Here is a 72,089-nt window from a genome sequence, read left to right as displayed (position 1 = left end):
GTGTAATGCCAGTTGTTATTTGTGGCGGTGTCCATCAGGTGGAATCGGATGCACTTCGCTGGAGGCAAAGCACGGCCTGAGCTAGAGCCACTATAATAAACCACGCTTAGAGCAACGACACGTCGGCCATCTTGGTGCTTAAAATTACGGTTTCCAGTTATCCGAAGCTATATCTGGAATCTCAGGAAACAGGGAACGCTTTTCCACCCTCCAGAATCATTAAAACATACTCGTGACAAAGCCAAAAGAAAAAAAGAAGAAACGATATCGCTTTAGTGTTTGACACCGAATCTAAAGGTGATGAAGTCTCATTTTTGGATCGTATCGATCGCCAATAGACCATTTTTTCAAAACCCCGTCAAGCAACATTGGCGGTCGCCATTTTTGTGTACAAGACATGTGATTGGATCCGAGTCCTGGCTGAACGGTGACGTAGCAGTCGTTCTCGGTACGAGCCGAGTCGAGTTCACGCCGAACTCTGAAGTGTTGTGGCTGCAGAGGCGCACTTGGACCAAGAAATCAGCGCCGATTTTCCCCGGCTAAGTGGGTTGTCGGGATTAGTGTGGACCAGAGGAACCCACAATGTGGGCACTTTGGAATATGATCTCGCGTCATCCAAAGCCTCCCTATTCTTCCGTCCTGACCCGACGACGACTACAGTGGCGGCCTAAGAGTGACATTTGACCACCGGGTCAAGGATGTCTGCGCGTGTGAGCTGGACTCCTGTGTGCGTGCGTTTATGAGGGTATGGGATTAGAACGGGGCTCGCACTTTTGGAACTGACGCTTTGCTAGCATTGGCTGTGAACTTTACTGCGAGAAATCCCTACTACTAGTTATTTCAATCATTTCATTTTGATTTATTTCGCCCTTAAATGCCCACAGAGGGCTTTACATAAAAAAAAGGGGGGGGGGGGGCTAAATTTAAGCACTCAGAGTAACACAACGAACAAAAAAATACTAGGATGTCTGTGTCGGTTTGAGAACACGTGCAAACAGGACGTTAGATGGTGACGAGAGAGGAAATGGCAGACCTGAAGGTATTGCATTTTGGGATGCTCAGAGTACGTTCCGGGAGGTTGTTTCAATCAGTAATAGGTCAGTTGTAAGGAAGAATCTTTTTATAGGTTAGTCCTAGGTGCAGTTAGTTAAATTTTGAGTGGATGGTCGTTGCGGGGGGAGATGTGGGTGGCCGGTGGGCTGTATTCATATTTTTTTTTTAAGGAAAATTATAGTAAATTTTGTAGAGGTGGGTAATACGTGCTACTTTTATCCTGTGCTTTAAAAGAGGGAGGTTTCATTTAGCTTTCAATGCGATAACACTTGTGGGCTGATAATTGTGGAGAATGAAACGCGAAGCCCGGTTCTGTACTACTTCAAGTTTTTTTTTTTTGTAAATACAACTGAATGGGGGCTTCAGACAATGAAATGAATGCATACTTAAGTTGAGGACGGATGAGAAAATTATATGCTATCACTTTTGTTTCTTGCGTGGCGTTATAGAAATGGTGCTTTAGAAATTCCAAAGTTTTGTTTGCTTTCGGAGATATGTAGTTCATATGAGGCTCCCATGACAAGTTATGGTTAAAGTTGGCACCAAGATACTTGTAGGACGTTACGGCTACAATTGGTATAGTATATCTAAGTAACGTTTTTTTTTTTGTGAGGCTAAGAAATTTAGTTTTGTAAACATTGATCTCCATTTGCCATTCTCGACGCCATGCTTGTATATGTGACAAATCATTTTGCAAGAAGAGAGTACAGTCGGTTACACTCATTATCTAGTTATAAATCACACAGTCGTCCGCGTATAATCTAATAATGGAATTCAGGAGATCTGGCAGGCTATTTATGTAAATTGAAAACAATGGACCCAGCACGGTTCCCTGTGGTACTGCCGATTTAACAAGTTTCTGTGACGAACAATTGTTGCCTATAGCAACGTTATGTGTGCGGTCTGAAAGGAAGATTTCAATCCAATTTAAAAACGACGTTTCTACTTTAAGTGCTTTTAATTTTTGGGTAAGACGGCAATGTGGGACTTTATCGAATGCTTTTTTTAAAATCAATGAAAATAGCATGAGTTTCATGTTTGTTATGTAGGTTATGGTGGATGTCCGTTAAAATGAAAAAATAAGGGTTGAGATAAACAGGACAGCTCCGAAAACCCTGCTGGTTTGGGAAGAGTATATTGTTTACGCTTAAATAATTTATTTCATGGGAATAAACGACATGTTTTATCAATTTACTTACAACAGAGGTTAAAGATGTGGGTCTCAAATTTGTAGCGTCTTTTGCGCCATCATTAAAAATCGGGACAACCAATGCAGATTTCCAGTCAGCCGGAACGATACCAGATTCAATGGATTCTTGAAATATGCGGGATGAGAGAACACTAGGTATATCACTTGTAATTTTGAGCAACCTTGTAGATGTAAGGTCGGGACCGGGAATCGAGTTAGATGGTAAATTTGATATTAAGTTGGAAATTCTGTCATTTGTTAAAATGATCTGATTCAGTCGGGTGGTTATGAGTAGTCTGGTCAGTGAAAGGGTAATGGAAATACTTTATCAGTAAACACTTCCTTAAAGAAAGTATAAAACAGCTCACAACTCTTGGCTGTCACTAAACGTTTTCCAGGGGCGTCCGTCAAGCTGACCGAGTCCTTTACCTGCTTTGGATTTACAGCGGGCCAAAACTTTTTGGAGTTTGTTTTCGGTGTATTACAAAGATAATAATTAAAAGACCGACCTTTCGCATTTTTTATTTGCAAGTGGAATAACATTTCTTGTATTTTAACCCCGAAACAGCAGTCTGAGACGCCTTTGCGGTACAAAAAGCCTATTCTTTTTTTTAACAACCTCTTCAAACGTGTTCAAAACCATGGGTTCGAAAAAAAAATGACGTGTAAATTGTTGTTTTCGCAATAAATCTGTCACGCAACTCAAGCAAGTTACACTTGAACAAAATCCAGTTTTTATTCAGAGATGGAGAGGCAAAACCTCTAAAAACTATGCTGAAAATAGCGAAAAGTGTTGGTTAATAGCGTGAAGGTATGGCCCTAGAGTAACGAAAAATTGTTTTTGCCCGAAGGGGTTGCTCACATGATGGATTGGAAAGTTCAACATTAATAGATATGTGATCACCTAATGGTTCCATATACACAGTATTTGAAACTAGATCGGGATTTGAGATAAAAAAAGGTCAAGTCAAGCATGGCTGCACCACGACTTGGTTTATTAACAATTTGAGAAAGTGAAAAAGAGTATATAACGTCAAGAAAATGCTGAGATTATTTCGGTAGGTTCTGCCACCCCAGAAACAGTATTTTATCAGACAAAATAGGCCACTTAATTTCAGGGTAGTTGAAATCACCAGAAATAACAAGTACAACCTTTGGGTATAAAAGAGTAAGCGACTCCAGAAAATGATGAAGTAGCGGCGCAAAATCCAAAACACTTGGGGGCTTATAACAAGCAACTACCATAATAACCATGGTAGGCATTTGTATTCTAACCCAAACGGCTTCAACGGTTGGAACAGTATCAGAACGATCAATGCGGTGTGTCTTCTTGACTGCTACAAGCACACCTCCTCCCTTTCGGCCTGCTCTGTTATTACGAAAAATGAAATGTGAGGAGCGTGTGGTTAGTTCCGAGTTTGAGATATCAGCTTGATAATCTGGATGTTTGGGCTAGTTGGTAATTTATGCTTGGATGAAACAGCGCGGAAATACAGTCACACCCACAGGCACACAAGAAGGAAACAGCGCTGCGAGTCTGTTTCCTTCTTGTGCGCCCGTGAGTGTGACTGTATTATCCGCGCTGTTCCATCCGCGCTGTTCCATCCAAGCAGTGAGCCAAGTTTCTATTAAAATAATAATGTCGGCTGAGCATGACTGGACTGCCTGCGAAAGAAGGTCGTCCTGCTTTGTATTAACACTTCTGGTGTTGGCAACGAAAAAAAATATAGACTTGACTTGAGAGGGGCGAGAGCAGCTTTCAGGGGAAAAGAAATGCGGTTGATGACCGTGGGATTACTATGCAAGGGGTGCTTTCACCGAGTTTGATTGTTTATCGTAAATGTACTCTAAGTTTCCCATTATCAACTTGTCATGCCGGATCGTAATGTCTTGCCCTTAGATTTCGAAAACGTGGCAAGTTTTTTGTTGGGTTACGAACATGAATAGTCGTCACTTACCCGGAAACTAGTTTCCTTTTGTTTAAACGCCTTTGACAGGGTCAGCTCTTTTTCTTTGTGCGAGTCTAATTTTACGATTATGGACCTCGCAGACGCCCGGTTTTCACGAGAAAAGCCAAGCCTGTGAGCACGTTCGATAGCAGGAGGGGGAATAACGACGCAAAGCATTTCCTTGCAAAAGGCAATCACGCTCTCCTCAGATTTTGCCCATGTTTCACCGCGAACGTCGGGAAGGTTGAAAAACAAAAAGATTTTTACGTCTAGAGTGGTTTTATAAGTTTTCGCATTTCTGCATTACAGGTTCAAGGTGTGCACTGGCTCTTGCGTTCATTGTGGAAGTTGAAGCGACTTAATCTTTTATCACTTTTAAGGCAGATGCGTCTCGGTCAATGGTGTTCATTTGCGTCCTCAAGTCCCCAAGAACTCTGCCAGTTGCATTTTGTTTCTCTTGTTATGATTTTATCTCATTTAAAATTGTTCCTTGACCTGCAGAAAGGCCGCTTAACGAGGCGCCAATCCGAGAAAGCGGGGAGTTTTCTTTAGAACCTATGATATCCGGGCCGGAATTAGTTTCAATTTTCCCAGGCAGTCGAAGCAAGTTCGCGACAAAACCAGCAGTAGATGACATTTTCGCAGCACAGTGGGATAGATTACACCCCATAAGAATCAAACGTTTGTACACGTCGGTAGGGCACGACACCGCAATGACACAGATGTTGTTGTCTCGGTAAGACGTTGAAAATACACCAACCTGAGAAGCAACAGGATATAAGTATCGCATCCTAGTTTCGGTGCCGTGTCCGAGTAGCTCCGATGAGTGCAGCTGCTTTTGTAGTCTCGCCACACCCACTTCGTCAGGTGATACCGGCAAGTGCTGCCAGTTGAACTTTACAGAGTTCTCCAGGGTTGACGAAGACGGTGCCAATCCACAGCACTGCGAAGTCGACGGCGAAAAGCGGTGGTGTACCGTGGCGGGTCCGGTTAGGACATCGTGCGCAGTAAAAATCGGCGAGGCCAGCAGCGCGGTGAGGATGACACAGGCAGTAGCGACCTGAGAATCAACACGGTATAAGTGACGCATCCTAGCTTTTGTGCCGTGACGTGATGGGGAAAAAAAGTAATTTTAAATGAGCAGCAAACCGCAGCGAGAGTGTGATCTCGGACGCTGTACTTATACTTCCGTAAATACGTAAAATAAACAAAGGATACGAGAGAACCTCCCGGTTCCCAGGTTCCCTGCCCGGAGTCTTCTTAGGTTCCTCTCCTGGCCTGGCCCTTGCCTGCGCAGCAGCCTAAAGAACTCCTTGGCCCCAACGTACTCCAAACATCCCTCTTTTATTTGCTCTATCTCGAACCAGTATTAGCCAGAGGGTAAATTGTTTTGGACCAGCGTTAACCTTGATTTGGTATATATATCAATCAACGTTCATCGATCAGCAAAATAGTCAGAGCTGGGACACTTGTCTGGCAGGTACAAATGTCTGCAAATATGTATGCTCGCCGAGGCATTCACGCTTTGGCGTTTCGGCTTGCCACTGCACCGCGTTCACGCCGATAACCATTCTTCGCTTGGTTGTAGAAACCATTTCAGTGATCGCCTCCTGCCAACGCGGAACGCAAGTTCGTCCGCTGATTGCGCAGGGGTTGCGGTGACGTCAGAACGATGCCGAGCCCTGATTGGCTCCGATTGCAAGGATAGTGGGTAGACTCGACGGCAGCTACCATTGAAGTCTACCCACTATTCTTCCAATCAGAGCCAATCAGAGCTTGGCGTTCTGACATCACCACAACTTCTGCAAAAGAAGCAGACGATCTGGCACTCAGCGACATCATCCGTTACGAACATTGGAGCGATCTGAGTTGGGCTCTTGATGAGTATGGAATCTAGAAAAGCCGGCAGACATCATTTCGGCGCCGGGGCGTGGAACCGCGTCATGTTGGTGCCGCGGTTAACAAGTGTTTTTCTGCTGACGCAGGCTGGTTTTCGTTCTGCACGTTTTTATGTCTATGACTTGCCGGTTCCACCCAAAGCGTGGCATGCATCAATGAGTGCTTGTCAGGGGACATGCAACGGTGTCAGGTGGCGCTTTCTGTGGCTCACAAACTACGCGTTATACTTTTTGCTTTTAATTCTTTGTGGCGATATTGAATTGAATCCTGCTTTTCAGGTACAGCTAAAGGAACTACTGGTTGGACAACCGTGTCTAATGGCCAAATTAAACCCAATCAAAGCAAATCAGGCATCGGCCAATTCTCTATTGAGTGACTTGTGCAACCGAATAGAATCAGTGGAATTGAAAATTGATAAACTTGACAATAATCAAACTGTTCCCCAAGAGTATTAAGAAAATTGTGGTGCACAATTTACACAGATACAAGCTTTGTCCTCCCGGGTAGAAACTCCTGGAAGTCGTAACCGCCGCAATAATCAGATTTTTTTATGGATTTTCTGAATCAAATATGAAAGAAGTTGTTACGAATCTGTGCCACACTCGCTTGGGAGTAGATTATATTCTTATCGAAAAATCAATCAGTCTTCTGATCGTAACCAACCACTGTTCAAAACTTTTGTTCTTTGAACGACAAGAAAAGAATCTTGTTTAATGCTCGCGAATTAAAAGGTACAGTGCTGAGCATCTCGGAAGACCTGTCGGAATCTGTTCGTGCTTTAAAAAAGCAACTGTGGCAATGTGCGAAGGATCACCGTCGTCTGGATAGCAAGGTTATGCTGAAACATTACGGGGTCAAATTCACATGGGAGGATAAAGCAAAGCTGACGACTGAGCATTGACTGCTTAATAAACGCAAATAATGTCCAATAAGCCCAAAAGTTGTCCACTGTAGAAGCATAAAGTTGATGAGCTACGGTTGCTTGTAAACATGACTTAGTCACAGGTTCTGTTAGGGACTGAGTCATGGCTGGACGACAATGTTCTCGATCGAGAGACCTTCCCCGATAATTACTCGTGCTCTAGGAAAGATAGAAGTTACCGCGGAGGAGGAGTAGTTATTCTTGTTCATGAAATTATTGTTTCCAATGAAATGCAGATTAAAACTGAAAACATTGAAGATGTTCGGTGTGAACTTTTCTTGGTGAGCAGCGGGTCGTCGGCACTTTTTACAGACCACCAGGTACACAGCCGAGTGTCCTATATAATTATATTAAATTGTTTTTGTTATTCGATGCGCTAGAATTATAATTGGAGGTGACTTCAATTCGCCCGCAATTAATTAGAAGGCGAATCATCACAGGCCTGGCATAGGAGGAGAACTACAGACAGAATGTGTCAGTCCTATGGACCTCTATGTTCACTTGAACTGCACGTTTTTGAACCAACGCGAAACGATGAAAGGGGTAAAATTCTAGATTTACTTTGCACCAACACGCCAGACATCATCTCAAAGGCGCACGTCATTGCTGGCATCAGCGTCCAAAAAAGTCGTCGTGGCAGATATTACCCTAGCAACTAACAATATTGGTCGGTCGAAATCGTGGAATGTTTTTTATATAACAAAGCAGCCTATAAAAGTATTTCAAGTGCACTCTACTCGTATTTTCCAACCTTCGAAACGTTGGCTGAGGAACTGAATGTCGAGGATCTGTGGCGTGTTTTTAGGAATAAAATAACCAAATTAAGTATTAGCTTTGTTCCTCTTCTTCTATGCTTACTCGCAGACGTGCACGTGAGAAACCTTGGGTATCTCGCCAGCTGCGTAGTCTTATTAAAAATAAGCGAAGGGCGTTCCTAAAGTACCGTGTACCAGGCAACTTGCAGCCGATCTTGCCAAGCTGCGCGAACTAACTGTATTCGTGAAAAGTAGCATTCAAACAACCAAACAACCACTATTTTGAAACATTTGAGGAGAGGGGAAAGAATAACCCAAAAGAAGTCAGGAAATATGTGCGAAACACTGGCAAATGTGATATCTCTGTTCCACCGCTTAAACGGGATGACAGTGTTGTGCAAAGTGATACTGATAAGGCCCAGCTTTTGAATTCGTTTTTTTTTTCTTTATTCCGTGTTTAGGCCGTCTGCACAGCGGGATGTTTCTTTCAATACCCCCTTTGCGGCTAATCAGATGCTGTCGATTGCGCTCAAAGTAGAAGGAATAAGGAAGCTTTTAAATGAACTGAATGTCAGCAAGGCAAACAGGAAGGAGGCAATGGTGTAAGCAAGGCCCCGATAACATCCCCCCCCCCCCTGTATTCTGGAGTTATGCCTTAGCATAATATGTCTGTAGTTTTATCTTCTTTTTGTGACATCTTTAAGTACACCCTTACCGCTAGATTGGAAGCTTTGTGGGCAGTTCCGATACACAAGGCAGGTCCAAGGAATGTAGTCACAAATTACCGTTCAATTTCACTAACTAGTATCACGTGTAAGGTGATTGAGCACATTTTATACACAGACATATAATCCATCACATATATTCATGGGGAATACGGCATTCGTTCCAGCATGGCTTTCACCAAAATTATTTGTGTGGGACACAATTAACAGAGTTTGTACATGAATTGGCTGAGGCTCTTGATGTCCGTGATAGTGTTGACTGCATTTTTCTCGATTTCAGCAAGGCCTTTGCTGTTGTCTCCCACGATTTGTTAATAGCAAAAATTCACGGTTACAAATTTGATAAAAAGGTCGTACATTAGGTACGCCAATATTTACTCCGTAAACAAGACGTTGTGCTAAACGAGTGCCAGTCCGAATGCGCTGACGTTACATCAGGAGTTCCGCAAGGACCTGTTCTTGGGTCGCTGTTATTCATGTCGTGCTTAAACAGTATCGCCATTGTTGTGTCATCCTCAGTGCGCTTGTTTGAGTACGATTGCGTTGTTTATCGAACAATGCGAGAGAGCGATGACACCGACATTCTACGTGCAGATAGAAATGCTATTACGAATTGGTACAAACTGTGGGAAATCAATATTAATCTTAAGAAAACTGTTCCTATTCCTGTGACTGGACGTCTTGTTCCGTTTCTCGGTGCTTATACAATTAATGACGAACCCGTCATTGTCGTTTACGAATACGAATATCTTGGAGTATTCTTAACCTCGACCATAAGCTGGAATGAGCACGTTTATTGTACTGTTTCTAAAACCTTAAGAATGCTTGGCTTCTTCTGTCATAATCGTAAGTCTGTGCCACCTTCCTTGAAGCAAAATATTTATTTGTCGCATGTTCGCTCAATTGTATAATATGCTTGCATCATATGGGAACATTACACTGGTATTCAAGTAACTAAACTAGAAAAAGTACGAAACGGGCTGCCTGTTTTATTTTAAACAATTATGACAGGTGACTTAGCATGTCACGTGCGAAAGAGAGACTGGGATGGAGGGAGTTAAGCTCTAGGAAGGAGACCCGTCGACTAAAATTGTTTAACAACATATTCATTGTAGAAAGTGGATTGACAACGAAAGCAACCTTCTCCCGCCAGATTACATATCGCAACGAAAGGATCACATGGATAAGGTTAAGAAATCCACCGTAAAACTGATGTTTTTTATGAACTCAGTTTTTCCTGAAACAATAGGGGTTTGGAACGGTTTGCCAGACTCGGTGTTTGACATTGTTTTTAATGACATGTTTAATTTAGTACTTACCTCGTAGCTTTTCGTAAACTACATTTTTAAGGAGCCTGCACTATGTTGAGAGACTGAAATATTTATGAGATGTTATTATTGTTTTCTTAGCTTTTGTATAACTACTTATATTTTTCATGGTCAACTTTCCCCTTTACCGTAATGCCCCACGGCGCTGAAGGTACGTCAATAAATGGAAATAAATAAATAAATAAAAATACCACCCCAAAGACAAACCCTGCGCATCATCATGCGCAGGGTTTGTCTTTCGGGTGACCAAGTAACTATGACGTCGACGTCATAGTTACTTGATCACCGGCCCGCCCCAAGCGGTAAACACGCCGAAGCTTGACCACAGTCGCCGCAAAGCGGAAGAGGCGTCCGGCGTAGCGCCGGCGTCGCACGCCGCACGACGCGGCGACGTCACGACGGACGCTTCTGTCGCATTGCGGCGACTCTCGTCAAGCTTCGCGTAGTTACCGCTTGGGGCGGGCCGGTGATCAAGTAACGATGACGTCATGCTCAAGCCTTGTCTCTTAGGTGGCAGCGGAGCGGAAGTTCGTCTGCTTCTTGCACAGAGGTCACGTGATATCAGAACGCCGAGCTTTGATTGGCTCTGATTGAAAAACAAAAATAGTTGGTAGACCTCAAGGCATCTGGCATTGAGGTCTACCCACTACATCCTTGCAATCAAAGCCAATCAGAGCTCGGCGTTGTTCTGACGTCACCGCAACTCCTGCGCAAGAAGCAGACGACTTGCTCTCCGCGTTGCTCCTGCGCGCTGCCATTGTTGTCTAGACTGGACTGTTGAACGTGTTCTGAGCACGCGCAATTGCTCTCTTCCTGTGGAGCATCAGACGCCGCACGTGCGTACACAGCCAGGTGACTCGGCGTTTTTTCCCCCCCGCGTGAAAGAGCTGGAAAGAAGCGCGCACGCTTCAAAAGTCAAAGAATGACAAAGAACACTGGGAAGCCGTTCCCGAGAAAAGTGAATCGTGTTTTTTCGGTCCGCGTAAATAAACTGTGCATCGCACAAAGCTCAGACTCCGTGAGAATGTGACGCTAACGGTTGAGATAGAACGCAAAATCTTGAGAACATGATGTTCTCAAGCTTGTGAATAATAAGCCTCACCCTGCGTCCCTTGGGCAGGCAGTAACTATATATAGGGCGTTCCCGAGAAAAGGTAACCGTGCTTTTCGACTCGGGTAACTAAACTATGCATCGTTGAAAGCTCAAACACAACAAAGTTACTGACTGCCCCCCCCCCCCCCATCAAAAAAAAAAAAAAGGAAAAAAAAGGGAAAGAAAAGAAATATGAATCTTTTATGAGCTGACACCCACCTAAGCCTAATATCGTCAAAACAAGAGATGCCATTCTGGACATGTGGGATTAAGATCAGTGAAAAAAATCAACTGTCAGCAAGAAATGTGTTTGTTTTCTTCCTTACTGAGAATTCTTTTCACTGAAACAGATGCTACAGGCGCCCACAATGCTGTTTCTTGTTTTGGAAATATTAGGCTTAGCTATACATCAGCTCATAAAGAAATGTCGTATCTCTCTATTATCTTTCGACTAAGACACTGCTACGTTCTTCATACTTTGGCGTTCTGTTCCCAACCGCTAGCGTCAGAGTCAACTTTCCGAGGGGGAAGGGGCCCGGTCAGGATGGTGACGACCGATGATGGTGTTCGCCCGATGGTAGTCCCCCGGGAAGTCGATTAAGAAAAAAAAACTAAAAGTTGTTCGATCCCGCTGGACACATTACGACGTTGGTAGGTTTACGGTGGCCAGTGTGGCCACGTTTATTTAAAAAAAAAAAAAAAAACGACAAGTCAACGGTAATATACAAAACTTCCAAAATTAAAACCCCGTACTTTAGTACCCAGTCTCAAGAGCCGAATCCCCCGAGAACCCTCTCGGCAGCCTTTTTCTAGCCTCGTAGATGCCTCCTTTCCCTCCAGAGATGAACCAATCACTTCAAATTTCACCACTCTCATGTGGTACACTGTCGTCCAATGGTCGGCGAGCTGTCATCCTGTCGCTGTAACCGCCAAACCTAAATTCCTTGTAGGGTTGTTCTCTGCGAGTTTTCCAGTCTGACTGGCGCCAACCGCTAAGTTATTGCATCGGGCAAAAAGCGACAATTTTACACTAAGCGGCGAAACCCTCTATATACAGGCACATTCGGCTAAAAGCCACAACCAGCTGCAAGAAGGGATCTGTCCGAGCAGACTCCCGAAACCCGAGACGTTTCTTAACGACCGCGGGAAAGACCGCTCCCCCCTCCCGGTCGCTCTGCCCACGCAAATGCTCCCTCCAAAACGCCGACACTCGCAAAGAAAGCTAAAACTAAAAAAAAAAACGATGCCGACGCAACTGTAGAAAGATAGACTTTTCTAAAACAAATCTTACTTATTTCTAACAAAATCCTTCGTTACTTAACAGTCAGATTCTCATGGAGTTTGAATTTTCAACGATGCATATAGTTTAGATACCCGGGTCGAAAAACACGGTTCTGTTTTCTCGGGAATGCCCTGTATATATAGTCACTAACTTCCCAAGAGATGCCCAGGGTGTGGCTTATTATTCTTACGCTCCTTAATGTCACAATCTCATTGGCTGTGAACCTAAAATAAGGTGCTCGAGCTCTCAACACCCCCCGTTTCTTAAACTGTCAGCGATTGCACAAAGTGACGGGCCATAGACGGATCCGAGGAATGAAGGTTTTCGTGACAAAAGATGAGTATTAAGAAACAACGATAATTGCGGTAAATGTATTTGTCTGTGGCGAGCAGCTGCGCATGCCCGAAACGAGAATTGGAACGGAGTGGAGATGGAAAGGGTCGAGAAAGTGTGCAAGAAGAGTTATGCTACTCGGAGTCGTGTGTATGCGACGTTCTCTACGCACCATACTGCCATAAATCATCACGCGCAGGGTCGCCCCGAAAATGCTGGCCTATATTTTGGGGACCTCGCTGCGTCTCCGAATGCCGCACACCACTCACGTCGCGCACCGGGGCCAGCGAACGGAGGGGGACAAGTTCCACTTCTATACGTAGTAAGAGTGCTTTCGGTGTTTTTTTTTCCTCGCTCTTGCTAGTATACTGACTCAATCGTACGGTAAACCAAACTAGACGAACACGTTAGGTCCCAGGCTACGAGGATATAAGTACCAAGGCTAAGTTTGAGAGGAATCCTCTGGGGGCCTGACGCATCGAAGCCTTGAGGCTTCCATGAAGCCAAGTCATACTGATCGTACATTATACAAAAGACACGGTGTTTGCCGAAGACGTGATGACATAGTTATCTGCAGACATGCCTCTTGTTAATTCGCAGCATGTTTGTTTTATACATTATGTATGGATTGCTCATCTCTAACGGCATTTCTGTGCGATCAATGTGACCGGACGGTTACACAAGGAAGAATCACGCCTCAGATGGCTTTTGTATGATGGATTAGCGGTGTGACCTGGGCTTAAAGTTTCTTTCAAGTCATTCCCGCACTAACTTCTCTTCACCCTCGACTTGTTAAAAAAATTTCTAGATGAATTTATTTACCAATGTTTACGACGCGGCTGCGGGAGGCTGGCCACACCTTCCGTTTAGTGAGTTGCCCGCTCTACGATTGAGATTCGCTGGCATTGTGATTGTCGTTGTGTGCGAACCCTAGGTGTCCTCGATGTTTTTGGCGAAATGCTTAGAAGCGAATAAGATAAGAGAAAGCTAGTCGGGGACAAACGCAGCCCGACAGGGAGTACGTATTAAAAAAAAAAAAACCACTTGATAGTTCTTAAGAGCCGACCCTATCAAAGCGACGGATCCCAAAATCCAGTTGGCAGACATGACAAACACTCCTTGCCAACAACAACAGGTTTATTTCTATATTCTAACTGAAAAAAGGGTGCTTGTTACAAGTTGTCTTGTTTGAGACCGCTTGGAAAAATGTTGGTCTTTATGTCAGTCAACGAAAGATTGTCGTTTGTCGTTCGATAGCTACTGAAGGCTTCAGCAAACTAGGACTTGGCGAGCTCCGAACTTCTTTTTTATTGTTCAGCAGCTAATGAGATTTCTGCATCAAAAGACAAGAATGCTGGAAAATAAACCAGAAGGTAAGGAGCGTGAACTTAATCTACGCCATGCATTTGTTATGCTGCCAGTAACCATATAAGCCATTACAACAAGCTAAAAAAAAGAACAGCTACAGGGAGTAATTTTTGTGCTCTGCATTCCTGAACACCTGTTACACTTTCACCGCCAGAATTTACGCCGCACCGTCACAGGAACGTCAAGTATGCATATATAAAACGCAAAAACAAAATACAATAAAAGAGCGAGTCAGCACACTATATGGACAAGACAAACGCCAACATCAGCGCACATTTTCCCCGGGCGTCCTCTTATTTCTCGACGAGAAGCACTCCTCACGCTACATAGTCGAACATTCAAAACAATACAGATCCAAGACAGAAACACATACACACACACGCATTCAACAAAACGCAGAAAACAAGTAGGGGAGGGAGAGGATAGCTGGGAGGCAGGATGATCCTCCCTCGCAGTAGCAGCAGCATCAGGCGGCAGCATCCACGGCGAGTCCACGAAGGCGACGACGTCTAGATGCATCTAGGTCGGGCGTAGCTTGCAGCCGGGTAACATTCGCTCGCCTCCGGGCCGGCATATCATCGCTCCGGCGGCCGCGGCGTCGGCAGCGCGTGTTTGTTGTTTGCTTTTGGACGCGCGAGACGACGGTTTTCGGCGGCCCGCAAGAGAGGAGCCGGAGCTGCGCCGCTTTCTGGTACGACTTGATGCCTGCCGCTCTCTCGTCCCGTTGATTAAACAGGGGGAGGGAGTACGACGTGGCACTACCCTGACCTTTGTCTTTGGCGGCAGCCCTACAATTTGATCCTGGGCGTTGCCGCCGTCGCGGTCGCGTTGGCTTCGGAGCAGGCGGGCGACGGTAAAGAACCGCGACAGCTTGCGAGTGGAGGTACGGACAGAGTGGAAGTGAGAGAGGGGGAGAGGAGAGACTCGAAGTTGGAGATCGTGAGAAAACGGCTTGCCCTTTTCGCCCGTCTTCACTTCCTTCAACCGCGGTCTCTTCTTTCTGAGTGAAGCCGAAACGAACCGAAATATGTCACACGGTCACTGTGTCCTCCTGTGTGGTAAGCGCAGTCGCCCCAGACTGTGAGACTCCCTCCATGCGTCCGTCGTGGTCTAACGCTGTTCTTTATTGCGCAGAAGGGGGGAACTATGGGTCGTTCACGATTTTTTCTTTGCCTCTGTATCGCTATGAATGTTCTATGCCTTTTGCTTTGCACACAGAATAACAGGCAGCTTTAAAAAAAACGGGGCGCTGCTTGCTATGTTCACCCTCCTTCCTTTGGAATTTGTTTTTCGGGGCTCTATCGGAGAATTTCACTATCTAATTGACTGAGGAGTGATAGTTAGAGACTCAGGACACCTGAGTCTCTAAACCCGGGACCTCAGGACACCTGAGGTCCTGGGTTTCTTAAATTGTCAGTGCTGATGGCCTGTGAGTACTGCCACTGGTCAGTTTCAACAATTTTGGTGCCTCCGTGTTCAGCAATGAAAGAAACAATGAACAATAACAAAAGCTACCTATACACTTTAAGAGGGGCTTGTGGGGCGTCTACTTTCCCCGCAGTGCACTCGTTGGGCCAATCACTGGGATCTCCGGAGCGTAGCCAGAGAACGATGAGACCCAAAACTAGGTTTGGCCATTTGGTTCGAAATTGATCAGCTTCGCAGGGGCAATCAGCGAGTGAAACGTCTCAGTCGTTATCCCCATGCAGATTCCGTTATCGGAGCGAAGCCTTCTAGTCAAAAGAACTAGCATTAAATACCACCCCCCCCCCCAAAAAAAAAAAAAAAGAAGGATTCGAAAGCAGTTGTTTTGATTGGTTTTAATTTGCATAAATCCGTCGTATGAACACTCGCAGCGGTCATGTAGTCAGCCCAATAAAAGTAAAAGTTAAACTCATTACAGAAAATTGTCCCTTTTTTCGGCGCTGTTTGCTTTTTACAACCTACCCAGCTGATAGCTCCGGAGGAAGACCTTTTGATAGCCTTTGTCCCAAAGAAATAAGAACGGCAAACAAACCAGCGCGAGTCCAGCGTCTCCTCGCGCTTCGCGGAGGGAAAGAATCCCGTTTTTGTGTACAGAGTTCAATGCCCTCGGGCAATTTTCGGAATAATAAAAGAGAAAAAGAAAATCAGAAACGCGTTTAAGATACGACGCGCGGATAGGTAAAGCGTAAATGTTGTTGCTTTCATGCGTCGCATCTTTCTGTTTCTCTCCAACCCGTTATCATACCGCACGGGTCCTTCCTCATTTCTGTCTCTTAACCTCGTGGTGGCGGTTTCGAGATATCTTTCTTTGAGTGTGCACGTATGCCTGACAGCACGGTAGAGTTCACCGCGCACAAACCTCCCTGCGAGCTCTGAAAAGAGCTCGTGTCTTTGCCAACCGCCAATCATATGGCTGGTCTCAAACAAAGTTGACTGGACGTTTCGGTTGCAGCTCTGTCCCAAATGTTTAGACAACTGGAGTGTTCTGCGGCGCGATGTCATAAAAAAGCAGGCGATCTAGTTCTTACCGAAATGATACCATTCGTTTTCTCCGTAAGGTCAGCTAAGGTCTTTTTGTAACGTTAGATAGGGCCTTCAGGAAAGGTCTCCCTGCCTGTCTACTTTCGTTTGGGTGGGATGTGAAGTGTACAGTAACAGTGGCATGGATATTGTGCTGTTCTGTTGCGACTGACGTAGATGAAACAACAACAACAACAACAACAGCAGCAGCAACAACAACAACAAGAACAACAACAACAACAACAACAAAAACAACAACAACAACAACAACAAAAACAACAACAACAACAACAACAACAAAAACAAAAACAACCATAACAACAGCAACAAGAACAACAAAAACAAAAAAAACAACAATAACAACAACAACAAAAACAACAACAAAAACAACAACAACAACATTGGCTTTAGGAGGAAAGACGAAAGCAGTAATAATGTTAAATTGCAGGGTTCGGTCAGTATTTGCTGGAAATTGTTAATTTTTTTACTTGGAGAATGATAATTTTGCAACAACACTGCGTTGAAGAAACGTTCACCAAGAGACCAGACGACAGGTGAACAAGACATTTTTATGGATCCGATTGATTTACAACCAAGATAAGTTGGAATGTTTATCGCAGACATTATTCAATAGACGATGCAAACAATTAACAATTGCAATTTTAACTCACATGTCGAGTGGGCAGAGCGCGTCAATACGATGACGTCGGCGTGCCAACTATCTTGTATCTATTTTGTGCTCCTTCCTGCTGCCTGCGATTGGCAGTATTCCCAAATAAATAAGCAAATAAACATAACTGCTCACATAGACTGTTTTTTTTTGTTTTAGTCTTACAACGAATAAGAATGTTCGTACTGGGAGAGTAATAAACAAACAAATCAGCGAATAATAATACCAAAAAAATTGGCAGATTATGATGCGCTGGCAAATCAGTTATGCACGTCCCCTTCTTCTCTTCCTAGTCATTTGCACTTTTTCACATCGTGTTTAACCAACCAGTTAATCTTAATATACACGTTTTTCTTAAGTAATAGCTGTGTGAATAGTGAAAAAATAGACCTACAAGAAATACAAGGGTATCTAAATGTTGTAATATTTTTTTTATTTTTTACAATGTATAAAGCTTTGGTTCTAAAATTAACCCAAAATTCGCTCCGACCTTCAACGTGTACATTGCCTGGAGCGCAGTGCTTCTGAGGGCCACCCGTCTAATCTCCAACCTTTTCTACAGTCTTGTCTCCATTGCGGCGTTCGTGAAACTCAGAATCACCGGGTGCAATTGCAAACACGCTTCGTGCGAACAGGGTTTCAACGCTTCCACGCTCTCGAAAACAATCTGCGCGTGAAATTGTGCTTGGTGCCGAGGATGCCCGTTGCTGCCTCACTCTAATTCCCTATTGTCAGAGATAACCAGAGCTGTCGCGAACTTCTGTCGAACTTAAAGTTGAACTGGTTCGGCGAAGCTTCGAACTTTGTGCAAAATTCGCCAAGCGTTCGACTGCTAATTAGTGTCGTCCAACCCTTACGAAAAAAAAAACAACTGGAATAACATGGTTAATACCTGAAAAAACACCACATAAACCCATACTACTGATATCCCACAACGCCGTACGAAGGGCGGACACGAAGAAAAATATTAGAATTATGGACATTTCATATTGGCATCCACCATTCTAACCAGCTCAAGGCAATCTCCCTTACCCTATACGCGCATTATAATCATAAAACCAACAAAATATTGTTGGTGCTGTTCGCCACACCCATTTAATTATATTGTAGCGTCTCGGGTTGGTCTAGACTTGACTCGGAAGTTAAAATGGTCTGGAACATTTGGTGAGAACACTAACCTTTTATTTAGGTAACTGGTTATTACTTGTCCTAATTTAGAATAAAGATGAAGACGCGATGTCGGCGTCTGTCCGGGCCTCCATGTCGTCTCGCGGAGTGCCGTCTGCTGTTCCGTCTTTATTTTAAAACCCTCGAGCCGCGGTGGCGTGAAGTGGCGCAATTGTGAGGCAATACGTCAGCCAAATAGCAGTATTCACCGTGCTATGGTGAGATTGCCAGGATAGTGTCCAATGTTGTGCAATGGATATTACGCGGAAGCGATGTAAGCGTGCGGCAAGGTCTGCCGACGGCGCTGCACCCGAGCCGGGTAACGTAATCCGAAGCTCTCAGGTCATTATTCTAAATCTGGACAAGTAATAATCAGTTAACCAAATAAAAGGGTTGGTGGCCTCACCAACCGTTCCAGACCATTTTAACTTCCGTGTCAAGTCGAGAACGACCAGAGACGCTACACTGGTGTCCCGGACGTGATCACAAAATAGAGCTAAGTGTATAATTATTAAAAAAAGGTAGAAGAAAACAATACAATTTATGGGCCATCTGACAGGGAAAGTTTGGTAGACAACCATGGTCAAACATCACATTTACGTGTGAGCTCTTCGCTGAAAAAAATTCATGTAATATGATTACGTACCATTTTTGTCTCGTATGAAATTTTGGGTTACGAGTCGTAGGATGCATGTTCCATCATAAAACCCAACATAAGCTTTAAAGAATACACTTAGTTTATTAATGTGCGGAAATACACATGATAAGTATCGCACCTTTTCTCCGCTAGGTGGCGTCACCTAATCTTGCTATTCGCGCATGCGCGTGGTGGTGGAACTTCAAACTTTCGTCAAACTTTGCGCAAAAGAAAAAGAAAAGCAGAGCGAATATGAATTTGGTTGAAACTCAAACCTCGGCAGCACTCGACATCATTAAACACAACGACGAATCGAATCGGCTTTAGTCGCTGGCAGCTCAAGAAACGCAGGACGTGGCATACCATGTCCACGCGTCTTGCTTCGTGATTGGCTATTCGGCATTCGTACCGGCGAATGCTGCCATCTGATTGGCTGAGGACAGCGATAATAAGATGCTAGGGACGTGCCACACCTTGCGCGATTTTCAGTCACTATACTCGAGATCACGTAGCCTATCCTGCTCCTGCGGCTGCGACGCTTTCGTAGTCCTGCGTGCATGGAATAATATGCGAAGTATATCCCTCCTCCCCGGCCCCTCCCCTCCCCCCCCCCCAAAAAAAAAAAAAAAAAAAAAAAAAAACAACAACAACAACAACAAAACAACAAAAACAACAACAACAACAACAAACAAAAAAAGACAAATTGTTTTCTCTACATCGGTAAAATAAGCTACGCATTACCGAAGGTTCATTCTGCGCCCAAATGTTGCGCCAACGGTACGACCCAGATGCCAAAGTTTCAGCACTAACCGTAATTTTATTCAATGGTTATGAATGACCTTTCTGAAATTTTCAATGGGAAATGGCGGACGACGGAGCTCTCTCGAATACGCTGAGCTCTATGTCGTCCGTAACCGAAATCGGGTGAAAATAGGACCCATTTTTCCATTGAAATTTTCAGAAAATTTCTTATAACATTTGATTAAGGTAGCGGTTAGTGCTGAAACTTTGAAAATCTGATTCGGACCGCTAGTACTACGTTTTGGGCAGAAAATGAGCGTTCAAAAACGCGCTATTCCCCCCCCCCCCCCCCCACCAAAAAAAAAAAAAAAAACTTTTTTGGGGGGGTTTATTGGGGGCGGGGGGGGGGGGGTGTAGGGGGAGAGGCTGTATATGGCTCATTAAAACTTTCACTTATTCTGAGTCAGCTTTGCGAGTTGGGCCAGATGACCTACGTTTATATATTTGCATGTCATCTTTGCATGATTGTTTTAACTCTGTCGTTAGATGGTGATGTGTCTGGTGATGTCTGATGATGCCTGAAGCGTCGACGATTCCTGATGTGATTAAAAGTTTCAATGACTGACTTACGGATGACTGAAATAATATGTATTTTTAGGGAACTTTCCAAATGCTTTCTTTTCGCTTTTTGCAGGAATCGGTTGTTTCAACATTGACTGCCCTTGAGGTTTCTCTACATTTATTGAGGTGGTTCTGGATCAGATTGACGATTTGCAAACTCGTTTAAATTTTCTTAATTTTTAACTTTAATTTCTTTTTAAATATGTGCTCGTGTTATTTTGGGCTGCTCTTTGTGTTTTTATGTGACTGTCTTACGTTACCAAGATTGTTATTAACGCGATAGTGTTAAGGAGCTCCTGTCGCAAAATATCCGGCGTCGGTGGGGGGCCGCGAAAATCCTCATTGGTCGATAGGGTGATGATGTTGCAGACACATGACCTCGCGTGGAAATAAAAAAAAAAAACAAAAAAAAACACAACGCTAACGTGAAACATGGCGTCACACGTCGAATGAAAGTGGTTAAAAAAACATGACGTGTAATAGAAAGTAAAGGCCGCCGCATGTCCTAAACGATTTCACTCTATAAAATAATTATTTTGCCTTAAAGAAAGATCGGAAGATTTTTGGGAGAAATTCGAACCACCCCACCCTTCGGTTGCGGGCCAGACACGCTACTGACTGGGTTACAAAAAAAAACTTTTTTTTTTTGTTTTTTGTTGTCCACGAATGGCCTTTTTGTTTTTGCACGCAAAGCGTCTTACGATGAAATGGTGTCTTTTTAAAAGTATGAAATAATCAGAACCCTTGTGTATTGTATTACTCGAGATGTATTCCAGAACATATATAGCATTTTTTTTTACAACTAAGCATTCATGAAATACTACTGGTGGCATTCCAAGATGATTAAAATTTATTGTCGTTTCTGAAGCCAGCAGTCTGAACTAGATACTCAAGAAATCTGTTTTTTTACTATCTAACCTAATGAGCCTTTGAGAAAACCCATCAACCCCACTAGGTATGCGCAACACCCGAGTTCTGTTTGACATCCTTTGGTTGACTAAATGCGTTAGGGACCACTATCTCGACCTAACGTCTTTTAGTTATAAATAAAGTTTTTGGGAAAGTAAGAAAAAAAAATCACTGGAATGTAACAAAAGCTTATTGATGTCCCACGCCACCTAGCAGCAGGGTTTGTCGAAATGAGGGTTTCTCAAAATGTTCCATACAACTGCCAACAACAAAGTCGTTTTGTTCTACATCTCAGAGTTCACGGCACATCTCTCCCGTCATTCCAGGACGATTAAAAACTTATCGTGGTTTCTTAATGAGTTAAAACGAGACACACAGGACCGCTTTCTGCTTCTTCTTTTCCTTCGTTTGATGTAAGGAATCCTAGAAAAAACCGATCGACGTTCATGGTTAAGAACATCCCACTATGTATGCGCAAAACCCTAACCTCCGTTTGACATTCTTCAGTTGACTAAATCCGTCAAATACTGTAGCCACTGACAGATTAAGAAATCCGTGGCGTGGCCAATTATGTTAATGCTTCTTGCTTTATGATTGGATCTTTGGCATTCCTATCGGCTAATACCCCAACCTCATCGGCTGCTGGTCGAAAATGATATTTCCAGAACTCGCAACGTCGTGCGTTTTCGAAGTTGTCGGCGATTGTACTAGCTCTATTTTACATCTATTAATGCAAAGAGAGGGAACGAGAAAAAGTCTCGGAAAAGCCTAAGGACCCAGCGAAAGGGAACGAACATTTATCGGTGTCCCACGCCACTTTTCTGCTTTCCCACGATTGGACACATTCGTGTCTGCGATTTCTTTCTGCTCAGTAAGTGTGGCGACACGGTTTTGAACTAACAGGAACAAATAAAAGAAAAACAAAAGTAAAATAACTCCGGCGGTTATAATAAAAAAAAAGAAAAAAGAAGACAACGAAGGATTGAAAAAAAAAAGAAGAAAAGATCACGTAAATACAAAATATCGAAGAGAATAAAACGACTCCTTACAGTGTGGATTACAACGACTTTTTGGTGGCGTAAGCAGTGCAGTGTTCCTCATGCCTCTGCTGTGGTCGCATCCTTATCTTTTGTAAGCAGTGCTTTTTTGTCTCGTTGCACGAACTGGGTCGTTTGGACTCTTGTTTCTTGGAAACTCCCCGGGGGAAAAAAGACAAAAAAGAAAACGGAACGTTCAAAGCTATGAATGGAGAGAAGATGGTTTGCAGAGATGGGAAGGTGCGAAGCACACACAAGAAAAATACGGACAAACGTTTTCTTTTTCTTTTTTTTGGTTCGGAGTTGTACTCTGATCTTACGCCGGACTCGCGTGTGCCGCAGCGCGGCGATGTAGTAACCGGCCGACGCTTTTTGGGGCTAAACACTTCTTTGAGATGATCAAAAATAAAAACATATAAAATAAAGAAAGAGACGCAGACGTTGACCTAAACAGGAACTTTTATACGTAACTAAATAAAAAAAGAAGAAGAAACAACTCACATCCTTTAAGATTAAATGAGGTCATGTTTAAACATCCCTCATGGCGGAACATTAAAAAAAAAGATGAAGGTTTTGCAAGTTTCTGCAATTTATGGTGAGCTTTTATTCCCAAAGGTCACAGACACATTAAGAAGCGCAAGGCCTGACAAGTTCCCAGCATCTTATTATCGCTTCACGGCCATAGAGATTGCCGCGTCAACCAATAAGAGGGCCTAAGAACGAACCGCATGGTAAGAGTAGTAATTATAATTGGTCGCGTCCGGCGTTTCTTGAACTGTGAATGTCTATAGCGTGACCAATGACCACATTTGGTTCACTTACAAAACAGAACAAGCTTTCTGAGAGACTTTAATATGTCAATGTGGGCCAGTTGCCTGGTTGGTTGGTGAATGGTTTGCGTGGTTTCTGAGAAATCACGCAAACCATTCAAGCCGCGACTTGTTCACAAACAACTTAGTTTTCGGCAACAGGGATTCGAGCACGTGTATTCGGCGTACGCGCCTGCATGAAATAAATATTTTGTCAATTGAAGCATGGCCTTGACAGACCCGCCGACTCTTTTTAAACGTGTTTTGAGTCCTTTCCAGCAATTGTGTTCGGGCGCCACAATGGGAAGTGAAAATTTGCGCAGCTGTCCTATAAGGGTCGGGCTCACACTTCTCATCATTTTGATTTGAACGGATTGTTTGTAATAATTTTTCCTAATAGTCACTGTCAGGTGACGCAGGTTTGCAGATGCAATTCACTGTCTAAACTGGCCCACTAACGCATCTAGAAGCAGATTATCTTCGGATTAAATTAACATGTAGTGACATCTATACAGAAGGTTCGGCGCAGTGAGATTATATATGCGCACACCATCGTACACTCCTAGAACGCACTGATAGAACATTTCCAATACCAGCGATTCGTCGATTATTGTGTTCACATCGGTCATCAATGAATTAAAAGACAAAACCATAGACTGAAGTTGCGCAGTGGATGGGTTTCTGGTATGAAACGCAGCGAACAACTTATCACGGGGACGGATGATGAGGCACGCAACCTTTACCGTCCTTCCGTTCATTTGCAGTATAGAGGTTTTTTGCGCGACACAGGGGACAATTACAAGCGAGTAGACATGGACAAGCGCTTGTCCGTGTCTACTCGCTTGTAATTGTCCCCTGTGGCGCGCAAAAAAACCTCTATACTGCATCATGAACAAACTAGGCCAACAACAAGTTTTAATTGATTCTGTTCATTTGTTTAGTTCTTCCAGCATAGCGGGTGAAACAATAGCGAAACAAAGACAACGGTGTGTCCAGGAGTTTGTTTGGTGCTTAAACATTGTTTTACAATGGTATTAAAATCTGACACCATGTACATGCTTCTGATGCTCTTTTTTTGTGAGGGACTCTTCTGACATCTGTAATTTATAATGAATTTTCAGCAGGAAATGCAGCAAGTTCGAACGGAAATAATCTCTGATCCTCGCAGCTTGACCACTGTACACCCCCCCATCCGGGAATTTCACCCCCCATCCAGGACGCGTTCCTTCCGACAGGCCGGACCCCAACTTCCTGATCGCACTTGAACAGAAACGACAACCGAACAACAACCTCTTCAAAAGCGAAGCAACCAAACCACACACACAAAAATAAAAATAAAAAAAAACAGCCCGGATCAACAACGGCCTTTCTGTTGCGGCAGCATCGTCGGAGACGGCCGGCCGGGCCGGCCAGCCACAAGGTTCGTGGCATCCCAGAACACGACACGCCAAGTTCCAAAGCCAAGGCGGCACGGCAGCACGCGCGAGGAACGGACAGGGCGAAGGGGAAGCAAGACGGCCCAGACGAGGAAACGAGGTCATGACTAGTCCTCCTCTCCGCGGGAGCCCGCCCGTCGTATAAAATCTAGAACAAGTTCATGGTGAAATAGTTGCACGGGCCGGCATTGATCCCCGTGGATGCCGAGAGGAGCTCTTGCCTGCTGCCCGCAGTCGAAATTTGGAGGGCGACCAGGTAACACCTCTTCGGCGCCCGTTCCTGGACCTTCTGGAACCCGAGTGTGCTTCTGCCGGAGGACGTCGCCGCACCTCGCCGAGCCTGCCGTTTCTCCTCTTTGAAGAACTGTGAACCGTCCCTCGCGCCCGAGACTGTGTGCGAACCTCGGACCTACGAACCCCGTGTTTGGTTTTGTTGCTCTGGCGCTTCTTGACTGTGGGCTTCGTGCGCTGTTCTTGTCGTCGACGACTTGCGGCGTTCCTTGGACTTGGCGAGTGACGCCCGTCTTGCTTGCCTGGAGTGGAGTGTGAAGACCTTGGGACTTTTTTTCCGTCGTCAGGGGTGACTCTTGGTAGGAGATGCATACGGCTGTAAGTTGACATTCTCTCTACCTCGCCCTATTTTTTAAACTTGGACCTCTTCTGTCACCAGAAAATTTTTCTCTAATTCGTAGGCATAGGTTAGCATCAAAGAAAGTATAGTGAGAGCTATATATAGTCGGACATCTATGCAACGTGACGTCAAGTCTAAATAGAATTACTGGAAGTTAACAATATTAAGGTACACGCATGCAAATAGTTAATGGCTCCACGTCAAACGCGACCCTCTCTGGTTTCAGGGGCTCTACCTTGACTAAACCAAGTTTCAGAACTTGAGCAACTATTTTGCACAATAGCCTACTACGAATGGGGCTTTAAATATACTTAGTTATTAATGATCTCTCATAGAATACAACAAAAAAAAATGAGCGGAGAAGCAAGACGAGACAATATAGGAGTAGGGAAGTAAATTTTCAGCATGACTGTTCATTTTTTTACAGCTAGGAAGTTACGTAGAGATCTCCTGGCAGCAAGCAAGTTACAAGCAGTTCACGGGTGTATGCATTTTACTGCTTTCACTTTAGGCAGTGATTATTTTTTTTGTGTGTAAAACGTGTACTATGCCATGCTAGAAGAAGAGGAAGAGTTTGGAAGTCGCATCCTCTTGCTTTATTTAATACTACTTCGTGAAGAATTCATAAAAAGTAGTTTACACGACAAATAATGGAGGTGTAATGACAAATTTAATTCAGGTGTTACGGTGCTAAACTTTTGTTGCGGAAGTTTTCTTTTGTATGTTACAAAAAGTCGAATCTCGCAATGTGTTTTGAATCATACAAACTTTATTAAACAAATACAATTTAAGAAAAAAAACACACACACACAGCTTTGATGAAACTATGAAACCTGGTGATTTCAATTTAAGCAATTATATCTTTGTAGCTGAGCATTTTAACAATCACGAGGTGAAACCGCGCATCTGGAGACGTATGCTTGCCTTGGTAAAGTTACGTGACATCTGCGAGAAGAGTAATCATTCAGTTTTCATTGCCTTTTATAACCCAGTGCCATAAGACTCGGGTGAGTCTTATTAATGCAAAAACAAGATATTTGCACTTTTTAAGTAACACACCTATATATATATATATATAAAGGAAAAAGGTCGAGCTTCTTGATCAAAGGCTCGAACGTCCTTTGTATCAGCAGAGGGAGTAATAAGGCAGAGCAAGTGGTCAAAATCAAGCCTAAGCAACGGACGTCGCTTCTCGGAATACGCTAAGTCATATCAGGTCGCGGCAGATTATAGTTATTTTTTAGTACAGAGTGAACTGCGATATTACGAAAGAAACACTCGTGGCAGTGACGAGAGCTTGAAATGCAAAAGGGCGCGACGACAGTATGTTCCGCAGGACATACTGTCTGCTCACTTCCAGTGGTGTTTGTTCACTGCGGCTTTCCGCCTTCCTTGGCACATCCGACCAACGAGCGGTCACCCACTAATTCAGAAACGCTGGCTGTGTTGAGTCCCAAGCGTACTGTTATCGCTTCGCAGGCAACGAGATTTGGTTCCCTAGCCGACAAGTAAGCGAAAGAACGAACCACGAAGCAAGACGGTCTTACATTTGTATATTATATAATCCATCTCCTGGGTTCCTGAGGCTTCCAGTGACCAAAGCCGAAGTTTATACTCCGCTGAAAGATTCTAGGCGCACATTATTAAACCTGTAACATGCTTCCCAACAATCGCAAGTGTCCTGTTTTACTTTTTTTTCATAAGGTGGTGTTGTTGTGGCAGTTTTAGTAATCCAAATATAAACGGGCCTTTTACCAGCGAAGGAAATATTTCACTGAAAGATTGACATTCTCGTTTTGTAAGTGTCTGAATAGGTAATACAGTCATAACACCCGAGTAAGAAAACTAATTAAGCAATCATAAGCTGAAACACATCCGCAAGGTGTAGATTCGGACGTTCTTGACGTTCATTTTTCATGCACTCTAAGAACCTCGAGGCGTATACTTCCCCGCAAAACATCTTGGAGAGCCAATCGCTTCAACGAACAAAGACAACTCGGCGAATAGCGGTTCTGAAAATAACTTTAGACCTAAAAAAAAAAGAAAAAAAAATCTGTGCTGTGATTTTAAGTACGAATTTCATGTGCTTGCATCCTGCTCAATGGCATGGCACGCCAGGCGGGTTCTTTCCGTTTATTTAGGTCTAAAACCTATTTTCAACCTCATCATCCGCCGCGCTTTCCCTCTTATAGATTCCGGCGATTGGTCATCATCCCCAAATGCCTTGCGGGAAATTGTATACATTGAAAGGAATCTGGAACGCCTGCACCTCCCGCAGAGCAATTCCCCAAGCAGCACGAATGTCCCACGAACGTCCGAAGGACATCCCTAGAACCTTAGGACATCTTAAGGACCTTAACAGAACTGAATCTACTACTAGGTTTAAAGAGAAAATCTCTGCAATCTACGGAAGGCCTCTTAGAGTGTATAAAATAAAAGTAAAAAAAGTGTGTCAATTCCCTTTTGTGCTCACCACGAAAGCGGCCAATAACATTGAATATAAGCATCGTAATTTGACCTTCGAGATTCGCTGGTATCTTTTTATTGTTCAACGTCGTTGACTGCCTACGTGTTCTGCAGAAAAGTAAACTTACAGACATTTTCATTTTTTTTTTATTTTAAAAGTGTATACGTTTAAAGTGTCTTAATGTCTAGTTTCTCGATAGCGTCGAGTTATTGAACCCAGCAAAATAGGTTATCGCCGTCACGTTGAACATTACGAACATGCGTGAACTCGTTGATCACAATAAATGCGGACACGGCCGTTGATCCCCGGCTAATAAAATGGGTATAACTAGACGTGCGGCACGTTGCGCGAGAGATACCGGAGAGATTGATGACGCTTTTTATCGATTAACGATATCGCCCCAGTAATTTTATCACCATTCATCATTGGACGGGGAGGGGGGGGGGGGGAGTTTAATGGGTCCCGTTTCGGGGTGACCCAATGGCTTCCTTTTTGTCGCCATTAAGAAAGGAAATAAAAACAACAACTAAAACTGTTAGGGGGAGGATATAAGAAAAATAAATGAAGTAACAAGGGCATGGTTACAAGCTCGGTGAAGTGATTAATGAAACAAGTAAACGCAAATAAATAAAGTGAGTCCTTAACACTTATACCGACCACTGTCGATTACTTCAACGCCCGCCCCACACAGAGATACACACAAAACGTGTGTTGTGTCGTATCGGGTAACGTTCGCTAAGTAGCCTACTGAAGCAATTATGGAGATACGTGCGGATAATTAGAAGGCAATAAATGAAATTCTCCGCTTCGCTGGTCAAATAAAATCGGCGTGTGGCATTCCGCGCGCCGCATTCCTGTTTTCTAGATGATTAATTGATGTTATAAAAGAGATTTTGGTGAATGGAGAAAGCCACTTCTAATTGATTGCATGATTCGAACTAACTAAGGATGGCAACGACCTAATTTTAAATTATGATTGATTAACATTAAACGCAATGTTTATCACTCATTCATAATACATAAATTTAGCGGAATACTCCCAAGGAGAAGTCAGTGTTTAAAAACACTCAAAATAACCACTGAAAAAAAAAAAAAATTGGACTCGGATGATATTTTATTGTGGTCTGCTCGGGATGGCTAGAAGTAAGATCATTTTTATGAATAAATAGCTTATTTAGTCGTGAAATCCGCTTCTTAAGTGTTTGCGAATAGACCGAGTAATATATTGAAGTCCATAGCTTCGTTTATCAGGTACCTTCAGCATTATCGGAGGTAATATTATTTTTATTTTCTGAAAGCTGTTCTCTGACATTTGAGAAACGACTGTTTTAAATTCGTGTTCAGCTTGCTACTACTTAATATGCCAAGCAAAAAAATGAACCATCAATATTATGATAGAGGCAAAAGAACACTTCTAAAAACGTTAAAAAAACTAGTTAAAACGAAAAAAAAAAACATTCCGGAGCCTACACGCGGTTTACATTACAGTGCAGTAAACGTGTCAAACCAAGGAAAGTGCTTTCGATGCTGTGAGTGGGTTTTGGACTTGCTAATATATTCTTCTGTTACGTAAACGCCCATTCGCCTCATAAACCTCTTTCGTGTGTGAAATTTACGAGGCTCAAAAAAAAAAGTTTTGTTTCCACAAAGTATGACCGTCAGGGATGTATAATGTGATCGACTTTCGCTCATACAGTGTTGTCTGAGTGCTAATATCAATTTTGGGAACGTAGCATTTTAACGCAGATTGCGTTTTATCAGCCCAACTGTACAAAAAAAAAAAAGTCACGAAGAACTTTCGCAAAAAAAAAGTCATAAAAAACAACAGCCACAATTATCACGTCAATTTTTCCGCTATATTTAGCGGAGAAGAGGTACCGAGTGACGTCAATTACCCCACTTAATCTAGCCAGGAGATTGGCGACCCATGACAACTTCATGTGACTTTGTCATGTGACGTCAATTTCCGTGAGGCGGTAGTTTTTCTGTGCTCTCTGGTCTTAAGTCGGCATTATGAAGCGTGGAAAATATTTTTGGCGCAATCATTTTCTCAACTACTTCCATGCATGTCTTGTCATACATACATGCCTTTTCAAGCTGCACTTGTTGCAGATTTTTGTCCAAGCTACCGTCTTTCTCTGCGAAAGAAAACAAAATGGATTGATTGATATAAAACGACGCGGTGTTTACAAACAAGCCCGCACTTGCCCACATCAGGTGTGGGCACCGTGGATGTGCAGAAACCTGATTCGGGTGAAGTGAAACGTCGGGTGAAGTTCGGGTGAAGTTCGGGTGAAGGTTAAGGTGAAGAGAAACGTCGGGTGAAGGTTCGGGTGAAGTGAAACGCCGCCGCAGTGTTTAGACGTGAGGGAGTTGAGTTGGTCTGTAAACGTGATCGGCACTCCTCAGGTAACAAGGTCAAATACACACGCGGTAGTCTTGTTACGTCTAGAACATATCTCAAAACGCTAAGTCTGCATATTGCGACTTTTGTTTTTATTGTCAGTCTGTCTAGCTTGGATGTTGTTGAGTCAAGCTCTTTCACTCTTATAAATACGGGGCGTTTACTTTCCACTAATGATGAATCTAGAAATATATTTAGACCTAAAAAAAAAGACTTGTTTGTGACACTGAACGTGACGTAAGCACGTTACACGTCGGATTCTGTGTCGCCGCCCAAACTGTTTTCTTTTTAATTTTTTTTTTTATGGATGGATGAACGGATGCTAATGGCTGTAACCGTTATAATGCTCGCTAACTTGCGCCACCCGGGCTAAGTCTAAATATATTTTCAGTGTTGTCATTGGCCAAGCTACCTCCGTAGATTGCAGTAATTTGCTCTTCGGAGTGCTATGCGGGAAAGACGTAACGACAATCCAGATATCTTAGAGAATGTATACAAGGTGTTTCAACTGATACCTTCAAAAAGTATTAGTATTAAGTTGTGAAGAATAAAAAGAAACACTTTCCGGGAACAAGCTGCTAGCCACAACAAACGCCAGAAATTAAAAAAAAAGGGAGGAAAAAAAAAAAACGAAAAAGAAACGTACTGATCTCTTAGATAATTGCTTACAATTTACTATTCAACTTTTTTAAGTAGTGAAGATGAAGTATGGTTCCATTTAGAAACAGGCCGAGCATCATCGTAAATCATTAAATCAACTCACTTTAGATAGGGTAAATAGTTTTCAATGTTTTCAAAGTGAAATTCGGACGCTGTTTTTCGCTGATCATTCGGGTTTTTTCGAAGCTAAGTTTTGCATTAGATGCCCAATTATAGGAAATTCAAAATTTATTGTACTTGGTTCCCATTTTTTTTTTCTTTTGTAGAAGAAGTTCTTTATTTTGGGATTTTAAAAGAAACTGAAGTGACCTCTCCTCAGCCCAGTGACCCTATGCTGTAATGACATGTAGATGTAAAACACCTTTTTTTTTATTTTTGCTCTTTGTTTTGCCGTCGGGACTTCGAAGCTCAGACCTATAAATCCGAATTAACGAAAATTTTACCGGCAAGATTTTTTTTAAATTTTGTTTCTGGATTTATTAGAGAAAAAAAAAAAAGAACACGAAATCTTAGATATACAGCAAATGCACCATTTTATGCCGTTCGAAAAAAAAAAAAAAAAAAAGCTAAATTTAGACGCGTTTCTGGGTTTCGCTTCTCTGTCGGAACACAGGTTTGTGCCAGCCGTCCTGCCCCTGGCTGATCCGTGGCGCTGAACGCACGTACGCCTCGCTCTCCTTCCTTCCATCCTACGAGGGAAGCGAGGCGGTAGCTTTGACACCTCGGCCGCGAGGGGGCAGGACCGCTGGCGCAATTATGTGCTCCCGTAGGAAACCGAAACCTAAAAACGTGTCCAAAACGAGCTGTTTTTTTTTTTCCGAATGCAGTAAAATGCAGTGCATGCCTTGTATCTTTCTAGAATGAGTTGGTTTAAAGGTATTCGATGACGCTGTGAAAGTTTCTCATTGGAACGGTATGTTTATTTTTTTTTTTCGAATTAAAAAGTGAATTAGTAAATGTACTTTAAACATTTAGCTCATTCGCATCTTCATGGCAGTTTCCGTTGTTCTCTATGGCTAACAGCTTGTTCTCGAAAAAAGCTTTTTTTTTCGTTTCCTTAAACAATTTTATTTTTAGTAATTCTTCTTTTTTTAATTTTCGTTGAAACACGCGGTATATCGTCACCGTCAACTTTAAGGCAAGCAGGGCGTGGCAAAAAAAGCGCGAGGAGAAACCCCACACATGCGCAGAGCCGACAAGTAGCACCAGCGGAGTGGTGCAACGGTCAGAGAGTTGAGTTCGTGCGCTACAGCGCGCGCCACACTCTTCGTCCATTTGCCGGGGCGACCGGCCACCCCCCCTCCACCCCCCAGCGTTCGTTCGCAACGACACGGTTTCTTATAATACGAGCCGCGATGACGAAATCGAGCGCGTTATTAACCGCGGCATCGAAGAAGACGAAGAAGAAGAGGCAGCCTCCAATTTCGGCAAATTCCACGGCCGTTACTTTTTTTGTTGTTCTTTTTTCCTCGGCCCGGTCCAGCGTCTGGAGCCGAGGTGGTGCGCGGCCTGGCGCCTCCAGCGGCGGGCTCCTTTTAATTGCAGCCCAAATAGGAGGCGCAGCGGAGCGTGTGCCAGTCAGGTCTCCAAATGAGGCTAACTCGAAAGAGCGAAGGAAGACGGCCCCGACTCCCTATTGACCCGTTTTGAGCAAGAATGCGCGGCCGCCTCTGCTGGTGCTGCCGTTGCTGCTGCTGCTGCTGCTGCCAGCAGAAAAAAAAAGAAGGAAAAAAAAGTGGCCCACCAAACCCCGCCGAATCAAACACCCGCAGGGCATTCCTCTCCGCGTGGCCTTTTTTCAAAGCTGAGCGGAGACGTGGAACTCCCAGATTTGGTGCGAAAGGGTCCCCCCCTTTTTTTTTTTGGTGTGTGGTAATTCCCATATTTCGTTCGTAGGTTTATTAATTTCTCATATATTTTTTTTAATTTTTTTGGGGGGGGTGGTGGGAATGACGAAGGAAGGGTTTCTTTGGATACTCCTCTCTTTTTTTTCTAATTTATTATATATATATATATATATAATGTATGTATTTTTGTGCTGGGTGTGATATTGGTTTTTGGCACCTTGTGTTTGATTTGTTTCTATAGTTACTGCGTTAGGAGAGGTGTCCTATAACGCGGCAACTATCTTTGGGGGATTCGCAACTTACATGGCACAAGTGCTACAGTGTGATCGACCTACTTCGGGAGTTTCGATTGGGGGTCCTCTGTAACTCGGTGTATGAATTTGGTGGTAGTTCTCCACACCTGTCTTCGTTTTATGGTATTCTGGTGGATTTTAAGTTGCGGCGAAGGAATTCATTTTGACGGGAGCGAAAACGAGAAATTCGGATATGTTTCGTTAGTTGTATACACAGTTGCCCGTCTGTATAATCGCCGTATTAAAGTAAAGCCATTAAAGCCATTAAAGTTGTTTTCGTTTCTCCAGATAAGTGTGACTGAAATCACTCGTTCAACGAAGGATGTTCAACGGAAATTTATTTGGGGCACTGATATATCAGCATTGAAACACGCCAAATATGCTAGTGCTTTTGTTCTAGTTTTTATTTTCTGTGGTATTTTCGGAAATGTTTCAAATACGCCATAAATAGGCTTGGGCTACCCATGTTCGCAACAATAAAAAATAAACGTATAAGTAAATGAACGAACACACCTGTTATTTACCTTTACCTCTAGCTTTCTTGTTATTTAACATAATTATCTCTCCAGGAACATGATATGCTACGTTGCAACGTGCCTGCGATGGTTGACGTAATGTTTGCAGCGGAACAAACTCGCAATTAAATTTTCTTTCTGACGTACAATAAAAAAAAAAAAACTATCATATTTAAGTTGGCCGCCATGGGACCACAACCTTTGGGTTCAATGAAATTCTACGTATTAAGTAGGCTCGCGTTTAATTCTTGAGATATAATCATACAAATTCGCATTTTTGAAATTGGGGATTAAGCGGCGTTTGAACGGTGTACAACATAACCCGAATATTACACTCCGGGAAATTTTACACCCGTTACGCAATAGTAACTACAGTCATTGACAGATTCCCCTTCCGCACGATAAAGTTCGTCTGTTATCGTGAGCGTCGCCATGGCAACGAAGCGTCTTCTTTATAGAGCAACGCGCGAACGCAGTGTCCGAAGCCAGCAGCGGGAGGCGCCATCTTCCAAAAGTCGTCTGCGTGTCGAAACCCCAGCATCTCATTGTATCTAGACGCAGCCAATGAGATCGCAGTACTAACTGATAGGACAAGCTCAGGGACGAATCACGAAGAAAAAGATGGGAACCTATAGTAAACCACGCCCTGCCTCGTCAGTGACTACGTACAGTTGTTGATGGCGGAAATGAAACGCGGGTTTTCGGCCCGTTGAAGCAGACTACGCATCGCAGCAAGCTGAAACTCCCCGAGAACCTGACGGCAAGCGGCGGTGACAAAATGCGAAAGTTGTAGAACATGGCGCTGCATGGACAAATATAAGATGACATGATTTCTCTATGTGAGCCGATATCCACCTAAGCCTAATATTCATTAAACCAAGAAAGGACATTGTGGGCGACTGTAGGCATTTATTTTCGTGAAAAAAGCAACAGCGACAACTTGTCAGAAAGATCGAAAACAATAACGTATTTCTTGCTGACAAGTGTTCTTGTTTTGTTTTTTTCGCTGCAAATAGTGTTACGGGAGCCCACTATGTCAATTTTTGGCTGGTGAATATTTAGGCTTAGATAGACGTCGGCTCATAAAGAATTTTGTTATCTCTCGTATTTTTGATTCAGGTGAGGCCTAGCATCACGTTTCCATGGAGGTTTAGCCTTCTGCAATGAATGCCTGGTTTATTTTTACGGACCGAAAAACCCGTTTCGTTTTCTCAATCGGGCCCTGTATACATCACCATCCACGCAGGGAAAAAGCCCGGTCGAATTACAAACCGGTAGTTAATGATAACAATCTTTTATAATAATCTTTTATTTTCCTTTTTTCATTACAAAAAAAAAAAAAAAAAAAGTGGAGTTCCCATGCACACCTTGACGGAAAAACAGCGGAAAATAAAAATACACTAGACCCCGAAAAATCAACTATACACCAGCACACCACTACAATCATTATACTTAGAAAGATAACCAAGAGATATATGCCACTCAGATAGAAACAATTTCAGAACACATGCGTGACGTACACTACACGGTATCATATAGAAAATGGGATTGTGGTAGTATATCCGCTAACATTCGATTTGACTTTCCAAATATACATAAATCACTTGCTTCAAGTTCATTTAGCAAAGATGGCAACACATACTTTAATAATGTCAAACCATAATTAGTACGGGGTGTTGAAACATTCCAGGTCTCGCCATGGCGGGTAACGTATTTATGATCTAACTTAGTTAAACATGACAATGCGGAAATTAAAAAAAAAAGTATTGTTGTGTTTTAAGGCTACATTATAAGTCACCAACAACCGAAATCGGTACAGCTGTTTAATAGGAATGACACGATGCTTGAAAACGAGTTCCTTAGAAGGATGCAAAAAAGAAACATTTGAAACAATTCGAATCGCCCTCTTTTGGGTTAGTAGTAGTCTTGTTAAGTTGTGTTTTGTTGTTCGGCCCCAAACTAAATGACAACATGCATAGTGAGTATAAACCAAAGAGCAATTTAAAAGTAATATTTTACACTTCTTGGAAAGACATAACGGTTTCCAAAGAGAAGACCAATAGATTTACTAGCTTTTGTATGGACATATTCAACGTGCTCATTCCAGGATAATGATTCAGTGAAAAGTTCACCCAGTGTTTTTAGCGACTTTACGACCTCTAGTGTTGATGAGCCTAAGGTTATTTGAAATGAATAAGATATTTGTCCACTTCGAGTTCGAAATAGCACACATTTAGTCTTTTCAGAATTTATTTTTAGTCCATTTATTTTGGTCCACAAGTCAATGTTTGAAAGAACTCCTATTGCTTTCCTTTCTATATCATCTGCTGAGCCGCCTTTAACAAAAATAGTCGTATCATCGGCATAAAACACAGGGTTTGCATGCGGTACGTGATTTTTAATGTCATTTATGAAGATTATAAACAAAAGTGGCCCAAGCACACAACCTTGAGGTACACCAGTTCTAAGTTTTTGAATGGTTCAAAAATAGTTATTATTATTAACGAGCTGCGTACGGTACTGTAGGTATGACTTAAATAGGTCTAGAGCCGTTCCACGTATACTGCAATATTCTAGCTTCCTAAACAAAATTTTGTGATTATTTAAATCGAACGCTTTGGAGAAGTCAATATATACACCCACGATGAGTTCTTTATTATCAAAACATTATATAATTTGTTGCTTTTGTACTAACAGTGCTCATTCAGTTGAGCGATATTTTCGGAAACCGTGCTGACTATTAGAAATGATTGAAAATTTCTCTAGGTAAATATAAAGTATTTTATGGATGATTTTCTCAAGACCTTTAGAAGAAATGGGTAAAAGAGAAATAGGTATGTAGCTTTTAGACGTATCCGTGTCCCCACCTTTAAACAAAGCGACAACCTTAGTACACTGCATTGCTTTAGGAAAAACACCCGAAGAAAATGATAGATTAAATATATGCGTTAACACCGGAACCACTATGTCGAGAGTATGCTTAATCACGTTCCACCAGTCAGTGCAACATGGAATGGACTTATTTTCAGCAAGCCTCTGCGCGTGACCTTGACCATGACCTTGGTTCCGGCTCTCGCCATTTTATCTGGGCACCGTCTCGCGCGACCGCCATATATCTTTGCACGTATTCCTTCTGCTTTAATGGTTCATTTTTCGAGCCTCGGTACAATGGGGCATATAAAGCAACGAAAACCGAGACAGCGACGCGATGCTTTCTGACGGGCGAAGGGAGGCATGGTAAGCTATCCTTCGTTTGCGTAGTTCTCAGACAACTCCCAAAACGGTGCTCGGTACTGCAAAATAAAGTCCCTTCCACTCTACTTGCCGCCGCTCGTTGACATACTCGGCCAGCGAACCCCCGCCCCACTGGAATGTACAAAGAACAGAGTGGCACTGAAGGTTACGAGGCCCTTGAAAACGTATCGCCTACGATTTGGGCACATTAAGGTTCCAGCATGCGGAGCATGGCCGGCGCGCTTCCGCAATCTGAGCACGTTTCATTACGAAGCGGGAAACGGAAAAAAAAAAGCGAGATATGCGACCGCGCTCTGAATTTTAAGTACGTGGGCTTGCGCAACAAGCTCTCGCGTCCTAAGAGGAAACGATAACGAAAACAAACTTTGACTTTGTTTTTAGTGTAGCGTAGTGGTTTAAGTGGGTTCACGAAAGCCTGTCGACAAAGAAGCTCCCGTGGTTGCAATCTCCATACCGACCACATTATCTCGAAGTTAGACAACAGTCTTCCGGACATTCCGCTGCTTGAGAGATGGTCAGTGGCGTCCTTGTTAGGGGCAATTCAAGAGCCTTGATTTTTTGAACGAGGCCTCCAACAAATTTAATACGTTTGAATTCTTAGAAAGACAATCTTAAATGAGTTGCTTTGCTTGCAGAGTTTCAGGGAGGGGAAAACGACCGTCACTGCTTATTACTGCTGGTGTTCACCCTGTTTATAAGGTTCCGTATTCATTCGTACATTACTTCACCTAATACATGACGGGCACGTATTCAGGTAGGTCGGAGGGCGAAGCCATTACCTCCCGGAGAGCAGGTGTGTAACAAGTAGCGGGTCAGCGTCCGACATGAACTGGTGCTCTCGCCGCACGGAGACGAGTCCTAGCTGAATATTGACTCAGCACCCGCGTTCGGCTTGTGACTGGCATTCGTCGCTTTTAGGTGACGCCAAATATTCAGCACTACGGCCTAGCTACCTAAGAGGCGTCGGCGAAGCTGATCCAACTGTGTTCCGTTCCTTTGACCACGCGGTAGCTCACAATCATGTGAATACATTTTTTAATGCGAAAGCTTTAACTATCCCATGGAGCGAGCCGACGTCATCAGCTTTGAAGCCGCGCCAAACAGTACCTTAAATCCTTTCTCCAAGTGAAGCCAGCTATCAGCTATGAAACCACGCGAAATGTCTAGTCAAACGGCACCTAGTTTCCGCGATTCCATAGGAGCGGAGTAAAGCTGATGGATTTCGGCTTCGGTCCCACTGGCTGGCGCGCGTCGACGAGGCTCCCATTGGCCGCTGCGCTCGTCAGTTTCAACGATCGCCACCCCATGGCGCTGCGTGTCCGTCAGCGCGCTAGTAACACGAAACATCCAAAGTCAGAGTCGCGAGGAGAGGGCGCACTCTGCCGTCGACGCAAATACGCTGCAGAAGAATCAAGGGAGCGGAATAATGACGTGCATGCTTTCGCATTCACAACTCGTAAGAAGTGCTAAGGTGTACCTCGAGCCCTTTTTTCTTCCTTTTTTCTTCCCATCTTCTCACTTTGCTAAGCGATGGATTCAGGGAAACCGACGATGACGTAGTATCGAACGCATTCAAGCGCTAACGCTCCATCGCTCGACCTCAACAAATCTGGAACTTCGCATAAGTGGCTCCAGACAGGAGGCAGACAGGAGGCGTATCCGTCTAAAAAAAGGGGCGATGTTTGCGTTGACTCTCGTAAAAACTCCGGCATTAATTGCGTCCCGAATCCCACACTTTCGGACGATGGTCTCCAGAGGCGTTCGAATAAGCCTGACATGAGCCTAACTAGCTCGGCGTCGGATCTCGGTTAAGCGAATCCACTTTGCTCCGGGGTGCACTTGAGTGCACCGTCCTCGTCCCGTGCCAAATTTGGACCGAACGAAACCCGACCGCTGATGGCGAAAGCTCGTAAAGCTCGGATCTTGAAGCGAACCTATGTTATGCTTCGTGCTCTGGTCAACAGTTTTCGGTGGGGAGCTTCTTACCTGGAATCAGCGCATCCCGTTGGATTAAGTGAGTTTGTTGAGCGAGACAGAGCTTTATATATAAATATAGATATATTTTTTATATATACTTGAAATGCTTCTTAACGATGTCCCCCACCCCAAAATATTGTCCATCCGTTTGTGAAATCGTGCGTTTACCCGCTAAATTTAGCGGGTAAATTTACGTCACGTGACTAGGTGACGTGACCTCGGGCCGGGTGACACAACGACTTGGCACCGTGACGTCGATTTCCCCCGCTAAATTTAGCGGGGAAGTTCGTGCCACGTGACTTGGCGAACGCGACACCGTGGCGTCGCGTCACCTAACCTCAGGTGGCGTGATGCCACCACTTGACACCGACCGTGACGTCATGTCACGTGACTACTTCAGGTAACCTGAGGTCACGCGCCGCCACGGCTTGACACCGTGACATCGTGTGACGTCAGGTAGCGTTAGTGTAGCGTCATGGTGTCAAGTGGTGGCGTCACGTTGTATCATGACGTCACGGGACGTCAGGTAACGTCACTTCAATTTCCTCGCTAAATTTAGCGGGGAGATTAGTGAACAAGATATTATTTTTCGGTTTTCGAAACGACCGCTTAATGCACACCCTCGGCACAAATGTAAATGAATATTTTAAACGATCGCCGCTTTAATACTGCACGCCATGCATTAAAGGGGTGAAAATCAAGATCGCTGGTAATTGTTTTGACGAGTGGGGTGCTGCCGGCACGTAAAGGTGGGCACAAGCTTCGGGTAAAGAAAGTTTCCGAAGGCGGAGTACAAACTTTGTAAGAAATAGATTAACGTCCATAACTTAAAAAAGCATATACCTGGCTGACGAAAATAATCCCTGGAGAAGGGGAACAAGAGGGACAAAGGACAAGCACAAATCTCCAAACACAGCTAAATGACTGGCGCACGACCGAAAAAATCCGCCTGGTCCGGGTTTGATACCCGGACCAGGCGGATTTTTTCGGTCATGCACCAGTCATCTAGCTGAGTTTGGAGATTTGTGTTTGTCCATTATCCCTCTTGTTCCCCTTCTCCACGGATTATTTTCATCATACTTGTCCAGCTCGCTTGCACCTTTGCATTTAATTGCATTATTAATCATATACCTGGCGTGTATTTTTTTCTCTTTTTTATACTGAGTTCTTTACTTTCAATGTTGGAACACTATTTTATGTTGTTTTTTGTTTTGCTTTTGTGTTCTTGATGCAGGGATGGTTTTTTTTACCATCTACTCAGACGTAGCAAGTTGCAGGATCAAATTTGCATCGTACCTTAATTGTTAACGTCGTTACAAAAAACAAAATCGTTCGAAGCCCTGGGAATTTAGGAGAGAGCCACATGCCTTCTTGGTAGGCATGTAGCTCGCTAACAAAATAGCTTACAGGTACCGCTGTACTCACCGGCAGTGTAATAAACGCGGGCCTTGGCTCATTATGCCCACGTATCTTACTTTGTGACCCGTTCTTTGACGTTCGTATCGGGTAACGCCGCAACCTCAGTGGCCGCTACATTTAATGGAACGTTTCAGTATTGTGTATACATTCTAAACAAAACTCTGGCCGTAAAATAACTCTTAGAGCTTCCTCGGCTTCTCCACGTGTTTTCACACACACAAATAAGGTTCCTTTAAGTACCCCTTAAAGGGATTCTTTGTGGAGAACAAACAACCTATAAGGAGTTCGTTATGCTCCTTCTTGGATTCGTAGGAGTTTTTCATCGCCCAGTTGCCTTTCTTCTATAGACCTTTTGTTTTTCCTGTCGCTCTCAGTCATCCGGGACGAAAAAAAAAACAAATAAAAAAAAACATTTCAACCTGGATGATGTGAGAAAACATAAGTGAGGCAAAACAAGAATGTGGGACAATTTCGTAAACACCTTCCAGCCGCGTGGAGAGAACAAAACGATGTTTTACCGCATACCAGAAGTGACGGCATTCAAGATGGCTGCACCCTTGTGGTAAAGGTGTATAGTGCGTCAGCAGGCGATACCATTCTTCAAGAGCTGAAAGAGATCAGGGGGGGGGGGGGGGGGATAAAAAGACTTCCCAAAAGCGGACTTTTTTTTTTTAGAATGTAAGGGAGCAAATTTGTGTGCGTTTGAGTTAGCGTTGCGTGGTCCATGCATGCATGTAAACGCGCGTCGTCGCCACGCGCGCCATTCCAAGAACGGCAGTTTGGGTTCTGCGCACGCGCAGTGTGCAACACGCAACGCTAACGTAGACGCGCAGTGCTTACGTCTGCTCGCGTACGCAATGCTGAAACTGAGTATTAAGGCGATCAAGACTCCTTATGCCCTGCATTTCGTACGCCGATTTTGTTCCCATTCGTGTAAAGGCGAATGTATACGCAGATGTCCAAGAGCATATTGCGAGGCGTGCTGCCGCCACCGACATTTGCGTTTCGAGGTCACGCAATTTGGGACCGTATACGATGGAGGCAGCGACCACTTACAGGAGGCACTATAGATGACTGCATAAATGAACGACAGGGACATCTGACTGATAACCTCGATGCAAATACCGTCTGGAGTGGCACACGAACGTGTTCGAACGAGATATAAACCCGCGGCAAGGGGGAGAAAGCATAAGGTACATTGAACCCGGCATTTGAGCTATAGATGGGCTGGAGGAAGGAACATTACCACAGATGAAAAAGAAGAAGAAGAAAAAAGGCATAGAAGGCCACAAAGGTAAATTCGTTTATAACGGTAATGATGCCGGGAGAAATGAAGAGTCATGCTCTCACGCGTAAAGAAAAAAAGAAAAGAAGAGAACCGGTCGCGTAGGTCGTGTCCAGATCAGCGCGTTTCTTCTCTGAAAAAACGATGAAAAAACGAAAAATGTGGGCCGACGAATGGGGGAAGAAGGAAAAAAGAAAGAAAGGCGCGCACCGAAAGGCCAACTTTTTTCGGCCAAAAATCTGTGGACAGGAAAAACACTTCCATTTTCTGCTCCGAAAGGCATGCCACTATGCCGTTAAAAAAAACGGGTGGGTCCTTTTTTCTTTTTTCTCTCTTGAGTGAAGGTTGGCGTGACATCCAGGGCCGTTATTTTGTTATTTTTTAATGTTCAGCTTGACCGCTACACGGCATGCAACATTTCGGCCGTTCAACCTTGATGTGGCGGCGTGCCAGAACAACACTGTCGCTGGCGCTTCCTCGCCGGCTGTTCCGCAAATAGCACCCCGAAGAAACCGTTGCAGCCCACTTCCAACTTTCTCTGCAGCATTCATTCCGCTAAGTCTGTCTAACAGGGCCCAATTATGTTAGATTAGGTTTGGTTTCGTTTTTTCCTTCCTCAGACGGCGCGTAAAAGATGATACAAAGGAACGTTGCGTCCAGTTTAACTGGTGCGTGTAGAGTAGATCTTCTGTTGGAGTTCCTCGTTAATTAATTTTTATAGTTCTTTTAATTTTTAATATTTTATCTAGGGTCCATCGTACGAGAAGAGGAATAGGAATAGCGCGGAAAGAGGGTACTATAAATGGGCTACTCTTTAAGGGGTATTCACACAGGGTATATTTTTCGGGAAAGGATGTGCGTGACTTCAGCGATCGGAGGATCCAGTTGGACTCCCTCCGTGACTCCAACATTCACACGAACGGCGGGAAGCCGAGAGGGATGTCAGTGCTATCAGACGCATTTTGCGGTCGCATTCTCGACACCAGGGGTCGGTGTGCGATGAGGAGAGTAGAAGAATGGATGCTTACATGAAACGGCGATACGCTATTAGGGTAGCAACACTGTTAGTTGCAAGGAACGACAAACTGCTTCCTGGCAAAAAAAGCAAAAAGAAGAAGATGGAAGGATGTTTTTTGAACGATGAATGCATCACAAAGAACGTGGAATCCAAAACTAGTTGCGGCTTGAGGGCGTTATTGAGGAGTATCCAAGACTTCTTCAGGTGTCTTGGACGACATGCGCAACAGCGCAATCCGCGACAAGTCAAGCGATCCCGAGGCTACCGCCGGTATCTCGCTAAGCACCATAATCTCGCTGAGCGAAATCTGTTAAGGTGCCAGGTACGCGAACAAAATACCGCCAATCGCAAAGAGATGCCCCGTCAGAGCCGGAGGGGGGGGGGGGGGGGGGGGTGCTTGTGCAGTCCCAGCAAAAGCTCTTCCATCCCCTTGGTATATGTTAACGTCAGCGCTCCGCGCAAAAAAGCGTGACGTTGTTACCACGTGATGCGCATCCCGGGGAACAGAGGGTTGTATTTCTCCCCCGTGTGAATGCCCCTTTAGCGTCGCAAATAACTTCGAGGGAAGGACTCTTGAATGTGTTGCTTAAAACAAAATGCTTAACGAAGTGGGGGCTTGATTTTCGTTTATACGTTTAAGGAAGTGGATCGCTAACGGTTTTGCTACAAGTGGGCGTGAGTTTGGTTGCTATAAAATAATTTGAGCCTTTTAATGGAGATCTCCACTTCTTCGAATTCGGTTAATTCCTCTCCGCTGCCTTATGAAACCGATTTTTAAAATCAGAATTGTGAACTTAATTGTCTATTGACTCAGATTGAGTGAAAACATGTAATTTAATGGATGCGATCCCTGTGGAAAGGGGGGGGGGGGGTTATACCGAGTCCTGTAGGCACGCCTTCCGTAAATTGGCGAGAAGGGGTTTGAATGTCGCTTTACGGTAGTCAGGTAAGTCGAGGTTCGCTGACTTAAAGATTTTTGTAGCTTTGGGCATTCAACCCTTTCTTGGTTACACATTCAGTATCGATTCAGGAATTATTAAAATTTCTGAAGGCTTCCTCGCCTTCAGAATTTTAAGATCTCGGGAGGCAAGTCTAATAAAAAAATAATGTGAGTAAGTTTTATTTCATTATACAGCTAGAAATACCCGCGTCTACCAGTAGACAAAAAACAAACAAAAAAACTTGCACCGATAGTTGACACGATGAACTGTTTTGGTCATTATAGAGTCCGCCGATTGTGTCTTATATAAGAAAAAAAGTTTGCTAAAGAAAAGTTTGTACTGCTAAGCAGTAATTTCCTTCGTCGCTCGGTTTTCACAATTCGTACCGAGTCGTTTCAGTCAGGTACTTGTACGCCCGCTCAGAAATTCCAGTGTTGCTTAATAGACACTGTGATCTCACCTTTGTTCAAAAGTGGAATTTCAGCTCCTGACGGTACAGTAGACTGTAAAGGGGCAACTCGAACCAAAGAAGCGTCCATCAGAGTCAGTGTTACGTTTTAATATGAATAGTGATATTACAGTTCTAATTGCTGCACAATGTTTCAGGCATATACCTATATTTACGAGAATTTGCGTAATTTTCGAATACTGCTGTAGATATTGAGCACAAGACGGCAGAAATCTGTGTTACTTCTGGTTATGGCTGATAGCATATCGGCCGGAATGTTTCAGTTTAACGGATAACGCTTGCGGGTGATATACGGAGAAACATACGAGCTACTCGGAGCTCAAGTCCGTCTGCTTCAGGGTGTAAATAGACAGGTGGGGAAACGAGAGCCAAATGAGTGACCGCATTGTGTCCCCCTTGGTTTTCTCTTTTTCTGTGGCGCCATCTATGTGGAGCACCGCGAACTCTCACTCCGGGTGGGCGACCGATGGCGACCGGCTAAACTGACGGAGATGGTTTTTTGTGGATATTTAATGAAATACTGTCGTGCTCTCGGTTTATTTTGCGCAGTCTCCCATAGAGTTCCACGCAAATCCGATTCCGATTTTTTTCCTCTCGCCGCAGCGCCATCTGTCGCAAGTCGGGGGTACCCGCAAGCAGACGAGTACACAATCCGGTCACGGCGCTGCGGTAGGCCTCTATGGGCCGTTTCCCCACCTGTCTATCTTACACCCTGGTCTGCTTCTTGAGCAGGGGTTTCGGTGACGTCGGTACGCCGAGCTCCGATTGGCTACGATTGTAAAGCCAGTAGGTAGACATCGAGGCAGCTGGCCCTGAGGTCTACCAGCTATCCTTCTAATCAGAGCCAATCAGAGCTTGGCATTCTGACGTCACTGCAACCTTCTGCGCAAGAAACTGACGTACTTGCGCTCCGTGTGGCCACCTAGGCCGTGGTTTAAATGTCCTCACCCATCTGGCTTCGTGATTAGTTTTCTGGGGTTCTTGTAAGCTAACGCACTATTCTCATTGGCTACGAAGCGATAATTAGATGCTCGGAGCTCGCCACGCCCATCGCTTCTTCAGTTGTCAGTGACCGTGAACAAGGAGGCGGAGTCGCGAACTTGCCCACCTCCCGAAACAAGCCTATAAGGTAACTTTTCCGTGAAGTTCAACCAAACCAAAAAGCAATGAAAAAAGGAGACAATCTTCAAGCTTCACGAAGCGCGTAAAGTAAAATCGGCAACTTGAACATCCCAACGAACACAAACGAAAAAAAAAAAAAAAGAGCTAGAGATGAGAAAATTTTCTAGAGGTTCCACCATGCAGAACAAGACTCTGCATGCAGCGTAAACTCCGTCCACCTGTCCTTTTTTCTTAATTTCTTTGCTTTGATTTTTTTTTAACGTCGTTGTTTGCTTTGTTGACGTTTTGGTTCGTGATTATCCTCGTAACGTTCGTGGCGTGAAAGTCTAACCCAGACACGAGAACGAAACCTCCTCCCACTCTCCATCAAGGCGGGAAATCGCCCGTGTCTGATGGACCGCTGACCATGCGCACGCCGCGGCTTCAGACGAACACTCCCCCCTCTCCCTTCCATTGCCGTACCTTTACCGTTGGCTTCAATCGAGGCAAGCGCGCACCAGGCGTCGTTAAAAGCAGAGCGACTGACACACTGCCGTTATTGGGGTAAACATATTACGCCCGGCTCTGAAAAACTTCGAAGCACGCCTCCTCCTCACTCGTTCATTCTCCTAGAAGACTCTGCAGATGGCTGTCCCCTATGGTCAACCCTTATACCTCCTGGTTCCAATTGCCCGACGTGGATTGCTCGTCCGAGCGCGACATCGGTTCTAGACTCGCTTGATCTCGTATGCAATCGTTTCGGGCGAAAGCGAAATGTTTCTGCGTTCCGTCGAATGTTTAGAAAGGGGGGAGGCACGCGTTTGCTGAACAATGAAGCGGGCGTTCGGCTGGCTGTCCTGGGTCCGATCGCATTCGCCACGTTCGCTCGTTCGTACACGGCTGGAAGGGTTTTGAAACGGAGCCTGCTGGCGGAGACAGGCGTCCGTTTCTACTAACGGACGCTCGCTCGTCGGGGTCGAAATCGCACCGTGAAATGGCTCCTTAATGGCTGTTCGTGAGCCCTCAGCTGTGTTGCGCAGGCGTTTTTTTTTTTGTTTTTTTTTAAGTCGGTCGTTGCTCCACAGGATGGTTGGCTGAGGGAGTATAAACTTTTGGGGGAAGGTGTTTCTCTCTTTCTTTAAGTATCTCTTTACTTAATGCTAACGGCGCGCGCAGTAATAACGTCTGCGTTTGGTGGGAGTGTAATGCCGTTTTTTTACCCCCTTAGTTTACTGGAATCTGCCGGACAATGACTTTAAGGAGAACGATGTTGGGGCGTAGTTTGGGCCCCCGTTCTTTGAAGTAAGCGGCGTCCGTTGCTTTCTTTCTTCCCCCGCCTGGTTGATTGAGATCTCAAGATGTCCAGAAAGATCCAACAGGGCGGATCACAGAAGATGGGCCTGTTCAAAAACGTTGTTGCCGGATGTCTTTATTCCTTGTTCGAGGACATTTTCTTGTCGCTGTTGATGCCACGCCAACGGAGTTGTAATTAAGCCATTCAATTTTTTTTTTGTAATTTTATTTTCAAAGGTATATTAGCTTTTCTGCTTGTTCAATTGAAATTATTGAAACTTCAAAAATGGTTTAATAATTGAACCGTGGATGCTCGACTACGAAATTAGAACTATCACTGGCGTTATATAAAATATAATGTTGTTTAGAAACTATTTACGCGACAGCGGTTGTCCACCAGAGTGTTGCAAAACGTCCCGAGAAAAGTACACTGTATCGATCAGATCCTTCAAATATGTTACTAAAGAACCCCGCGCCTAAAGCTAAAACCAGCCCCTTTGACCACTATCATCATCATCATCATCATAATCTAAAAAATGGCATATGTGTCCCGTACTAATGGCGGCCTTCTGTTTACTGATGAAGAAATTAATGTTGAAGGTACTTCTAAGCTAAAGATTCGAGGCCTATACACTCGAGAGTTAGCACGTTGCGAAGCAGCAATTGAATGCAAGAGCTGCGTAAGCGTTCATTTCTATAACTCGGGGCAGTCAATCTGTTAGTAGCCCAGAATCCACTTGAAAACCTCATTAATGTATAGAACTTTATCAAGGCGTCTATCTAGGCTGGCGCTTCGTTCTGACTGGTTGCATTTTTGTGGCCATCGACACCGGAAGAGATGATCGAGAAAGAACTGTACAGTGAAGAGGACATTCTCGTTTTCTGTTGACTTGCGAAAATTGCCGCCATTGGTACGGCAAAATGTAAACCGCCATTTCAGCCACCAGATGGCACTGAAGTTCGGAAAGGGCCTATTGTACATCATTAACTAAACGCGATTAGTTCATTGATAGCTACGCTATTTTTATTCATCTAGCTCTGGTGGTAACCTAAGAAGATTATATATATATATATATATGTATATGTGTGTGTGTGTGTGTTGTGTGACCATCAGTAATATTAACGGCAGGAGCAATCATGGTTCCGATTTTTAACATGGCGGCCGAAGTTTGCTAATGACAAGGTGGAGTGAATCTGACTGCACAGGAGCAACGCCACGCCTCTTAAAGGTTCCTTTATTTATGTCGTCCCCTGCCCCACGTCTTGAGATTGACCGGATGTATGTGAACTATGACTCCTTGACTCCTCAGGAATGCCGAAAAACTGACTACAAGGTGCCCCCCCCCCCCCCCCCCCGTCTTAAAATAAAATTAAAAAAAGTTACGGGGTTTAACTTAACCGGAAAAATTAACTACGCACCTCCAAACGCTTGTTATCCGCCAAAAAGGTAGCCTTAGCGGTCCGAACCAAACGCCAAATTTTAAGAACTAACCGTTTTCCAAATCAAGATTTATGTGATTCTCTAATATTTTCAATGGTAAAACGGTGGCCGACGGAGCTCTCGGAATACTCGGAGCTGAATGTCGCCGGTTACCAAAAACGAGCGAAAATGGGCCCCATATTTTCCCATTGAAATTTTCAGAAAATTGTTTATAACTCGAATGAAAAAAACTGTCAGTTGTCAAAACTTTGGGATCTCCGCCCTAACGCTACATTTGGGCGGAGTACGAGTGTTCGGTGATGCGTTGTGCAATTTTATCGTTAAAAAAAAAAAAAAAAAAAAAAAAAAAAACATTGGACGACTCTTAAGCTTCGCCTTAAGAGTGGGACGCGATAGCGAAACATAGAAACATATGAACTCCCGCTTGTTCCCAAGCCGTGCAAGCGTGCTTTGCATGGCGAATAAAGAAAAAAAAAATAAAAAAAAAGGGGGGCCTTGCATGGCTTAGTCGGCAGCGTGTCTTGCTCGCAACCGAAGTGTCGTAGGTTCGAATCCCGCCTAACAGTCTTCAAATTCTGCTTTGAGGCAGAAATGAGCTACCTTATAAAGTGAAATTATTTGATACATGCGACATGCTGTCGCGAATACATGTCATGTTTTTTAATCCCTTTCATTCCACGCCTGACGTCACGTGTCACGTGAGAGTTGTGGATTGTTTGAAATTCCCGCGAGAGGTCAGAGATTCAGTGGGATGACCTTCTAAAATTATAATTATCACGCTAATTTGCGAGCTCAAAAAAGGCTATTCCGTTTAGATCGCGTTTGATGCTGCCTTGCTCCCCTCTTTTTCTTTTTTGACAACACTGAGCAAACAAACAAACAATTGACGTTTCTTTGGACAACATACCAGCCTTTGGTATCAGTCCAGTTTCAAGCAGGAAAACGGTAACAACAAAGCGTCGTTTCGCAACATACGCACAAACGCGGACATAAACGTTTACTTACATTCTATGTCACTTAAAATAAATTTCTCTGCCTTAATCATTGGCACGTCATTTCGGATGTGCGTATTGGAAAATTCCCCTGACAGCCGTGGTCCTTGGCGACTCGAATGTGATTTTAGTCGCCTCAAGTCAGCGCGGGACATGTTTCCGCAAGCGAACGCGCAATTCCGAAGAGGCGCTCTTGGCGAGCGTTACTCCATGAGACTCTTTTCCTTTGTTCGGTACACAACGCGGCTGATGAAACATCTGAACGTTGATCAACGCGTGCACTTCGGCTGACACGAAAATTACAATAATAACTACACCGAGGCAAGCATTCTTCCAAGACGAAAAAAAAAAGAAAAGAATGTTAACTTAACAATTGTTGGCTAGGACGTATCTTTCGAAACTCTTCTTCCGTCTGCGAAAAAAAAGAAAAAATGAAATGCTTACGCGAATCGAATTCACAATTGAAAATAAGCTTATTGCCACGGATGTGCCCGCTACGCGGAGCGCAAGTCCGTCTCCTTGCAAAGAGATTACGATGAAGTCAAACCGACAAGCTCTGATTGGCTCTGATTGGAAAGATAAGGGGAAGACCTGAAGGCAGCTAGCACCCCCTATTTTTAAAATCAGAGCCAATCAAAGCTGGGCGTTTGGACGTCATCGCTACCCCCTACGCAATGAGCAGACGAAACTTTCGCTCCCTCTTCTTTTCAGCTATAATCCGAGTCGCCAGGGTGGTACAGTTATCATTTTTATTCAGCTCATTGCCTTTGGTCCCTGTTCGCCTTGTACGTTTGCTTTCCGGTGACCTACTAAATTATATATAACAATGTACTCTCCGGCAGTTTAAGAAACGCGGGACGGTTGCTAGCAGATCTGAACGCTGGAGAATGAATCCCAAAGTTGCCGCGGATGCATGAATGCGACCGCAGCGCATCAAATCAAGATACGACGATTGTGATTGGACAAAAGGGGAAGAAGCAGAGAGACTGGGCGCGTATGATTTGTTCGACACGCTACTGTCGCATCCATGGGAACGCGGCCGGTGAACTTGCAGCGAGAGCTTTCTTTCAATGGTCAGAATCAACGGCATATGCTTTTTACGGATACCATAAGAAGCACACGACTGCCAGTTTCTGAAGAACCGCTTTGCGAACGATTGTTCCCACAACACGCTTTTTCTTCGCCCAGCGAAAGAGGCCCCATCTGGGCGAATAGGTAATGCAATTAAGGAGAGAAACAGCGGAGGTCAACAAGCCATTGTGCTGTGTACTAGTTAAAGCAGAAAAAAAAAAATTGCTGTGGTACCACTTCGAGGAGTTGCAACAATGAGTTCACTCGTTTGACAAACAGTTTCCTTTAACCTTTACTGGGAAGAGCCTAGCGCACGACACTACTACACTCTACGCAAACGCGGATGGAAGGTACGTGCTGCGGCGGCATCCCTGTGGAGTTGGCCCCAGTGCACCCTTGCACGCAAGCACCAGTCCTGTAGCCGGCCGCTAGATGGTCACGCGATGGCACCGGTGCCCTGGATTGTCCTTCTGAGTTTCTGGCGTGCACCCTAGGTTGCGGATGTGACCTTAAAATAAAAGAGGCAAGAAATGGAAGGGAAAGAAAGTAAAAGGGGTTAGGCGAAGGGGCAACGGACTATTCAGGTTCAAGCGGTGGCACCATTTATCAGATGAGATGCCGTTAAAACAAGTAGTCTTGTCGTTGCAAAAAAAGCAGAAAAAGAAACAACGCTATTACGGGGAAAAATATGAAAAAAAAAAAAAGATTGGCATCGCCACGTCACGATGTCACGTGACACCTTGGTGTCACACGGCGTCGTTATGTGACGTAATGTGAGCCATTCGTGACGGTTCATTTGAACGCTTTTCCTCGTAGAATCACGCTGATAAAAACACACCCTGGGTTGAAAGTAGGCTCAGACCGAAATATTACTTTGCGCTCATCAAATAGGCTGCAGCCTGTTTTGGCCTCAAGTTGGTTCAGATTAGACATTTTTTTTCAAAACCAGTCAAGCAACATTGGTGCTTGCAATGTTTTGCCCAAAGTCTCCACTCTGTCTCCCAGTGGGCCCGGTGCCCGTGTAATGCCGGCTAGGTTTGACCAGAAAAAAATTGGCGACTCCTACGCCGGGGGGGAGGGGGGGGGGGGTGATGCTTTTAGTTTTTTTGCCCTATCCCCCAAAGGTCATCCTGGTGATATCCCACACTGCCTGATGATAGTTACGAAATTGCAAAAAGGGAGAAAATTGGCAAAAGAAAGAAATCATATTTTTGGTTCTTAATTTATAGGCTAGGTGGCGCAAGCAACCTCCCGTTACAAAGGGCACCGCCGTTAGCATCCATCCATCCGTCCACTGGGCACGAAGCGTGTGGCGACGCAAGCCTCGTTATTGATACGAGCTGAGCCAACACCGTCTAGAATAATCGAGGCCCGAGAACATCCTGCTCGTCCTACATGATACGTCATCACCCAATAAGATGGCGCCATCTCAGCAGTTGGACCCCAGCGCGGTGCCGAGCGTCCTTCGACGCGTTGATTGGACACGAGGCCCCTGCCGAACGTTGCCGCAGCTCTCGTACTCGATGCATGCTCAGAATACGCGCCCAATTTAGAGTGGCTGTCTCGCATAATTGCAGCAGCAGCTAATAGACGTCGCGCTTTTTTGGATATGGTTTGTTGTCGTGCCGTATGAACTCGATACGTGTCTTACTCTCGATTTCTTCCTATGTGGAGTGCAAGTTCGTCTGCTTCTTGCACAAGGGTTGCAAATATGTCAGAACGCCAAGCTCGTATTGGCTGATTAAAAAAAAATATTTGGTGGAGCTCAAGGATTCTAGGATTAAGGTCTACTCACTATACTTTCAATCAAAGCCAATCAGAGTTCAGCGTCTATCTGACGTCACTGCATCCCCTGCGCAAGAAGCAGACGACTTGCTCTCCGCACCGGCACGATCTATGTGCTACTATGGCATTCATGCAAAATTTGCTGCTGCCTGAGAGTGGCATCCAAACGATTAATGGACCAGTCATAGTACGGTTACGCATCGCGTGACCGAGCTTTCCGTAGTCAATAGGATGGTCGCGGTGACTCTGCAGGGTGGGATGTAGATTCATCAGGTGAACATTGAGTTGCCATTCTAATATCAGCAGCGAGCATTTGGACGATTTATGCTGCAGATTCCGAATAGTGTAATTCATAAATGATGTATCTTCGTTACACTATTCCCAGCACCGTTTCCCCTCACAACTGGTCTTCCATCTACCGCATCATGTAAACATCCCGAAAGGACTTCTCCTAAGAAAATAGGCTCATGGAGAATCTGCTCCCCAGCCTCAAGACTCATTTCTTTGGTATGGGTCCCATCCTTCGTTCATCTTTTTTCAAACCTCTGCTACCAGACTGCTGGAATCCGCATGGAGCGCCAGCGTCACATCTACGAATGCATCTTGCCGGAAAGTCAGCGAAGCAGTGCTAGACCCTCCAGTTATACTTTGTGACCAACAACTTTCCCCTAGTACCTTAGGGGTGTTTTCCTATGGTCTCAAGTTTCCTCCAGAGCTTCCCACCTACAGAGTTGACCAATTTACTTCGGTACATCAAGTCGCCTTGCCTATTGCAGAGCAGGGACGCTCCAGAGTTTTTGAACGCTGCAGTTTGTTCAATCCGTTATTACGCCCCTCCAAAAGCAGGCAAATTCCCGATTCGGAACGCAGGTGATGAGCTACGCCGGGGGAAACTTAAATTGCTTGAATCAGACAAGACCGGTGTTTTCGTGGTCTTGAATGAAGGAACCTACGGAGAGAACGTCTCGAAAGCATTGGAACACAACATTGATCAATTAAGGAAAAAGGTCACCAGGATCTCTGAGCGCAAAGACAAAAAGACTGGGAACCTTGATGAATCTGCTCACTCTCAAGAAAACACTCGGATCACCTGCAAAACAATATTTTTCTTTATATCTTACAGCGAAGACACATAAGGGAAGCGTGCCGCTCAGGAGCATAGTATCTGAAAGAGGTTACTGGCGAAAACATCTGGCCTTATTTCTACGGAAGCATCTTTCCACGGTGACTCTCCTCCAGCCCTTTAGAATTTCGAACTCCACAGAACTTATCTCCCAGCCCGCCTCCCTACACTCCACCACCCATTAACGCTCCATATTTTCGTTAGATATTGAAGAACTTTACTACAGTCTTGAACCCCGAGTTCTTTTGAATTCCGTCTCCGATTCAACCTATAAGCACGGTCTCTGTAAGTTCCAAAAAACCTCAGGGATCTCTTTAAAGAACTTCACGGATCTCCTTGTCTTATACCTTCAGTCCACACTTGTTGAATATAACGGCAAAATATTGAGGCAAAGATAGGTGTTTGTATAGGTTCCTCCCTAGCCCCGGGGCTCAGTGAAGTTTTCCTCATGTACGTACACCAATCAGTAAAGTCCAGCCTCGATGCTTTCGCTCCCGAAAACCGAGTGTATTGATGTCTAGGTGATTATTTTGTTATTCATCCGACCTCCATCCCTTCACCGGCCATTTGTGAAGCATTCAATTTATGTACGTCGGGTCTTAAGTTTACGAGCGAAGAGTCAACACCATGATGGTCTACAGTATCTGGATTTAAAATTTCATTTTCCTCCTCAAGGCATCTGCTGGAGTTTCCAGCAACAATAAAAAAAAAAGCAGTTGTCCCTTTATGCAGTAAGTAAACACTCTAAGTCGATAAAGATTGGAATTATCCGAACCCTGTTTGCCTCTTCTCGTTCAAAACCCTTTCCCCACCTCTCATCAACAAGGGTACAACTTCAACATGACCGACGGCTCCAAGATGAGAAGGGGGTCTGTTCCCAGCAGACCTTCGTACTACCGTTCAGCATCTCATCACAGCCTCCTACCGTCCTTCGTCTAACAACAAAGGACACAAGCACACACTCCCTGCCTGCATTCTGTACGTGCATAACACCGCCCACCGCCTGAAGAGTCTTGCTGCTCGGTTCGACATGAAGATGGTCTTCACGTGTAGAATGGAGTTAAAACAAATGTGCCAAAATGTGAATAGCGTAAGTCGTCCACCAGAAGGCACCATCAAGCACTCCAACAAATACGTTAAATGCCAAGAAAAGTAAATTTATTTTATTCCGCTGAATTGCGGCAGCCAACACATCGGCCAGACGGGACGACGCCTGAGTCAACAAGGCGTCGTCTGATTCTTGCCATCCAATTGCTGAGCACGCCCGCAACTGCCACGATTGCAGCCCTAGTTATGAAAACACAACAGTGCTTGGTTCACACAAGGACACGTATGGGAGAAAAATAATTGAAGCATTTAAGATCAAGAATGCCACAATGTTTCAAAACCTTCGTTGTCGTTATCGACAAAAGAGCTGCAATTCCTATAGAGCCAGAGTTATCACACAAAAAACCTCCTCCAATTTTCTTTTTATTCCTTTTCAGGGAGTTAAATACAGTTATCTTTATTATTTTTTCTTGTTCTTCAGTTTTTTTTTTTCTCCGTGACCAAAGTGGTTTTCATTGTGCGATGGGCATCATATAAATGCCGTTGCTCGTTGAAAGATCTGTGAGTGTCTGTACCTCCTTCATTTCAGTTTTTTTTATTCTTTCTGTGTGAACTATAGTTTATCCAACGCCCTCTGCTACGTGTAGAGCTGATGCAAAGAGTCTATACTCTGATCCGTTCCCATGTGGTTTCAGCTTCGGTGAGCTCTTTGCTCCTCCCAAATGGGTTGTCGTTTCTTTCTTTTTTTTTTTACGTGTAGTGGCATGTATGAACAAGCCATAAACAATGCTTTGTATTGTTGTGTGACGTTTACTGGCACGCAGTGGCTTTTTGTTCATAAAATGGCGTCTTTTATAAATCAATATTCTTCGCAGAGCATGGCACGGTGTAACTGAGACCAACATTTGCGTCCGGCGTATGAAAACAAAAACAACCCCCACCCAAATAAAAAACAAAAAGACGAAAGATTACTTCTCACCTTTTGTGGTAAATGGACACCTCCGCTTCCCCCTAAACGTGAGCGGTCTGCCATAACGAAACAATATGCGTGTATTCACCTAGCTGGCACCCGATAGTTTTGTCTATATAAACCAACAGACTGCTTACAAACAAGCGCACGTTTGCCCACACCAGGTGTGGGCACTGCGCGCTCGAAAAAACCAGAGTTGCGTGAGGCGAAGCTTCTGCGCATGCGCAGTGCCGACAGCAGCGCCACCGCAGATGCGTGACGTCAGTGAGACGATTTGGTGCATGCAGAGCGCAAGTTCGTGTGCTTCTTTTGCAGGATCTGTGGTGACGTCAGAACGCCGAGCTCCGATTGACTTCCTTGGGAAGGATAGTGAGTGGACCTCAAGGCAGCTTGCCTTGAGGTCTGCCCACTATTTTGCTATCAGAGCCAATAAAAGCTCGGCGTTCTGACGTCACCACTAGCCCTGAAAAAAAGGGGAAAAAAGAAGACGGATTTGTTCTCCGCATAGCGTCGTATCCATATTAACGGGTTTATATTAACGACACATAAGCGTACACTAAATATGTGAGCCTGTATCGTAGTAAAGAGTATAGGCTTCTTTTGCAGGCTCGTTTGGAAGAGTAATACACACTTCGAGAGACTACTGAAAAGTCCAAAGAATGATGTCAACTTCACGCGGTATACTCTTGAATACCTTCGATGCATACAGCTTAGTTCAGTGGTTCTCAACCACAGATGCTGAGGGAACCCCTTTTTGGATCGGCGGAAGTAATGGGGGACCCCATCCGCCGGCGACAGGAGGCGGCATTGAACGTTTGCAATGACAAACGAGTAAAGAAAGCCAATAAAATGCCCACCAACACACTCTGCAACCCTACAAACAAAGAATTATCCACCCCACTTACACAGCTCACATGGTTGCGTCCATGCAACTCTTTGAGGCAGTCAGCATCGATAAAACAAAAGTTATTTTGTGCTCGGCTCGATTGATGGTCTACGGCTTTCGGGGACCCCAAGAAAGCCTTCAGGAACCCCAAAGGGTTCGATGACGCCCATTCGACAACCACACTTAGGTGACAGACCGATGGATAAATGCGCCTGGACCCTTTGAATCGGGCGACGACTTGCACCACCTAGCCAGACCCTTCTTAAAAAGGGCGCGCCATCTAGTAGCTGTTGCGCCATTTATCCGAGTCTGCCACTTTTTGGACACTTACTCTGAGCTTGTATTGGACACGAAGGTTGTGTCAGAGTTCGGCGAGGACTCGGATCCAATAGCACGCTTCGTGTGCCCAAGGATGAATGGATCGATGCTAACGGCTGCACCTCTATAAAGGGCGGTGACTTGCGCCACCTAGCCTAGATACCAAAAGTATGATTTTTTACTCACTTCGCCTCTGTCCTTTAGTAACTATCACCAAGAAATGGCAACCGCCGATCTTGCTTGCGAGGCTTTTGTGTTGCTACGGAATTTACTTGGAATAATTGTTTAACTTACCGTAACACAATCCTAACCGCGCTCTCTAGGTTTTGAAATCTTTTTCGTCTAGGAATGTCTTCTTTCTTTCCCGCGCTCGCAATTCCATTTTTTGCCGATTCCATCGTTGCCGCGGCGACCTCAGCCCTCAGTTCTCTCCTTTTAGTTTCACGACGTCCTCTTTCTTCTCTCCTTGATTTCACGCGCCGGGGTGTAAAAGTCACCGGGAAATCCAGATCTGGAACGAATCCTCCGGGCCAGTCCAACCCAACTAGCGAACTCTCCGCCAAAAAAATGTATGAACCAAAATAAAATAAATATAAAAAAGGAAACGACGCAACGACCAAGCGTTCTACTTTCAGCCGCGCAACAGGCTGATATAATCCCGTCTCTTCCTCCTTGCCCATCCCCCCCCCTCCCTCAAAAAAAAAAAAAAAAAAAAAGATTATACCAGAAACACCGGTTAGCAGTCTCGTTCACGCTTCCCCCTAACCCTCTCCGTTTTCCTTATAACACACCTTCTCTCTCTCTCTCTATAACGAGAGAAAGAGAGAGAGAGAGAAGAAGATCATATTCGGGCCACATGTAATTCACAAATATACACAGAGAAGGAAAATCGGGCTTGAAAGAAAGCGTCCGACACTTCCCAGGGTGTCCCAGTCTTTAAAGACTGGGGCATGCACATGCGTACCACGTTTCCCTCTGTCCGACTGCATTTGACGCTATACACTTGCCGATGGGGTTAGTCGAAGAGCGCCAAATGTGTTTTCTCCATGACGCTGGTTGTCGTTGCATGTCTGTTACCCCCGTTTAAACCAAAACCCGCACGGCGAACGCTTCATGGTCCTGCGGCTTTGTTTTTTTGCTTTCGGTGAGCGATTGGTTTGATTGGATGCACAAAAACAACGAACACCGCGGCAGTGCACTTTTGGAGCTATCTGATTGGTTCCTTCGAGCGTCGGCTGCGGTCAAAGTTAATGTGAGACGCTGTACGTACAAGAGCACCTGGAGGCTCGTTGTGGGTCTAAACCAAGCGTGTTGCTTTAGCGGCTATCTTTTGCTGGGTCGATGTGCCACGTTCTTGAAAGTGCGAGGTACGCCGTTTTGGTGTTGCGCAGGTGGTTTCCATGGTGTGAACAGTGAGGACACCTAGCCGGTATGTTTTCAAGAGAAGTAACTTTTTGTGGTGTTCTAAGCGTCTACAGTTGTGCCTTGAGCTTACAGTAAGCCAACATTTCCTTTTAGTTTCATCTTAAGCTATCCATGATCTGAGAGCTCGAAATGTAGCCAACTTTCGAATAAGCTAAAAGGACGTTTAGTCGTTCGTATCATCGCATCGAGAGGTACCGACGCTTTCTTTACGCTTCATAACAAAAAACGGGAAAGACAGCCTGCGATGGTTCGGTGGCAAGAATGAACGGATGAACGCATGGTTTGTAACCCGGTGTGGCTTGCGTCATCCAACCTGAGAGATGAGTTATGGTTGTTTGACTTTAGTCATTCTCGACACCAGCCATGCTCCGTCCATATAGAGTCTGGCAACTCAGTCAGCTCTGGCTGCATTCTAAAAAAAAAAAAGTATATTTTTACACCCCTTGGTCACATATGTGACACCTCCAAAACTTCAGTTGGACGTACACCGCACTGACGTTGAACGGACACTACCAAATTTCACGAGCGGCTTGATAGCCGAGTTGTACAACTTATTAAATTAGCTAATGTAAATGTGACTGACTGCAAAAAAAGTTATCGGAGTTTTCTTGGCTTCCCTGCAAAGTCTGTTTTTTATTTTTATTTTTTGTAGACTTTGATACGCACTTTAGCTGTTTAATAAGTTATATCGCACTGTCATCAACCCTCTGGCCAAAGTTGGGGCAGTCCGTTCGACCTCAGTGCGCTGTACGTCAAAATGAAGTTTTGGGGTGTCGTATATGTGACAAACGGGTGTAAGAATATGCCCTTTTTTTAGAGTGTGGCTGGCTAGGTGGCGCAAGCTACTGCCCGTTACAAAGGGCAGCGATACTGACATCTATCCATCCATCCACGAAACCTAAAGCTATCGCGTACACAGTCGCAAAAAGCGCAGGAACGTCGGTTCTAACTCATAATTTGTTGCAACGACTTACAGGTTAAAGCTTTTGGGCTATATCATTGCTTTGTCTGGCTAAAAGAAGCTCTTACGCAGCACAATTACGAAAAGCGATTGGTTCAATTAGTTTGTAGACTTCACTTCAGGAAACGAAGTAGTGGATGCTCGTTGACAGGTGCATTGCATGTTTCTTCTAGAAGTGTCTATCAATGACCTAATGGGCTTGCTGACGAGGTTAATGTCGATGGTCTGGGATTGGATGTTGAGTCAAATGAAAGCCAGCTCATGTTTGCTCTAGGGTGCCTCAATGTCCTTCTGTTTAGGGTGATGCCACCCTTTGTAGTACCCGATACCGACAGCACGCGCTCACGGGTAAAATACAAAGAAATCAACGAAAACAAAATGTCGCCATAGCACAGTCAGCGCCACAAACGCGTGCAGGGACACGCTCTTTCACGCGCTTCTGAACGAAAAATACAAATTAACGTGTGGGACAAAATGGCGAGATGCCACCACCCTAAGCAAAGCGCACATGAAGGCACCCTAGTTTGCTCTAGACTAACTCCGTTGCTTACAGTGAGATTTGCAATTCGAACATACAAATAAATAAATTTACTAAACTTTGAACTGCAAACACTCGAATTACTGCGAACACTCAAATAGTTGGCGAATATAAAACGCCCATTTTATATTCAATAACTATCATCGAAGAGCTAGTTTCTCAACTCTGAAAACTAATTTATCACTTCCTCCTCTTTCACAACGCCGAAAAATATCTTGTCTGTGTCTTTTCTATAAAATTTATCATTCTTATACATCACTGAAAGACAAACTTACGTTAAATCCAGCTTTCATTTCCCAGCGTGTAGATCATCAATTCAAAGTCTGAATTCCTCATTGGGTTAGTCCTGCTTATTACAACTCATTTATCCTCACACCATCGGGAGGGACCCTCCTGCACATTTAGCAAACATATTATCCTTTGATTTATTTAAAAATGCGGTGACTGCTTACTTTTGTTTACTTTGTTCTACAATGTACATTTTTAGATGTTTTTTCTATGTTAGTAGCACGCTGCTGATAGTGTTTGTATATTCCTGATTGTATACTTTTTTGTTATGTGCCGCTCCCCTGGGCAATTCCTTTGGGACTTTAGGGCAGTGAAACAAATTAAGAAATAAAGAAATAAACTATAATACTTCTTGCAATTTGATTGAAAAACCACAGGGTACTACTGTAGAGTGGTTGTTCGGGCGAGTTGGTTTGACATCTTAAGGAATCTTGAGCGCAGCAAGGACGAGGACAAAAAAGGGAGAACAGGACACAACAAGGTGCACCTGCACTGTTCTCCCTTTTGTCCTCTCCCTAGCTGCGCACAAGATTGCTGAAGCTACTACTCTAGTTTCGCGCGCAGCACATGCTGACCTTTCCTTTAATTATTCACATCAAAGATATTTTTTGTGCACCATACAAAACTTACTTGTGTTTTGGGTGCTTGCCTTTGAAAATTACTTGTCGCAGACATCAGCGAGTGGAACTACGATATCATCAGGGTCCTAGGGCTAAAATCATTTTGCAAAGGGTCTATTTCGAAAACCGATTTTTTTCTCTCCGAGGATTAAAGGGTTCAGGAAGGCGCATTGTTTGTACATTCAAGAAACAAACTTTCCAGATGACAAATACCAAGGTACGTCTGATCCACGCGGTAAGCAGAAATCTTACGGAGCATAAAAAAAAAGTATAAAAAAAATTGTCCGTTCAGGAACGCCTTACGGTGGGTCTTACGCGGCCTCCAGTCGTAACACGCTCTCCCCCCAAAAACATAATAAAAATGAAGTCTCTTTCTGATATGGGTCAGCGGCTTGGCCCGCCTTCGGAAATGGGGTAAACACCGCTCGAGAAAGAAGCCGCCGCCGCCGCGCCGTTTCATGCTCAAGAACGCGTTGAAAAAATGTAATAAATAAAAAAGAAAAAAAAAATCTTACTTCGCTCGAGGGTCCTTGATCTTGAAAGAGCGCGATGAGGATCGGCTTCCCTGTATTGCAAGCTAGAAGACTGGCTGCTCCAAAGCAGGGGCCAGCATTCTTTTCACCTCGTTCACGGTGTCCCCTCGGGCTGGTAGCAGATCTAAGAGAAAGAAGAGACGGAGAAAGAGAAGAAGGAGAGAATGTGACCCCCTCCCACCCCCTCCCTGGTTTCTGTTGCCTCACCGGCCTCACCAGTCTTCTTCTGTAATTCAGGTTCGGGAGCGTTGGCCGACGCGGACGCAGCCGTCGGCGTTTGACTCGTCGGCGTTCCGCTATGCATTCGTAAGCTCGAAGCTCGCGGGCCGGCAACTAGAGTGTGCAAGAGGGAAATGGGATCCTTTTCAGCTTGAGGTGTCTCGTCCTGTTTCGGAGTGATAACGACGCCGGGCTCTTCGCCGCTGGCGCCTTCCTCTGCTGGAGGTCGGTCGGCCTTGTTGGTGCTCTTGTTGTCCCGCGCTTGTGTGTTTGTTTCGTTTCGCTGGGGACTGTTTGCGATGCTGCCGGCCGCTTCTGGTCGCTTCTTGTTGGTTGGTTGTTGTCGTTGCTGCTTCTGGTAGCTTCTTGTTGGTTTCTTGCTGGTTGGTAGGTTGTTGTCGTTGCTGTTGCTGAAGCTGTTGCTCGGATTGTCCCTCTTGTTGTGAAAAGGGGTGGTCTGTTTTTTCTTTTTTCGATCTGTCTCGCGTCTGTGGTCTTTTATTTTTTGTTATTTTCTTGCGATATATCCTCGCGGGTTACGGGGTATGGTATACGCACCTGCCAATCTTGTCGATTGGCGTGGAGGGGTCTTGGAGGTCGTACGACGGCTAAATTCCGCACGCAAAAAAAGTTAAAAAACAAAACTCTCGCGGCTGTTGTTCTTATTATAAGTAAGAAATATATTTTTCTTTTGATAGGCTGTAAGGTGTCGGTGAGTTGATGTGGGTGACTGCGGTCAAAGCATCGTTCCATCTTCCGCATACACACTTCTAGATTACATGCATACCTCGCTTCGCACTCATAAGCCCATCAAATTTTGTTTTAAACTAAAAATCGACGTGGCGCTTAATATTTCTCGACATTGTTTCTATTCATTCGAAATATTGGGACGGACATATGAGACAATACAAACGCCACATTGTCGTCTTTATTGTCCAAGGTGTATTGTGCTTTATCTCCCTGTATTGTCCTATCTGTCCAAAATAATAATTTCACGGGGAGCTCCCAAAGCTGGGTAAGATTTATGTAATATTAAATTGATTAGGTTTGGAGAGGTTCCGGAAATTTGAATTCAGAACCAAACGTTTTTTTTCTGTTTTTTTTTTTTAGCGGCCATCAGTTGCCTAGAGGGCCTGAGCTATGCTTTGTAATAGTTTCGTTATCTAGTCACATACACGCTCAACCTCGCAGAATAAAGCCTTTTCGAAAGTTCATCAAGCGTCATTGGCAAAAATGTGTTTGATAATTGACTGGGAAATACTTTACTGTTTGAGGCGAGAACGGGAGTTTTGAGGACAAGGACGTATAGGGCTAAATTTCAGGAGGCAGGCACATCACGTGCCGCCTGCCGTAATGAGAGCGAGACGTTAAAGCACTTGGTCTTGAAGTGCACGGGGCTTCGCACTGCCCTCCCTGAAGGGGTAACAGATTTGGTTTTTGCTGGCGACGATGGAAGGACGGAAGAGAAAAGGATTACAGTCGCAAAGAGGCGATTAGAAGATTGGTGGAAATCACCTCGGAAAAAATTGAATGATTCACCACTAATTAGCACAGCTGGGGAGACGGCGGTACAGAGGAAAATTGGGTCTCCCTCCCGTGTTGCTCCGAGCCAAAGTCTGAACCCTGTCTTCCAGTGTGTCCGGTGCCGAGGAAACCCCGACGAGGTTTGACCAAAGGAAATATGGCGGCTCCCTCACCGGGGGGGGGGGGGGGGGGGGGGGGGAGGAGGAGGGGGGAGGAGGGAGGGAGGGGGGGGGAAGGCAGGGGATGATGTTTTAGTTTCTTTTGCCCGGTCCCCAAAGATCATCATGGTGATATCCCACACTGCTTGGTGATATTTAGGGGGTGAAACTTTACTTAGAAGGGCGCGAGGAATCATAAATTTGTCTTTCTAGACTTACGCTAGGTGGCGCAGTCTACCGCCCGTTACAAAGGGCATAGCCATAACTCTCCATCCTTTGGCAGGAAGGGCATGATTGGATCCGCGTTCACGCCGAACGGTGACGCAGACCTCGTGTCCAATACATGCTTAGAGTATCTGAGCAAGCGATGGCGGACAGGTGTTGGCGCCGACTTTTGAAAACGGCCCATTGCCAATAATCTCGTTCGAAAATACGACATACGATCAGACTTGTACACGTTACTGAAAAAAAGTAACTGATTACAATTACAATTACTACAGTCAAAAAAGTAACCGATTACCGTTACTGATTACTGCCTCCCAGAAGTAATTGAACAATTACTGCAAAGTAATTGATTACTTTTCAAGTTACTTTCACGTTACTTCTTATTGCGATGACAGGAATACACAAATACACAGTAAAATATTGCGTACACAATTTTGTTTCGTTATTGTTCCCTTTTTTGTTTTCAGACCCGGACCTTGTCGTGTAGCTGACGCGTCGACCTAAGGAACAAAGCCCACTAAAAAGTCAATAGCGAGTTCCCGCTTCCCGTCGACTTTATCAGCAATCTGCAACGAGATCCGGAACTCCCCAGCCAAGGCTGGTGGCGCGCTTGTAGAAGAGCGTGGCGCAAAAGAAAAAAGGATTTGCCGACTAATCCTAGTTTTATTTTTTTTAGATGTTAAGAAAATGTCAATCATCTTTGCTCCATGGCTGAGTGACTATGTTGATTTTTGTGAGAAAAAAAAATTGTGGAATGAAAAATGTAACTGGTAATTGTGTAATTGATTTTGTAATTGATTACAGAAAAAAAGTAATTGAATTACTCCGAGCGTTACAGCTTGACAAATGTAATTGAAGCGTTACAAAATTACACTTAACTGTAATTGATTACAAGTAATCAATTACTTGTAACGCGTTACGTACAAGTCTGCATACGATACCTGGGTGTGATATTCGAAGAAACGTGACCATATGCTTGATCTTGATCTCGCCCTGCAACTCTAAAGAAAGTTGGGAGTGCCTAATGAGATCTCCAGTTTGATTAATTGCATGTTCATGATTGATGGAGTTAATTGTCTGCCGCACCATTCGTAGCACACGCTGCTCGCCAATACTGCCCGATTTGTATTCGTGGGACGCACACGCGGCGGCGTCAGGCAATTTTAATGCACCTCATGATCTCAACCTCTTTGATTACGCGAGATTGGCCAGGGGTGGAGCCTGGGAACAGTTATTACCTGTCGTGTGCTGAATGGAGACCTGGCACGCATCGAGCCATAGATCATTTATGTCTCGCGATGGGTCTTTTCAACGCAGACTATTAATTTGTGGTGAATCGCGCGTGTAATTGCAGGGATAATGCAACGTTTCCCATGAAAGGGGTCAGGGTCATCCTTCACTTTCTTAGCTTTGAAAGTAATGAAAGCTCCCCGCACTCGAAAGAACGTTACAATGGGGTTGATTTCTTTCGGGCTCGTTTCACTCTCAATGTCCATTATCACACTTTATTGCTGCTCGGAAAACCGGACTCCGGAAAGTTGTTTTTTCTTCTTTCTGATGACGATTTCTGGCATCACATTTCTTTTTTTAAGTATAGTAATTTTTGTCTGCAATCGTTCCATGACGCAATACGACGGCCGTCAATGGGAACTATCATTTCGCAGACACGCAGGAGTGGACAAGTTCGATCGTAACCGCTCATAAAAATGAAGCAATATTGATAGAGCATACATACGCCTTGAAATGCGATTACTTCACAGCAGAGCGAAGGGCTGCACTTTTTATGTTGAGAGAAAACCGTAATAATATAGGTATTTAAAAACGTTTTTGAAATGAGGCTCCACCAACGCCACGCCGCAGAAAAAAAAACAAAAAACGCCAAAACCAACTGCTTCCCCTGCTTCCTCCTCTATTAGTTACAATCTATTCTAATTTGTGCGATAAACATGATTCCAATAAATGCTTTCAAGAAACCTTCCCTCCTCTCTCCACGTATATTAAATGCGAAGATTTGCAGTGTGACCGAACCTCATTAGTGGGGATCTAATTCGTGATCTGTTAAAAATCTGACCCCCATATAAACCGTTTTAATTACTGCAGCCGCATGAATGAAAAACATCTTGTCCCACACTGCTTTGCAGGCCGCGTGAACGGATAATCACAGTGACTGAGCTACGAATGATTACATTTCAAGCCTGAATCCGTATTGTGAAAGCTTCGGATCCCGCGTTGGCAGTTTCAAAAAGCTCGGCCGCTCCCACGTAATTAGCACGCTGCTCCTGCCTTGGGGTCAAAACCGTGCACCAAGTTCTACTGCCCTCACGTCGTATGAACTCTGTAGGTGCTCGTATCATGCTGCCTCTATTCCACAAGCACGTGTAGTATGCAGATCCGAAGAAGCATTTCATTGAATGCTATCGTATAGCACTACTGTTCATTCAGTCCGCACGCTCTTGATCAGAGTGTTCGCTTTACGTGTCGGTAGAAATGACAGGTAACAAACTCCACCTAGATAACTCAAGACCCGTGCGGTCGCTGCCTACCACAAGGCTTCAGTATGTGGTTCCCCTCATTCGGACGCGTATAGACGGACCACTGTTCACAAGGCTGAGCGCCGACGGAACACTCGTGCCCACGCACAGTGCGATGCGTCTCGGACAGTATTGCTCGACATCCCGGTAGTGTGTGGAGTTGTTACGTCATCTATAAAGTGTTGACTGTACTTCGATCCATCTTAAATCCAAGTGCGGCCAACGGGATGCGCCGAGGGGTGAATTGAGCAGTGCCGAAAGTGGGGCGTCACGGCGGTCGCCGTCTTCCCTGTATGTGCTCATCCGCCGGCTTATCTAATCACACGCAGAGAGTGCGCCTTGACTTTACGCTTTTAGTCCGCGTGTATTAGCTTGTTTGTCGGTTTTCAGCACGCTCGGACTTAAAGTGAAAAGAAATGTTTTTGTTTTCTTCTTATTCAGTTCACTTCACTTCATCGTTACCACAGCAGGACGGGTTATTACCATATTAGATTTTACTGCGTCAACGCCCTCGGCATAGACCTTTGCGGAGCCTCGTTATCGCCCTATTCAGTAGCTCGATACCTCGGTAAGGCAAGGGGACGTCAGCAGCGGCAGCTGGAATTTGGCGCGTGTGCAAAGCGCCTGTAAGTCGACGCGCTGTTTATACACAAGCCCGCGTTTGCCCAGACTAGGTGTGAACAGTGACGGATGGACGTTCGATGGATGCAGGATGGATGCTAATAGCTATACCCTCTGTCATGGTCGGTAGCCTGCGCCACCTAGCCTAAGTCTAGGTGCGCAGAAACCGGGGTTTGTGTGGGGAGAAGCGTCCGCGCATGCGCCGTGCGGACAGAAGCGTTACCGTATCGGCGTGACGTCAGAGCCGCATGTTAGTCTCTATAGGATTCAAAAAACACAAGCAAAAAGTGCGTCTTATGTATAAGACTCATTAGGTCTTCTTTCCCCCTCGAACAAATAAATAGCCACTTGACGACCCAAGCTAGCAAGTGTAAACGAGCGGGAGTCGGGTTACTCAGCCTTCTTCAATTGTATTTTCTGCGCTTCAAATCCCAAATATTTCAACAGTTTTTTGTTTTTTTGTTTGTTCCCGCAGGTGATCTGCACTCTTCTCTTCGGCCTGACGGCGGCCCAGAACTTCTACCTCCAGCAAGCAATGGACGGAAGCCTCGGGCAGCCGTTCATGCAGCCCAGCATGCTCTCGTTCACCGCAGCCGAGTCCAACTCCAAGCCTTCCTTCTTCAGGAGGCCCTTCTTCTCAGGCGGCGGCGGAGGAGGCAGTCGCCCTCCAGGAAAGTCCTTCTTCGGGATCAGAACACCGTCCTTCTTGTCGGGTCTCAAGACCTCCGGGAGCTCTCCGCGTCCTAGCTTCTTTTCTTTCGCGAGGCCCCAGCAAAACTCGTTTCCGCAGCACATTCCCCTAGGCCAGCTTGAAGCTTCAGGCGCCCACACTACGTTCCATACGATTCCTCTACACGGAGGCATGAGGTTGCCGTTTTCTGCCGGAGCGGTACTGCAACAGGCGCCTTCTCACATTGCTCAGGCTACAGAATACGCTGAGAGCCAAGCGGACGGTGACCGTTCACCCAACGCGTTCTCCGGGATCCACATCTTTCCGCAGCAAGGCGGCAGTTCCTTCGGCTCCCAGAACGGAGAGCAGGACAGTTACCAGCAGCAAGTTAATTCCGTTGTCCAGCTGACGCCAGCTGCCAGTGGAAGCTATGGCTACAAGACGGACGGGTCTAACGTCTACAACGGCATTATGACGGCGCAACTCGGCGTTCCGGTCAGCCTAACCAACTTCGGTGATGGTCCTGTCTCGATTCCCGTCGGGGCATCTGGACACGGCCAGCAGTCTGATAGTAGCAGCGATGGTCAAGGTTACGGACATTCTTCCGATTCGTACTCTTCGTCTCAAGGCAGCGGTTCTCAGAAGGCTCACCAACAGGATCAGCCGTATTCCGGTTATTCGAGTGGCTATCAGGGGCAGTCAAATTCCGGGTCGAGCTACGGAAGCAGCTCCGCCAGCCTCTACAACGGTGGCACGACGGGTACGCGGTACATCACGGCTCCTTCTCACTCGCCTAACATCGGTTACTACGCATCTCAGGCCGGCTCCGGATACGGCGGCTCCCCTACCACTTTCACGCTGACGTCCGCTAACGGCTACGCCGGATCCGCTGCCTCCGGTTACGGAGGAGGTTCCTCTGGAGGCTACGAACCTTCCATGCAAACGCAGGGTTCCAACTCAAATAAATACGGCCCAGCCTACACACTGGTGGGGACAACGAGTTACGGAGGATCCTCGTCTGGAAACTACCCCAATCAACAATCATCCGGGTATATCACGGCACCGGCGTCCTACGCCGTTCCCGTCTCCTCCTCAGGCTACAGCGGTTCGTCCGGCAGTTTTACGGCGCCCACACGAGGCTACACTTCCAGCCAACCGTCTTCTGGCTACACAACGACTTACACCAGTGGGTCGCCGACTAAGTACACGTCCACGGGAAGCGGGTATGGCAGCAACTATGGCTCATCATCTGGCCAGGGAGCATCTTCTTCGGTAGCGTACGACAACTCTCCAGCCAGCTACGACTCGCAAGGATCCTTCGGTGACCGCTATCCTCCATCGTCGGGCTACGGTGGACCCACGTCCGCGGCGTACACCGCCAAGCGCCCATCCACCAACTACCCAAGCACGACAACGTCCTACAAGAATTCTCAGAGCGCGTCCGCCGCCTTGGCCCAAGCACTCAAGGCGTACGCGAACGGTAACGTCAAGTACGTTTCCACAAAGCCGGCATCGTCAACCACGGACACGGCTTACTCGTCCTCGTACAGTTCAAGCGGAGGTTCCTCGGGGTACTCGAAGGATGCCGCAGCTCCGTACTTCCGCACAAAGGGCACCCCGACGTACAGCAAGTACACTGCCGACAGTTCTTTAAGCTTCTCGGACGGTGGCAAGACATCTAGCAAGACTACCTCTTTCGATCAGAGAACCGTGGGCCAGACGCTTCGGGTCAGCGGAGACGGTGCCAACAGCAGCGATTCCTACAGCACATCCACAAGGTCCACTAACTCACCGAGTAAATCATCGAGCACAGTTTAGGCCCCTGACGTTGTCTATTTTTCCCTGGACATTGAAGAAGGTGGGATGAGGGGGGTAACAATTTGGTCGGTTCTTAAAAGTCGAAGGGTATTCTCGGTACTGTAGGTGGTGCAAGTTAGCAATGTTGTACATAAATGCTCTCGAGTCGTCGTATTGCGCTAGAGATAACCTCGTTTCGGTGGGTCATGCAACGCACTCCCCAACATTTCACTTCACCTTTTTGTTTTGTGTTCGTGTTCAGTCATCCTGTCGCTCCTTGTTTCGCCATGAACCAAAACCCATATGTACGAAACTTGCAAGGAATTTACAAGGAATGGTTTCCATGGCCTTTTTAAGGCCTGCATATTTCCTATCGTGAATCTTTCTTTTACTTTTTTTTAGATGATTTGTGTGTACTTATTTATGAAATGCTGGCTGCTTCTTATTTCGTTTTTAGCTTCTAAAAATTATGTATGCGTGTGATTGTATGTTTTCTTTTTTCTTAAGAACTACCATAGTCTGCTGTCATGACGTAATCTTGTTTCGAATGTTCTTCTTTTTTTTTTGTAATAGAAGTTACGTTGATGCGCACTTTTGAGCGCACTTTATTCTGTGTACGATAATAATTTATGTACGAATAATAAAGTATTATATTTTCAGCGTTGTCATGGGTTTGACCACGCTTTGACTCAGGAGCCTTTCAAACGAGGTAAGTTCAGCCGCGGTTTAACATTATATAAATTGGCCATTCGGGCAGAGACTGTGCGTTAATTAGAAGAAAGACACCTCTTTATTATGGGGGCATCATAAATGTTACTGTATCCTATGTTGTAACTTAGTTTAGAAATTTCCGGGTCATCTGCAGTAGCTTAGCTAGACGTTAACGATTTAGAGCAAGGGTCTCCAAACTTCTTGGCTAAGGGGCCGGTGGGGATCGTTCGGAGTCCCGAGAAGCAAAATCTAAATATAAAAATGTAAAAAAAAAAAAAAAAAAAAAAATGTTTGCAAGTTGCATGACGTAGCCTTTTTTTCCCTCCGAACCGCTGACTGACCTCGCTGCTTTCTTTCCAATAAATGCTTAAGCTCTTCCTCTCTCTCTCTCTTTTTTCCTCAGTCTTCTTCCGTCATACTTTTTGACGCAAATTAAACACTATTATGATTATTATTATTATATTTTACTAAAACGCTTATATCGTTTTACTCAACAAGCAAAGATGACTAAAAAGCTTAGTTTCTTAGATGGCAATGTTTACAGAGCCAAGAAAGCGTACTAAAGCTCACCCTAATCGGACATGGCGCCTTGAAATAAATTTCGAGTATTTGCCGATCAGGCGCCTTGCTTATATAAACCGCTTAGATTTGGCGAGGCAGGAGGATTGATTGGCTGATTATCACACGACGCCTGAAATGTGGCATACTGCTGGATTTTGACCTTTAAAGCCTACACACTAACGGATGTTTGTGAGCTCACTTTTCGCAAATGGAACGTTATAAAAAGTCCTTGCGCATCGCACTTAATTTCTGAAATGAGTGATAAGGCGCAGGCGAGCTGGTTTACGTTCATGATATAAGACAACCCTGACACATGGAAAACATGAAGGATAAACACGACGAAGTCTCAAAACACAGCTGTGTTTCAAGACTTCGTCGTGTTTGTACTTCTTGTTTTCCCTGTCTCAAGGTTGTCTTAAATCATGCACCTAATTTATTGTCTAATCATACTCTAAGCGGCGTCATTTGCTGGAACGGGTCTGTCGTCGGCCTAGATTGGCTCTCTTGGTGATCTGCAGGAACGCGAACTCGTAGACTCTTTTTTAAAGTGCACCTTTAAATTCACCGGTGAATACACATGGTGCATTATTGCAGGCGTTTGTACCCCTCTCTTTGGCTATCGTTTACCAAGGTAAGAATTTCTAACGCTTTTATTTAAACAGAAACATTCATCAAAGCCTTGTAAATAGTATTATCTATTTTTTTTTAACAATGTCTCTCAGTTTTCAAGTTTATGAAGCAAAAGAAGCCAATAATTCGCCACTATATATCTAGGAGGCATTGACAAGGGCTGCTAATCAAATATTCTATTGGTGTTTTAGTAAACATTGCAAGCTCATGTGCTGCCTCTACGTATACAATATAAGGCGCTTTTCAATGCCGCCGCTTCAGGATTATTCGTGCACTCTAGTTTTAATTGAAGCAAAGCCATTCAACCTTCACCTTGACATGATTTTACACCCCACAAAGGGACGGGAAGCCATTTAACTATCGAGCAAGACGGTGTTTTTCAAAGGAGTAGACGCCGCCACGAAGACTCGCAATGCTTGAAAACATTGACCAGACGGAGGCAGTGATGCCTAATTAGAAACTCCGCTAACCACCGCAAACTTGATGAGCTCAGAACCCTAGGAAGTTGAACTTCGCTCTGAACAACGTGAGACCACATAAAAATAAAAAAAAGCCTCTTAAGCACGGGGCTTTTTCAGAGATTTGGCATCAGCTACACTTTCGTAAACAATCCGGCGGTACAAACATCAAATCTTTGACGACTGTACTTTGGCAAGATAGTCAAAATCTATTACATGCTTTATTCGAATAATGGCTGTCGTTTGGTTGATCTTTTATGTTAAGTCTTCTGCTAGTCAGCGAAACGACGTAATGGTCTGCGAATACCGGTGACGGGCGCATGTCTAGAAAGCGTTTTCGATCGAAGACGCTTTCCAGACAGAAAAAGGCACCATCGCGCGATGTTGCCTTTTTACATATATAGTCGAAGGGGGCATCGACTCAACACTTTTATGCGCAGTGAATTTGAACTTACCTGCTCGTTCAGCTAGGAGGGCTCTTACTTTTTATTTCCACAATCAACACATGATATCGCCAACTACAAGAATGCAGATATGTGTAAACAAGCTTGGGCATGAAAATTTTGATGTCTTTGATAGCTACGTAAGTCTTCATAAAAACTAGACGAGATTGTTTTCCGTCTTTTCCTATGCACTGTAGTGTTTTTTTTTATGCATGCTAGTTTTATAGTTATAAGCATTTATAAAAAAAGTATAGCTGAGCACGTTTTTCAGCTAATTGGTCGTTTATTGGCACAAGAAAAGGCTTTAATATTATGATGATGAGGATGATAGTCACTGGGAGAGTGAAAAGGGCAGGGAGGAGTTTGATATCTCCCGCCTCTATAGCACGAGCTTCCTGTATTCGACAACATTTCGGCGTGTCGTTCTCCTCGAGCGCGTGCGCGCAGCGAAAGCGCACCGCTAGACCATAGCCTCCTATATACTGGCAAAACCTGGCAGTTCGTCACGAGAAGCGGCCGCCGATATGAAAAAGGTTGAGCGGCAGACAACGGATGTGAGGAGAGCCACGTGACTGGCGCCCCGCTGCGGCGAGACGCCGAAACACGCCTCTCCCGCTCAAAAAAGTGTGTTTCGGGTCCTCGCCGCTGCAAACGCTGTGCGCTGACGTCCAGGTTCCCCGAGAAGTGGCTCTTTGATCCTCTGTGCTATCAAATCCTCGCGCTCCAAATCTACGCCCGGGCACTCTATGGCTCTGTCGTCGAACTGCCAGGCTTTGTGAGTACAGAGGAGGCTATGGGAAGACATAAAGCGCGCGTGCTGGAGGCCTGGCGTTCGAAACACGTCCTCTGCCGTTCTCTCTCTGTCTGTCACCACAATGTGTTTCTACAAAGTCACCGACTATATAGACACACATTATAATAGTACATTGTGGGTGTATTATTATCGCGTCGAAGCCATTGAGATTGCAAAGCGTATATAACAGACGAGAAGGCCATTAATACGAATCATGAAGGAGAAATCGTAAATGCGTCGTCACAGCCCACGAGCGTAAGGGGTGTCCCCCCCCCCCCGTCCCCCCTCCCCCCCCCCCCCCCCCCCCCAAGAAAATGGCAACAATATATTCCACAGTCACCGTGTAACGCCACGCACTGCAGCTATCCTGGAGGTTGACCGTACAGGCATCGGCGAAGAAGGAAAGCGAACACGAGCGTTTGCTGCCGTCTCGGAGTAAAAACTCGGGTCTGCTGGAGACAGAGAGAAAGGGAGAGTGAGAGAGAGAGCTACAGAAGAACAGGCGTCTACCTTACACATCTCCGCTGCTCTACCCCATCGCCGGATCGCACTGGACAGCAGCAGTACGCAGTTGTGACGTCGTAGGCCGAAAACCAATCAATCAATCGACCGACCATTTATTCATTCAATCAGTCAATACGCTGTCAGTAATTATGGTCTAAGAAAAACTCAAGACACCATAACTTTAAAAAAAGAAGTAGTTACTAGGCTTTGAATACGTACATCAAGTACAGTAATACGTGGACA

General features: G+C 44.8%; 1 protein-coding gene across 1 annotated transcript; it reads left to right on the top strand.

Annotated features, from left to right (window-relative positions):
- The first annotated feature begins 24,526 nt into the window (after positions 1-24,526).
- LOC8028639 (cell wall protein AWA1-like) lies at positions 24,527-68,745 on the top strand. Its single transcript, XM_040217045.2, has 2 exons — positions 24,527-25,037; positions 65,755-68,745. Exons 1-2 carry the CDS (start codon positions 25,026-25,028, stop codon positions 67,765-67,767), a joined length of 2,025 nt encoding a protein of 674 aa, XP_040072979.1. The 5' UTR covers positions 24,527-25,025; the 3' UTR covers positions 67,768-68,745.
- The last annotated feature ends 3,344 nt before the right edge of the window (positions 68,746-72,089 follow it).

Source organism: Ixodes scapularis, unplaced genomic scaffold, assembly GCF_016920785.2.
Source record: "Ixodes scapularis isolate PalLabHiFi unplaced genomic scaffold, ASM1692078v2 PGA_scaffold13__105_contigs__length_92229423, whole genome shotgun sequence".
In the NCBI taxonomy this organism is placed as follows: domain Eukaryota; kingdom Metazoa; phylum Arthropoda; class Arachnida; order Ixodida; family Ixodidae; genus Ixodes; species Ixodes scapularis.
The sequence above is the reverse complement of the archived record's forward strand: the minus strand, read 5'-3'. Positions and strand labels throughout refer to the sequence as shown.